The sequence below is a fragment of the Xenopus tropicalis genome, chromosome 7 (assembly GCF_000004195.4).
Source record: "Xenopus tropicalis strain Nigerian chromosome 7, UCB_Xtro_10.0, whole genome shotgun sequence".
Classification (NCBI taxonomy): domain Eukaryota; kingdom Metazoa; phylum Chordata; class Amphibia; order Anura; family Pipidae; genus Xenopus; species Xenopus tropicalis.
The window spans coordinates 60511935-60584023 of record NC_030683.2 but is presented as its reverse complement, the minus strand read 5'-3'; the positions used below and the strand labels follow the sequence as shown (position 1 = coordinate 60584023).

Below are 72089 nucleotides of genomic sequence, written 5' to 3'. Positions count from 1 at the left end.
AACACACCCCCTTACCTGGAAAATACCCCCACAAACTATATGTTCCTTGATAGTGCTCACCTGCAGCTATTCAGGAAAACCATCCTTGCTTCCCTACATATAGAATTGTGGACACAGTTCTCCGATGAACTTTGCAGTTTAGCCTAAAATAAAGGATAAAAAAAGATCCAAAGTTAGATTTCTCCTTGAAATTGCAATAATGACTAAAACACCCTGCCCAATTTAGCCCCAAATAAATTCTACTTACGTTTATCTATTTAGTTGAGCATCTTTTGGCCCTTTCGTTTCATGTGTACTTCACTGAATTGTGAGCATTTGAGATGCTAACAATAAAGCTTGCATTAGCTAAAGAGGTGACGTCAAGTCTGATCACGCTTGCGGTTCATGTAAGCCAGACATCCTCAAACTACGGCCCTTGGGCTTGATACGGCTCCCCAAGATAATTTACCTGTTCCCCAATATGATGCGAGGCGGAGAGCAGATTTGACACAGCGGAGAGCGGAAAGACCCAGCCGAGAGCGGAAGGACACAGCACTTAAAAAGTTTGACGACCCCTGATGTAAGCATTTAGCTTTTTGCTAAATTGTGGTGCTAGGTGACTAAGAAGAAAATATAGGCTTCCCAAAATTAAAGATATCCTCAGTAAGTTGTCAGTTATGCCTTCAACTCAGTACTAAAATCCATAATAAAGAGAAAGACTACAATTAGCATTGAATTAGTTGATTTGTAGATAATAGTTGATTAGTATTGAAATGCAAACTGTCCCCATCTATCAGCAAACCATAACTACTTTCACAACTGCAAAAAAAAACCCTAAACATGCAAAAATCACTTTACAAAAAAGCTGGAGCCCATAATAAAAACAAGATTTCAGGGAGACCCAATAAACTAGTAAAATCTGAAATATTGTCCAAAAAAACAGATAGCAAGGGCAGCTTATGAGGTGTTAGTAAAAACTTTGTGGCATCAGCAGGGGAGATGAAATCATCAGCAGGCAAGATGAATCATCATAATCATCACGCACCACAACTTTGTAGGCGCCCTGTGCGTTACCTAACACCTCAATTGGCTATACCCCGAGCTGCTTTCGCAAAGTTTATAAAATTTGATCCCATAGCGGGCACGCTTGCTTGGGATGTATTGACGGAATTTTAGGCGCCCTTTGAAGAGGAGAAGGGACTCATCAATACAAATATTTTTTGAGGGAGTGTATACTGCTGCGAAGCGCTCAGACAAGCTGTCTATAAGGGGCCTTAATTTATGCAGCCTGTCATGGCCGGGCTGATCAGGGGGTACAGCTGTAGCATTACTATTGAAATGCAGAAACCGGAGCAGTAGCTGATACCGGTTTATAGGCATTGTGGCAGAAAAGACAGGGATAGACAACACTGTAGTGGTATCCCAGTAGGACTCCAAAGAATTGGCTTTTATGAGACCCATAGCTAAAGTAAGTCCCACAAACCTCTTCATTTCGTTAACATCGGTGGGATGCCATGCATGAGCTCGAGCATACCTAGGTATAGGATTTTGGGTAAGATACTGCTCGGCGTATACATTGGTATAGAGGACCATATCCTGTAGGATGGCCTCATTCATAAATAATTGGAAAAAATGTATGGGCTCAAAATTACTGGTGTCCACCTTGACACCAGGGACTGCAGTAAATGGGGGGATCTCAGGGGGAAAATTACAAGGAGGCCTCCACGCAGGCTCTCCTCCAGCTGCAGCATCAGCCCTATCGCCCGCTTCCTGATCTTCCAAATCATCAACATCCTCATCTACCTCCATAGGCTCCTCAAGAGCACTAACAGTGCTGCTGCTACACCATGACTCCTCAGTAGAAGAGTCACTCTCTGATGCAGGGGGCACATACTCAGAATCGGAGTCACTAAACTCCTCTGAGCTAGAGGCCATGCACAGTGCAGCAGCCTCTTCAGCAGAATAAAACCTTCTTGCCATGTTGAAAACAAAATATGTACCGGCTAATCTAAAACTCAATCAGTGACAAAGAACTAACAATCAAGCAAAAGGATTACTTGTAAAACCACTGCAACAGGCAAGGCAGAGACTGGAGAAAAAAAAACCAACTGATAATATAAACAAACCAGACCAAGAAAAAAAACTGCTAATAAGCTCAACCCCCTGAACTCTCCCAACTCCCTGGAACTTTCTGGAACAAAAACCCTATCAGACTAGCCAAAGAACTAGTGGTCAAGTTAGAGGCAGTTATAACAACAATGCAAAATAAAGATAAAATAAAATCACTGAAAATCAAGAGCAATGAACAGCAATATAAAACTGAAAATCCAAAGTACAAAGAAGAACAAGTTACAACTAGTAATTAGAGCAAAATCAAGCAATGAACAGTAATTAGAACCAAGCAAAACTCAAAATTCAAAATAAAATCACTGAAAATCAATTGAACTAGTAATGAAAAGCAATATAAAACTAGAAGTACAAGCAAGAACTAGTCAGAAGTAAAACTAGTCAGAAGTCAAAGCAAAACTCAAACAACAATGAGATGGTGGTAACAAGCAAAAATATATAATAAAGCAATTAAAGCAATAAAATGGGATACTTGTAAAACTACTGCAACAGGCAAGGCAGAGACTGGAGAAAAAAACCCAACTGATAATATAAACAAACCAGACCAAGAAAAAAATAATTCTATAAGCTCAACCCCCTGAACTCTTCAACTCCCTGAACTCTCTGGAACTTTCTGGAACAAAAACCCTATCAGACTAGCCAAAGAACTTACAATCAAATAAAATGCAATTAGTAGTAACTAGTGGTCAAAATATCACAAATCAATAACAAGAGAACCAGTAATGATTAGGAATAAAAAACTATAAATTCAAAGCACAAGCAAAAACAAGTTAGAACCAGTTATAAAAAACAATGCAAACCTCAAGATTCAATAAAATAACTGAAAATCAAAACAACCAGCAATGAACAGTAACATAAAACTGAAAATGCAAAGTACAACCAAAAACAAGTAATAAGAGCAAAGCAAAACTCAAACAATAAAATCACTAATAATCAGAAAAGAGTCACACTGCGAAATGATGGTAACAAGCAAAAGTATATAACAAAAGAGCAACGCAGAAAAGAATAATCAATAAAATCACAGTAAAAGGCAATGAACAAATAACAGTGAACAAATAAATGAAATAACAAACAGTGAATAAAAGGGCACAACACCAAATAAACAGGTTTTTTTGGACAAAAACAATGACACAAAGACACAAAAACAAACGTAAAGCAAAATATTTTTTTTTTTTATAGATGTGTGTAAGTGTAAGTGTATGTGTGTAAGTGTATGTGTGTAAGTGTATGTGTGTAAGTGTACGTGAGTGCAAATGTAAGTTAGTAAGTGTAGTTAGTGTAAATCTGCAAAAAAAAAAAGTAATGTAAAGTACTAAAATGTAAAAATGTGTAGTAAGTGTGTAGTAAGTGTGTAGTAAGTGTGTAATGTAAAAACAAAGGGACTACCCGAGGGCAGGCACAGCAAATCTCACAGCCAAGGACCGCAGGAGAACAGCAGCACACAGCAGGAGGGCTCCAGCAACATCCAGGACCAGCAGAGAGGCAGAGGGCGGCGCTGGGGGGCTGAGTTTAAATACCCCAGCAGCAGGCACATGTCTATGACGTAGCCGCTGCTCTGGGGTCCTTCTTGGGGTCATCTGACGCATCGGCGTCACTTCCAGCCCCCAGCGCTCGTTGCCTAGTGGATCCTGCAGCGATCGGCGGCTTTTGAAAGAGGAAGAAGCCGCCGATCAGTATCCACATCGCCACAAGCAGGAAGACGTACAAGGTACGTCGCTGGCACTCAGTGCATTGCCTTGCCAACACGTACGCCATATGGTGTTGGCAGGCAAAGGGTTAAATATGTTGTGGCATTTTGAAAAAATAAATCTATATACACATATATATACACATCTATTTGGCAAAACATATGCCTAAATAAGTTTAAAGCAGGGGGAAAGCAGCAGGGAGCGGCCCATAGTCATTTGGGGAAGGACCACGAATGTTTTAGGGGGCCCTGGCTAACAATGTCTGTGTGTCCTTTGTATTGATGTGAGGGTTCACAGGGGGAGGGGCCATTGGGGGCGTGGGAGGAGGGGGGCCCCAAAAATGTTGTTGTGAGGGGCCCCGTTATTTATGATGGTGTATGAATGTATATATATATATATATATATATATATATGTATAATATATTTATATAATATATTTATATAATATATTTAAATAACATCTTGCAATACTATCTCACAGAACTTCAGCTGGATGTAGCGCCTCATCCAGAGGCCCAACCCCAGGCTGCAGAGGCTCCACAGGCACCTGAGGCCCCCGAGGCACCTGTGGCCCCCGAGGCCCCCGAGCCAGCCGAGGCCCCGGATGCCAGTTCTGCTCCCCTGGCCAAAGACTGGGAAGAGGCAAGTCCTCCGACCGAAGAAGTGGGGACCCAGACATCACCATCCCAGATAGACCTCACTCTTCGGTCCATACAAGAGGACCTTGCCTCCATGAAGGCCCAGTTGGCCAGAGTGGAGCAGAAAGTGGGCACAATTATGGGCAGCAAGCCCTAAGTTTTTATCTTTTTTTCAAGTTTTTAAAATTTTATTGTAAAAATAAAAGTTGTTTTATTTTTGTACTTTTGAACTGAGTAATGTCTAATTATTTATCCTTCATTGATATGGTATTCTATACTTTCATGTAGTTTCTCCTCCACTCTTACATTTAGCAGTAACAGCATTAAAATGCCATATGGTTTAAAGGTTTGCAAATATTCTGGCAACAATTTCGTCTTTAGCCCATTTTGCTGAATAGTAAAGCTTACGTTAATTAGTAAGTAGCGTATCAAACGTTTTGTTGCCAGAATAATTGCAATATTATATTTGTCCCCGTTTAATAAAGTGCCCATAACATATTTGCCATTTATTCTGTGTCTAAAATCTCCCACTTAATTTAAGCCACTTTAGCAAACGGACCCCTAAGTACAGGTATCGGACCCCTTATCCGGAAACCCGTTATCCAGAAAGCTCCGAATTGCGGAAAGCCCGTCTCCCATAGACTCCATTTTAATCAAATAATTCAGAATTTTAAAACTGATTTCCTTTTTCTATGTAGAAATAAAACAGTACCTTGTAATTGATCACAACTAAGATATAAATAATCCTTATTGGATGCAAAAGATTCCTATTGGGTTTAATTAATGTTTTATTGATTTTTTAGTAGACTTAAGGTCCAAATTACGGAAAGATCTCTTATCCGGAATGCCCTTGGTCCCGAGCATTCTGGATAATGGGTCCTATACCTGTATTTCGCTAAATATTCTTAAATGCCCCCCCCCTATTTTATTATCTCTAGCACTTCTTTTTTTTTTGTTACTTATATTTTTATTGTTTTTTGGGGGTTTTTTTGCAAATAAACATTTATACAGCACCTCTCTAGCACTCTGTGGTCTCCCAGGGCAAAATGTCGCCAGTTTAATGCTGCCGATTGACTCGTGCGTAATGTCGCGACAATTAGCACTTGCGATAATTAGCGTGCATGCGAAAAATACCGCGCACGTTATTTACCACGACAAAAATACCGCATGCAGTATCGCACGGAAATTAGCGCAAGTGTGCTAATAGTGCGTTAAGTCGCAAAAATTTAGAAGCGATAAAATTTTTAACGCACGTTAAACCGCACTTTAGTGAATCGCCCCCTTTATTTCTTATTTTGGTCTTAAATATCACTTATATGCAGATGACATCCAGATTTATTTAGACACCCCTGCACTAACCACTGATGTTCAAATTCAGATTGCTAACTGCCTCCTGGCCATCTCTTGGATGAACCAACGCCACCTCAAACTTAACCTAGCTAAAACAGAGCTCATGGTCTTCCCACCCAAACCTAGCCCTTTTCCTCTTCCTCCTTCCACCATTACTATTGATGGCATGACCATTAACCCTGTTAATTCTGCACGCTGCCTTGGGGTTATCTTTGACCAGTCCCTCTCCTTCTCTAACCATATTAATAACACTGCTAAAACCTGATGCTTTTTCCTCCGCAATATTGCCAAGCTACGCCCCTTTCTTTCACAAGTAACAGCTAATACACGGCCTCCCAGACTCCCACCTCTCTCCCCTGCAATCAATCTTAAACTCTGCTGCCAGGATCCTCCTGCTCTCTCCAAAGAGGGAACCTGTTCAGCCTCAATTAAGCTCTCTTGCATGGCTGCCTGTTAAGCAAAGGATAGCTTACAAAATCCTTCTGCTAACATTCAAAGTCCTTCACTCCTCTGCTTCTACCCATACCTAGTGCACTCTTACCTTCGAATTTGTGCCTGTATGTTACCCAACCACTTAGATCAGGGCGCTCAAACTCAATTTACCTGGGGGCCGCAGGAGGCAAAGTCAGGATGAGGCTGGGCCGCATAAGGGATTTCACAAAAAATTGGCTTTCAAGGGATAATGCAAGGCACGGCGGGCGGGAGCTGCTGATTGCGGAAATGACGTTATGCCATCATAACAGTTATTATGGGAAGATGTTCTGTGTGCACAATTAGCTCCTTAGCAGCTAATTGTGCACACATGATGGCATAACGTCATTTCCGCAATCAGCAGCTCCCGCCCGCCGTGCCTTGCATTATCCCTTGAATCACAATAAAAATCGCGATCCATTCATTGCTTTTGAGAAGGCGTTGGTGCGGGCCACAAAATACTGTACTGAGGGCCGCAAATGGCCCGCGGGCCGCGAGTTTGAGACCCCTGACTTAGATTGTAAGCTCTATGGGGCAGGGATCTCTTTTCTACTGTGTCTCATACCACATGGCACTTATTCCCTGTGTATTTATATATATATATATATATATATATATATATATATATATATATATATATATATATACAAACCGGATTCCAAAAAAGTTGGGACACGAAACAAATTGTGAATAAAAACTGAATGCAATGATGTGGAGGTGCCAACTTCTATTTTCTATATATTTTATTCAGAATAGAACATAAATCACGGAACAAAAGTTTAAACTGAGAAAATGTACCTTTTTAAGGGAAAAATATGTTGATTCAGAATTTCATGGTGTCAACAAATCCCAAAAAAGTTGGGACAAGGCCATTTTCACCACTGTGTGGCATCTCCCCTTCTTCTTACAACACTCAACAGATGTCTGGGGACCGAGGAGACCAGTTTCTCAAGTTTAGGAATAGGAATGCTCACCCATTCTTGTCTAATACAGGCCTCTAACTGTTCAATCGTCTTGGGCCTTTTTTGTCGCACCTTCCTCTTTATGATGCGCCAAATGTTCTCTATAGGTGAAAGATCTGGACTGCAGACTGGCCATTTCAGTACCCGGATGCTTCTCCTACACAGCCATGATGTTGTGATTGATGCAGAATGTGGTCTGGCATTATCTTGTTGAAAAATGCAGGGCCTTCCCTGAAAGAGATGACGTCTGGATGGGAGCATATGTTGTTCTAGAACCTGAATATATTTTTCTGCATTGATGCTGCCTTTCCAGACATGCAAGCTGCCCATGCCACACGCACTCATGCAACCCCATACCATCAGAGATGCAGGCTTCTGAACTGAGCGTTGATAACAACTTGGGTTGTCCTTGTCCTCTTTGGTCCGGATGACATGGCGTCCCAGATTTCCAAAAAGAACTTTGAATCGTGACTCTTCTGACCACAGAACAGTCTTCCATTTTGCCACACTCCATTTTAAATGATCCCTGGCCCAGTGAAAACGCCTGAGCTTGTGGATCTTGCTTAGAAATGGCTTCTTCTTTGCAATGTAGAGTTTCAGCTGGCAACGGCGGATGGCACGGTGGATTGTGTACACTGACAATGGTTTCTGGAAGTATTCCTGAGCCCATTCTGTGATTTCCTTTACAGTAGCATTCCTGTTTGTGGTGCAGTGTCGTTTAAGGGCCCGGAGATCACGGGCATCCAGTATGGTTTTACGGCCTTGACCCTTACGCACAGAGATTGTTCCAGATTCTCTGAATCTTCGGATGATGTTATGCACAGTTGATGATGATAGATGCAAAATCTTTGCAATTTTTAGCTGGGTAATACCTTTCTGATATTGCTCCACTATCTTTCTGCGCAACATTGTGGGAATTGGTGATCCTCTACCCATCTTGGCTTCTGAGAGACACTGCAACTCTGAGAAGCTGTTTTTATACCCAATCATGTTGCCAATTGACCTAATTAGTGTTATTTGGTCTTCCAGCTCTTCGTTATGCTCAAATTTACTTTTTCCAGCCTCTTTTTGGGATTTGTTGACACCATGAAATTCTGAATCAACATATTTTTCCCTTAAAATGGTACATTTTCTCAGTTTAAACTTTTGTTCCGTGATTTATGTTCTATTCTAAATAAAATATTAGGAGTTGGCACAATTTGTTTAGTGTCCCAACTTTTTTGGAATCCGGTTTGTATATATATATATATATAGCATGAAATAATCCATGGCCGGCACACCCTTAAAATTCAAAAAAAAATTTTTATTGAAAACTCATTGTTTAAAAACCAACGTTTAGGTCCTCATTAGTACCTTTATCAAGGATGATAAATATATATATATAAAAAAATTGCAGAAAGGCACCGCTCTCACAGGTCTTAGTCATCCATAAAGAACTTTATTGAGGTAGTCACGACAACTGACGTTTCGGCTGAACCACCAGCCTTTGTCAAAGTGGCTGGTGGTTCAGCCGAAACGTCAGTTGTCGTGACTACCTCAATAAAGTTCTTTATGGATGACTAAGACCTGTGAGAGCGGTGCCTTTCTGCAATTTTTTTGTATATTCCATTTTCCGGTACTGCACCCAGGCATGAGTATTTGGACTTAAACGTGAGTGCCAGCTTCTTAGATGTATTAAATATATATATATATATATATATATATTTATTGTATTTATCTATTATAACACTTGTCCTCCCTGTGTGTAATTTTGTATTTTGTAAGATTGTACAGCGCTGCGTACCCTTGCGGTGCTTTATAAATAAAGTTATACATACAAAAACAGACTCAGTTACTCTTCACTGGTGATGCTTGTCTCCAATGTTAATAAATCATAACAGGATTCTGGGAAGAAATTCCTTAAGGCTCCTAGAAAAGTCCCATTTACATGGGTTTATCCTATAGGCTAAAGCTCACCCACTGGGTTCAAAGCAGAAGCCAAGATAATAGCTGATCAGATTCCCAACTACAGACCAGTTTTGCCCTTTTTGGGGCTCATCAGTGTAGCACAGGGTTTTCTGATCCGCTTAGGTAGAGCCAGGAGTGGGGATTCACGAACAAGCTAAAAGGATTGAGGAGACCGCCTCATACGTATGCAAATAAGTCATAACAGGATTCTGGGAAGAAATTCCTTAAGGCTCCTAGAAAAGTCCCATTTACATGGGTTTATCCTATAGGCTAAAGCTCACCCACTGGGTTTAAAACAGAAGCCAGTATAATAGTTGATCAGATTTTTCTAGGAGCCTTAAGGAATTTCTTCCCAGAATCCTGTTATGACTTATTTGCATATGTATGAGGCGGTCTCCTCAATCCTTTTAGCTTGTTCGTGAATCCCCACTCCTGGCTCTACCTAAGCTGATCAGAAAACCTGGGCTACACTGATGAGCCCCAAAAAGGGCAAAACCAGTCTGTAGTTGGGAATCTGATCAGCTATTATCCTTGCTTCTGCTTTAAACCCAGTGGGTGAGCTTTAGCCTATAGGATAAACCCATGTAAATGAGACTTTTCTAGGAGCCTTAAGGAATTTCTTCCCAGAATCCTTTTATGACTTATTTGCATGTGCATGAGGCGGTCTCCAATGTTAATAAATACACTCCTTAGTATGTCACAGTTTGTTTGCCTTGTAATGTCTGTTACATCCGGTGTTGTGGGGGTGCCTTTATATGCCTATAGCAGTATGTCCATTTGTGCACCTGCCTAAGTATGAGTCTTATAGGATTATGTAATAAAATGCACTGTTTCCCAGGAGCAGTAACCCATAGCAACCAATCAGCAGGTAGCATTTACTGGTCACCTGTTTAAAAACAAATATTTGATCGGTTGCTATGAGTTACTGCTCCTGGGCAAACTTAGTGCCTTTTATTACATTAGGGAGAAAATGTAAGGTTAGGTGATTTATTGGCTAACTGAATAAGTAAAAATTGCAAGCTTTCGAGATGATAGTATTACATCTCTTCTTCAGGCTTAAATATGTTACATTAAATGAAACTCTAATCAAAGACATTTATACACAACAAGACAGAATAGAGTGGGGTTAACAAAAGAGTGCCCATGAGGTAATTAGACAAGAAGAAAGAGATAAGATAGAGATATGGGTCCACTAGGTTGGATGACAACTGGATCCAGATCTTTTCCACTTCACATGTCCATATCATACTGTAATAAACAAACTACAAATGGGAAATGTGACATGTAAAGACAAGATCATATTTTTGAACACAAAAAGGTACACGGGAGCACTTACCGCTGAAAAAAGTGTGCTGCACGCGGGTCCTCTCCCCCAAGGATCCAGAGAATCATGTAATAAAGCAAAAAATGCGGAGCACCACTAAAAATAAAACCAGTCTTTTATTACATATTTCTTAAGAGGTACACGTACATTCCTTAACAGTCAAGCGCCAAAGTCCTGTTAAGGAATGTACGTGTACCTCTTAAGAAATATGTAATAAAAGACTGGTTTTATTTTTAGTGGTGCTCCGCATTTTTTGCTTTATTACAAGATCATATTTTTGACCAGATATGGATAAACCTCCTAGAATGCACAATTTAGCTTCACCCATCACTGCCAAGGTTGCAAATACTAGTGCACCTTGTTGTTAGGTAAAGTCAGCCTAATAAAAGTGTATTTTGAGATGTAAATTGTCCTTATCTGTGTTTGTCTAAGTGACAGATATCTTAGTTCAAGTCATATCTGGACATAAAAACCCTGTGGGCTTTTTAGTGGGGCATTTCAAGCATTCATTTTATTAGGGGTACAACACATTGTCTGATTTACAGGTTAATGAACCTTTTGTGTTCTTGTTGGCAGTGTGGTATTGGTACAGGTTTTCTGCAGGGAGATGTGCCATTTTCTGTAGGGGGGGGGTGAAATCATCAGTGGGGGTAAGAGGTCCCTGACTAGGGGTTGGCAACAGAAGTAATTGCCTAGCGCCCCCTCACTGTTGCACCTAGGCAGGTGCCTCTTCTGCCTACCCCTAGTTCCGGCCCTAAATCTCATTGAAAGGTATCAATCAGGACAGGGCTACAAAAAACTATCCAAATCATTAAACATCCCATGGAGCATGGTAAAGAAGTCATCAACTAGTGGAGAAAATATGGCTCAACAGTGACTACCAAAATAATGCTGGTCAGAGAGGCTGCCAAGAGCCTACAGCAACATTAAAGGAACTGCAAGATTTCTTGGCAAGTACTGTTTGTTTCCTACATGTGACGAAAATCGTATTCTTCATATGTCTGGGTAGGGTAGCAAAATGAAGCCTTAACTCACAAAGAAAAACATCCAAGCCTAGCTAAAAATGTATGCCCAGTCTCCCACAACCATGTGAAAAAATGTATTATAGACTGATGAGACCAGGGTTCAATTGGGCCATAATTCTAAAAGGTATGTTTGGTGCAAAAATAACACAGCACATCACAAGAACACCAAACCCACAGTGAAGTATGGTGGAGGCAGCATCAAGGTGGATGGAATCATGAATAGCTCTAAGTATCAGTCTATTTTGTTACAAAACCTTCAAGTATCTGCTAGGAAGATAAAGATGAGATGTATCATAAAAACCCAAAGCATACATCTATATCAACAAAGCAATTGTTTCACCAAAGGAGAATCAATTTTCTGGAATGGCCAAGCCAGAGCCCAGACCTCAATCTCATTGAAAATCTGTGGAGTAACCTTAAGAGAACTGTACACAGGAAATGCCCTTGCAATTTGACAGATCTGAAGAATTTTTGCAAGGAGGAGTGGGCAAAAATTGCCAAGTTCAGATGTGCCAAACTGATTCTTACCCAAAAGTGCTGTTAGTAAAATCAAAAGGTGCTTCCATCAAGTATTGGCCATTTTGCTTGATGTTACTATTTGAGATGAGAGTGAAATGTGATTGGTTGATTGTGAATGCAGCCACATCTTTGATTATCGAAGGGTGTGCACACTAATGGAATTAGGTTTTCGTATGATTTCTTTTTTCCTTTTTTTTTTTTTCCTAAACTGTTTCTGATTTGTTTTTTACTTCTTTGCATAGATTGCAATTTTGCAATAAAGTTGATATAAGTTCTGATTGGATTTATCTTGGTTTCTTTTTTTTTTATTATCAAAAACCTGCAATTTAGCTTTTTGTACGCAATGTATATGGTGATCTTGTCCTATAGCTAAAGTTCTGAAATTTAGGATAAAATCTGTTGATTTATTTAAACAGCTCCTAAGCCAAGGTATTGCAAACTTATCTCTCCATTTGCTCCTTAATATACCCATTAAGAATTAAATAAAGCTGTTAACATTCTTTGCAGGTGTGTTTTCTGCAGCCAAATTGACTCTTTCTGGCTAAGGGACAGCCTTGATTTTCATCCTTGTTTAATTCAAATCCAGCAATTTTTTCATTATGGTAAAGGTGATGGAATCTTTAAAAGACACTATTGCCAGATTTATGGACATAGACTCCTTGGATTTTATATCAGGTAGTGAATGCTCATCATTATTTCCCCAGTTATTTCCTTTTTCTGTTACCCCTGGAAAAAAACTTAATGCACTAAGGAAGATTTGTGTGTTTGGCTTTACATTCACCTACACTGATAGGTGTATGCCAGGACTGTTCATTCGGCAGTTACCTAAATTAATGCCTAATTGTTCATCTGTTCTAATCCCGTAAACAAGAATAACATTATAAATGCGGTACCAGTAGTATGCCCTGTACATAGCAAACCAATATATGCTTCTTCTCATACTTGAACATGCAAGCATTAGCTATATTTGATGGTTTCATGGTTATGCCACTATTTTTTAAAGAAAATTAAATAAAAATTAATTTTCAATAATGTAATATAGATGTAGGACCTGTTATGCAGAATGAGCAGGACCTGGAGTTTTCCAGATAAAGGATATTTCTGTCATTTGGATATTCATACCGTAAAGTTAGCCATACACGAACCAATATACCGTATTTTCCGGCGTATAAGACGACTGGGTGTATAAGACGACCCCCAACTTTTCCAGTTAAAATATAGAGTTTGGAATGTACTCGCCGTATAAGACTACCCCTCTTCCAACGCACACCAAAGGCCAGGCGACTGGCTGGTTGTTGTATACAACTGCTTTGATTGGTTAGAGTGGTCAGTGGAGTGGCTCTCCTCCGGCTCTCCTCTGGCTCCCCTGCGGCATCCTCCAGCTCCCCCGCCAGCGACCTCCTTTGTCTGCGTCTTCCTGATTGTGCCGGCTCACCGCAGCTTCTGAACATTTTATAAGGTTGCGCCCCGTGCGCACAACCAATCAAATTTCCCGCTGGCCACCAATGACGGCGGCCCTGGCCGGACATATGAAGAGGAAGCAAGCTGCAGGTAAGTACCCGGCAACCCCACCCCCCCATGAATACAAGTGCACAGTACCAAAATTTTGGCCACGCCCCTTGTTTGTGTAATATGAACAGCAGATGTTACTCTGTAATAAGCAGTTTATATAAAGAGTTTCATTGATTAATGTGCTAATAAGTCATTCAGTTTATAGGGGGTCAGTGGAGTTTGCCATAAGTTTATCCCCTTCCCACCTACCTTCCCTTGCTCTTTGTCATTGCTTCATATGGAATTTACTTAAGTTTTTGCATAAAATACATAAACTGTGTAAGTTTAGGGGCCAAATGACCTTGCTGTGGGGCCCAATAACTAGTCAGTAGTAGTTCATAAAAAAAGTAAAAAAAAAAAACGTTACACAGTGTAGGGGCCCAATAACCAGTTAATCCCCTGCTGCAAAGTAGAAGATGTAGAAGATGCTGATAGAATTCAGTAAATATAAACAATTGATGTTACACTATAATAAGAAATTTATATAAATAGTTAAAATTAATAACTGATGTGCTAATAAGTCAGTCAGTTCATTGGGGCAGTGGAATTTACTTAAGAGTTCACCAGCCCAGCACAGCTGTACCCCCTCTCCCCACCTGATAGCGAACCTGTGTACAGTGTACTGTTTTATTATTACAGAGAAAAAGGAAATCATTTAAAAAAAATTATTTGCTTATAAAGGAGTCTGTAGGAGATGGCCTTTCTGTAATCTGGCACTAATATCTACAGTTAGTATTAATGGTTTTATATATAGTTTATGTATGTGATAGTATAGATTGGTAAGTATAGGCTGTGTGTGCTGGGTTTACTTGGAAAGGGTTGAACTTTTGTCAACCCTCTGTAACTGTGTAACTTTCTGGATAATGGGTTTCTGGATAACAGATGCCAAACCTGTAATTACAGATAATATTTAGTGGATGGACCATCATAATATGCCGCAAGATATTGCTTATTTAGTAGCCTGTTTAGTTATATTTACAAAGGTATAATTATAAAAGGGGAACATGTTTCATTGTGCATATTCCTACAGTCACGATCAGTATCCCAAAACCCAGAACAGACTCCAAGGACCCGGTCTCAGCTCACGCTTCTGCCTATAACCGCCGCCTTTCACGTCGGGAGGAGCCCTTCGCTACTCGGATGCCGCCAGGACTTGTTGTGAGAGACCCGAGGAGAGAGTTCTGAGCAGGCACGGGAACCAATTGTATGACAGGAAGGTGGGGGAACACAAGCTAGAAGCACTTTAAATATTTGAATTTGGCACCATCGTGATTTCATATGCGCGCGCCGAGCGTAGACGCGCGTGCGCATGCGTAGAGGCGCCGGACGCGAGCGCGCATGCGCACAAGGCAGAAGCCTTAAAGGGCCGCACGTCGCGCGCGCCCGCGCCTAGGGAGAACCGGCGGGCGTCCCCGCAACGGAGGAGGCGGCGGGCGTCCCCGCCGCCCCACTAGACCACCAGGTACCCTTACATTACCCCCCCCTCCAGAGGGGGCCACCGGACCCCTAGGTTTATTTGGAAACCTAGCATGGAATTGCCGTACCAGACAATCTGCCCGAACATCAGAAGCTGGAACCCAAGACCTCTCTTCGGGACCATAACCTTTCCAATGCACCAAGTATTGTAGCTTACCCCTAGAGAGGCGAGAGTCAACTATCCTTTGAATCACATATTCGGATTGTCCCTCAATAGAAACAGGAGGAGGAGGAGATCTCTGCCGAACCACTCTAGCGGGTTTCAACAAAGAAACATGAAAAGAATTAGTAATCTTGAGTTCAGGAGGAAGTTCTAGGGTGTTAGGGTTTATAATTTCAGAAATCACATAAGGACCAATAAACTTGGGTGCAAACTTGGAAGAGGGAACCTTCAGAGGAACATTCTTGGAAGAAAGCCAAACCCTTTCACCAACCTGATAAGTGGGTGATGTTTTGTGATGCTTATCAAAGGCTTTCTTCTGAACAGCTACTGCAGAAGACAATGCACTATGAACCTTTTGCCAAATGTTAGAGAAATTATCAACTATAGAATTGACAGCAGGTACCTCCGAAGGAACAGTGGAAAATGAAAAAACTCTGGGATGAATGCCAAAAACAACAAAAAACGGTGACTCCCCAGTGGATGCGTGAGTGGAATTATTGAAAGCAAACTCAGCCCACGGAAGAAAATCAGCCCAAAGGGATTGATTACTGGCAACATAGCATCTAAGGTACTGTTCCAAAGACTGGTTTGTCCTCTCCGTCTGCCCATTGGTCTGAGGATGATATGCTGAGGAGAAGGACAACTCAGTACCCATCAAAAAACAGAAAGCCCGCCAAAACCTAGAAACGAACTGGACTCCCCTGTCGGAGACTATATTCAGCGGAGCCCCATGGAGTCTAAAAATATTCACCATAAAATGTTCTGCTAGGGATTTCGCGGAAGGGAGGGCGGGAAGGGGGATAAAATGGGACATCTTACTAAAGCGGTCCACAACCACCCATATAACAGTATACCCTTTGGAAGGAGGTAAATCTACAATGAAATCCATGGAGATGTGAGTCCATGGCCTTTCAGGAATCGGAAGGGACTGTAGTAGACCCTGAGGCAAGGACCTGGATGGCTTGGAACGTTGACAAGTTGGACACGAGTCAACATAATTATTAACATCTTGTCTTAATGTTGGCCACCAAAGGGTACGAGACATGAGAGAACAGGTCTTACTGCGACCAGGGTGCCCAGCTGCCTTAGCATCATGAGCCTCTAAAAAAACTGCCTCACGGAGGTTTTCTGGAACAAACAATTTCCCTGGGGGCACATTGGGAGGAGAGTCAACCTGAGCTTCCGTCAGGGAAGTAAGCAGATCTGGATTCAGAGCAGCTATAATCAACTCCTTAGGGACAATAGGGTCAGGTGGAGATCTCTCCAGAGGGTTGGGGTCAAAACTCCTAGACAGGGCATCTGCTTTGACGTTCTTTTCACCAGGTCTATAAGTTATAATGAAATTAAAACGGGAAAAGAATAATGCCCATCTGGCCTGTCTAGGATTCAAACGCTTAGCAGATTCAATGTACAAGAGATTTTTATGATCAGTGATTACTGTTACTACATGTTTGGCACCTTCCAAGGTGTCTCCATTCAGTAAATGCCAATTTTATGGCCAGTAACTCCCTATTACCAATATCGTAATTTATCTCCGTAGGAGAAAACTTCTTAGAAAAAAAACCACAAGGGTGAATCTTATTCGTTACAGGATGCCGTTGAGACAGGACTGCCCCTGCTCCAATTTCAGAAGCATCTACCTGCAGTAGGAAAGGGAGAGCCGAGTCAGGGTGCAGGAGTACAAGCGGAAACAAAAGCCTCCTTTAATAGTTTAAAGGCTGTTAAGGCCTCTATTGGCCAAATGCTTGGATCAGCACCCTTCTTAGTGAGAGCGGTAATTGGAGCCACTAATGTAGAAAAGTTCTTAATAAATTGTCTGTAATAGTTGGCGAAACCCAGAAATCTCTGTATCGCCCGTAGAGACAAAGGTTGTACCCAATTTACGATGGCCTGAACCTTGACTGGATCCATTTCTAGACCTTTATGGGAAATAATATAGCCCAGGAAGTGAACTGAAGAAACTTCGAAGATACACTTCTCAATTTTTGCATACAAGTGATGCTGCCTTAATCTAGATAAGACCTCCTGAACATGGGCACGATGATCAGAGAGACTATTAGAATAAATCAAAATATCGTCTAAGTACACCACTACAGAGCGACCTAGAAGATCACGGAATATGTCATTCACTAATTCTTGAAAAACCGCAGGGGCGTTACATAACCCAAAGGGCATTACCAGATATTCATAATGCCCATCGCGGGTGTTAAAGGCAGTTTTCCATTCATCCCCCTCCCGAATTCGTATTAGATTATAAGTGCCTCTAAGATCGAGCTTAGAAAAAATGGTGGCACCCTTGACTCTATCAAAGAGTTCGGAAATCAAGGGAAGAGGATAACGGTTTTTAACCGTGATTTTGTTTAAACCCCTGTAGTCAATACATGGTCTGAGACCCCCATCTTTCTTTTCTACAAAAAAGAACCCTGCTCCTGCTGGGGAGCAAGAGGGCCTTATAAACCCCCTCTCCAAATTCTCTTTTATATACTCTTCCAGAGCCTGGGTCTCGGGTAGAGATAAGGGGTAAATTCTACCCTTAGGAGGAGAGGAACCAGAGATTAAATCAATGGCACAGTCCTGTGTGGGGGAAGAGTCTCGGCAGCTTTTTTAGAAAAGACGTCCGCAAAAGGGAAGTAAGGAGCAGGTAGCCCCTGTAAAGAGGTTGCGGCCAGAGCCTGGACGGGTTTCATGCATAAGGTCTGACAATCTGTTCCCCATTGGAGTATACTACTAGTTAACCAATCAATCTGGGGACAGTGCTTACGCAGCCAAGGGAGACCTAGGATCACTGGGGTATGCGGGCAATCTATGATGAGAAAGGAGATTTGTTCCACATGGTGTGACCTTATGGACATGGAACAATTTACGGACTTAGAGGAAATAAGCCCACGACCCAGAGACGTACCATCAATGGCAACTAGCTTGATGGGAGGGAATAAAGGAAGTGTGGTTATTCCGTGCCTGCAAGCAAAATTAGAATCTAGGAAATTCCCTTCTGCCCCAGAATCAATAAATGCCAAGCTTTCCTCACTACTCGTCTCCCATCCCAAAAGGACCGGAACCATGACTTTGGATAAACTAGGTTGGGGAGTGGAAACGACATTGCCCAAGCAGAACTCCCCAGATCTGCTTAGGCTCTGTCGTTTCCCGGCCTTTTGGGACAAGTACTACGAAAATGACCTTTATCCCCACAGTACAAACACAACCCATTAGCCTGTCTGCGATCCTTTTCCTCAGAGGATAAACGGGTAGAACCCAGCTGCATAGGTTCTTCTGAGGGCTTAGAGAAGGCAACCTCAGGTCTAGGTATAAACTCTGTATGAGAGGGTTGTGGAGAAGCTGCGGATACTTTCTCCTGACGTCTCTCCCTGTGCCTCCTATCAATTTGAATGGGCAGATACATTAGGGAGTCTAGGGAGGATGAGGCGGGAAAATTGATCAGGCTGTCTTTCACAGCGTCAGATAGCCCGATTCTAAACTGACTACGTAAGGCAATGTCATTCCACCCCGTTTCTACTGCCCAACGGCGGAATTCAGTACAGTAATCCTCAACCCGTCGTTTACCCTGCCTAAGGTTACGAATAGCGGAATCAGCAGAGGCAGAACGATCAGGATCGTCATAGATAATCGCTATGGCTTTAAAAAAGGAATCGAGGGATGTACGGGCTGGATCGGAGGGTGGTAAGGAAAACCCCCATAACTGAGGATCCCCAAGCAGTAGGGTCATAACAAAATTAACCTTCAGCTCCTCCGTGGGAAAAGAACGAGGGAGGAAGCTAAGGTACAACTTACATGCTTCCTGGAAAGCAAAAAATTTACTACGCTCCCCAGAAAACTTTTCAGGGAACGGGACCTTAGGCTCAAATACATACATTGCTGAAGCTGTGTGTGATGAACCGCCTCCTGGGAGAGAAGCGGGAGTAGGAGCGGCAGGCTGTTGTTGGAGCGCATCCAACCTTTCAGATAGTCTCTGGAGCCACTGGATAATCTGGTCCTGCTGGGCTTCTTGTTCCCTAAGACGCTGGAGGAGATTTGCTCGAATCACTTCAGGGGATGGAGGTGACGCAGCAGCCCCTTCAGGGTCCATGTTTAAGGGCCCAACGTAATGTCACGATCAGTATCCCAAAACCCAGAACAGACTCCAAGGACCCGGTCTCGGCTCACGCTTCTGCCTATAACCGCCACCTTTCACGTCGGGAGGAGCCCTTCGCTACTCGGATGCCGCCAGGACTTGTTGTTAGAGACCCGAGGAGAGAGTTCTGAGCAGGCACGGGAACCAATTGTATGACAGGAAGGTGGGGGAACACAAGCGTAGTCAGGACGGGCCGGGGTCAGCAACAATCGGGCAATGCAGTACAAAGTCAGGATCCAGTAGAATAGTCGGTCAGGCAATGGTCGATTCAGGCAGCAAACAAGAGAAGGTCGGGTACAGGCTAAGGTCAAAACACAGCAGGAACACCAGAGAAACACACCCAGGAACTTACAGGAAGCAGAACCTACGTTGGGCAATGATTTCAAGCTAGAAGCACCTTAATTATTTGAATTTGGCGCCATCGTGACGTCATATGCGCGCGCCGAGCGTAGACGCGCGTGCGCATGCGTAGAGGCGCCGGACGCGAGCGCGCATGCGCACAAGGCAGAAGCCTTAAAGGGCCGCACGTCGCACGCGCCCGCGCCTAGGCCGCCCCACTAGACCACCAGGTACCCTTACACCTACTTTCTATGTGTACTAGTACAGAATATCTTACAACATTAGGCCTCATTTATGATATCAAGTGCAATATGGAAAATGCACTAATATAAGCAAAAGTGAGTGCAAATTTACATTGATGTTATTTGCATTCATACAAACTCATTGTCTGCAAGTACCAATGTGCCCCTTCAGCATGCTGTGAAAAATTACGTACGTAACATATGTAACATGTGTTCAGCATTGCCACAAAGGGTTTCCTTACTGGTTTTATTGATAGTTGCAACTGACTTCCACCAAGTGAATCAGACACAAATTCTATTATTAATTCTGCATGACGGAAGTCATACCATAAATTTTGGTAAAAAGTGTGCACCACTGGGAAATTTGAGAAAATATAGGACCCTGGCTAGATGCCAACCCCAGTATATCCCTACCGGACGATTATCCCACACACAACCCTTGGTGCACTGTGACGAGCTGGTATAACATGAAGTTTTAAAACTGTCACTAAGTTTATAATGTAACTGATTGTACCTAATGATTATGTAAGTACCAATTTATTTTATCTGCTTTTCTTTTGTTTATTTGTGTTTGTTTGTAAAATGCAAAATAAAAACCTTTAAAAAAAAAAGTGTGTACCGCAACTTCTGTGCATACAATACAACTTAACGTGTGCCATTAATAAATTTTGGGCAACAACTAATGCATGAAGTTCTCTAACCCTTTTTAGATGTTTGTTTTATTAATTAAGGCATGTAAAACACATTTAAAAAATATAGACTTTTATTTGGTCTTATAGATTTAGATTTATAGATTTATGGGCAGGATACTTAGGTGTGTCCAGAACATACAGTGCATACAGTGAATTCATTCTTTAGTTCAACAGTGAATATATCGTGTATGTTGTTTTGTCAGTTTGTTACGTGGCTCTTTGCTGCTGATGTACCTGTCAAGGTAGGCATTGTAGCCACCCCTCCCTTTCTCTCCTTTTAGTCCTACCTCTCTCTCTTACATCTTCCTGGAAGGATTAGGGAGGAGCTGTGTTTGTGAGAGAACTGATCAAAGAGAGAGGCAGGGGATTTACAGGGAAACAGCAAGCGAGTAGAATCAGAGAATTAGTGAATCACAAAACGAGGAAGAGAAAATTGACCTCTAAAACAGTTGCTGATCTATGACATTTTAATGGAGCTACATTAAAGAATGGTACACAGAAGGTACACAGAAGAAAAGAATGTTACACTCTGAAGGACAGATTAAGCGTATTGCATATTCTGTTCTCAACTAACACTGGAAAAGGGAACAGATAAAAAAAAAAGCTTTGAAAATAAGCCAGGAGATTACAGAAACGTGAAAAAGAGAAACAGTGACTTTCACTAAGAAGTTTCTTCATCATGAAGGATCGGCTAGATCAACTGAAAGCGGTAAGTCCACAAATCAAAGTAACAGGCAATTGTTGTTAGTGTATGGGAGTTAAAAGGTCTTAAGTGGTTAATAGGAAATCAACATCCACAAACCAGTTTTACAGGTTATTTTCTTGGAACCTCCCATGGCCACAGTAATCTATTTAATGACAAATGTGAAAATTCTGCCACCTGGATGTAAATCTGTCCATCGTTTTTTATGCTTAAACTGTACAATGTGTACTAGCTTCTGTGCCACCAATTAAGTTATCACTAAAATCTAAAATTCAAAGTATCAGTGTACTTGTATTTCCAATGTACAGTTGTTGTATTTGATGACTGATTAACAAACTAGATTTATTGGCTAACTAAAAAGATTATGAAACCATTCACAGAGAGCTGTTTTTCTCACTTAACCATTAGCCTTTGAATTATTCAGTGTAAGAATATTTAACTGTACATTGCCTTTACTTTTTCTCATAAAGGTAAAAATATGGTAAAGATAATTGTGTGCATCAGTATAGTATGCTACAATTTTTAGCAGATTTACTTGGTATCAGCCTCTTCTTTATTTTATTCAAGATATAACTGTTTTGTTTTTTGGACTTGTATGCATACAGAGTTATTTTTCTTGCTACACTGTGTGGTTTTCCCTTCCCCCATTACACAGTTTAAAAAAATCCTTAATAACATGTTATAGGTATTAGAAGATAATCCACTGGCCATCTGCACCAAGAGAGACAGACGCACAGAGAAAAGAGACAACTAGAGTGAGATCAGAAAATAGCCAGCTGGGAAACATTCAGAAATGAGACAAACCGATAGAGCAGCAGAGACAGAAACTGCAAGAATAAAATGATGATATAGACTGGTCACGGGATAGCCAGAGGAAACATGAGTCACATAACTAGTGGCAGAGGACAATAAATAGACTTACAACAGGCTACGTGACATAACCAATAACAAGTGCAAGAACTACAAAAAGATTTGTTTTTTTTTTTACATTTTTTTAAATCTCATTATTATGTAAATAATGTATTGTTTGTTTTATTTTGTAGACAAGAGACACTGATGATCAAGATGAAGTTGACATCTCTATTGACAATGCAGCTTTTATGGATGACTTTTTTTCTCAGGTTAGATCTGATATGTACACATTAAAGGAATAGTAACACTAAAAAATGAAAGAGCTTTAAAGTAATAAAAATATAATGCACTGTTGCCCTGCACTGGTAAAACTGGTGTGTTTGCTACAGTAACACTAATATGATATATATAATAAGCTGCTGTGTAGCCACAGGGGCAGCCATTCAAGCTGGAAAAAAGGAGAAAAGGCACAGGTACATAGTAGATAACAGATAAGTTCTGTAGAATACAATAGTGTTTTATCTGTTATCTGCTATGTGCCTGTGCCTTTTCTCCTTTGAATGGCTGCCTCCGTGGCTACACAGCAGCTTATTTATATAAATTATAGTAGATTTTCTGAAGTAAACACACAACTTTTACCAGTGCAGGGCAGCAGCACATTATATTTTAGTTACTTTTATACACTTTCATTTTTTGGTGTTACTGTTCCTTTAATGATGAGCAAAAGTCCAAAGTTTTGTTGTGCTGAACTTTTGAAGCAGTTTCGTGAAAAAAAATTCCAATGGCAAAATTGCTCATCACTAGTACACATGCTACAAAAACATAGCTCTACATGACTTATGGGCATGTATAAGTGCTCTGTAATTTTGAAAGACACTTAGGGGCAGATTTACTAATCCACGAACCGAATCCCGAAAGAGAAAAAATCGTATTGGAAATGAAAATTTTGCAACTTTTTCGTCGCCGTCACGATTTTTCGTATTTGTCGTGATTTTTTCGTCGCCGGCACGACTTTATCGTATTTTACGCGACTATTTCGTCGCCGTCTCGATTTTTTCGCATTGAGCGATAGTAAACGGCGGAAAAACCAATAAGATTTTTTCGCGATGGCGACGAAAAAGTCGCGGAAAATATACGAAAAAGTCGCGACAGTGACAAAAAAAAGGCGGGACATACAAAAAAGTTGCAAAAATACCGATCATTACGAAAAAACTAATTCGGACGCCTTCGGACCATTCGTGGATTAGTAAATCTAAGACCTAAGACACTTCCTACTGAAAAACTGCTTCCTGTTTTAACACATTTTACATTGCAAGGCTGTATTGGAATCAAAACATATTTGATAACAGGCAATGTGAAAATCAGCTTACACGATGAAATGTTTAGCTGTTCAGCTTAGCAATGGCTATACACTACAGATGTTTCTATGTAGAAATTTATATGTGAAGCAGGAAAAAGGTTTGTTTTTTGGGTTAGATGCAAATCCTTTCTAAAAGTCAAAGAAATATATATGAAACAGAGCACTGGAACAGCAACATAAATGATACCAGATGACACATACATGTAAACTAAAATTACACAAAAACAAAAAAGAAACACTGGGATAAATGTAATTAGAAAAATGTCAAAAGGAAATTTTGAGCCATGTATATTGGGGGCTCATTAATAACCTTATTATTATTATTATTAATAATAATAAAAATTAGGGTACACGTTGACCATACAGATTTACATACAAAGCAACCAATATCCGTAATTAACAATATACAGGTATAGGACCCATTATCCAGAATGCTCGGGACCAAGGGTATTCCGGATAAGGGGTCTTTCTGTAATTTGGATCTCCATGCCTTAAGTCTACTAAAAAATCAATAAAACATTATTTAAACCCCATAGGATTATTTATATCTTAGTTGGGATCAATTACAAGGTACTGTTTTATTAATACAGAGAAAAAGGAAATCAGTTTTAAAATTCTATATTATTTGATTAAAATGGAGTCTATGGGGGACGGGTTTTCCGTAATTCGGAGCTTTCTGGATAATAGGTTTCCGGATAAGGGATCCCATACCTGTACAGGTATGAGATCCCTTATCCCGAAACCCATTATCCAGAAAGTTCTGAATTACAGAAAGGCCATCTCCCATAGACTCCATTATAAGCAAATAATTATCATTTTTAAAAATGATTTCCCTTTTCCCTGTAATAATAAAACAGTACCTTGTATTTGATCCCAACTAAGATATAATTAATCCTTATGGGAGGCAATACAAACCTATTGGGTTTATTAAATATTTAAATGATTTTTAGCAGCCTTAAGTTATGGAGATCCAAATTACCAAAAGATCCCTTACACATAAAACCCCAGGTCCCGAGCATTCTGGATTAAAGATTCCATACCTGTACCAGTGTAATCTTATTTGAATAATTTTCTGAACACCATTGTAACTGACTCAGCCTTATCCTATTTTCTATGTAATGTGCCATAGCTTTATTCACTCTTTTATCTGTTTAGATTGAGGAGATTCGTCAGAACATTGAGAAAATTGCAGAGTGTGTTAATGAAACAAAGAGGCTACACAGTGTGATCCTGTCTGCACCTCTCCCTGAGCAAAGTAAGTAGTTGCACTTAAATTAATACAGATACAAATATACATATGCCCTTAATTCATATTTCTTTAATATTTTATCTTTAGAAGAAGGAAAAGTGCTAAGTGTAAAATATGGCCTAATCCCCCGTGTTTTATACACAGTGTAACATATTTATTGCATGTACAGAATTTTTTTTGTCTTTTGTTAATCATGCCCAACTTGTGTTTATGTCAATATACTGTACATATACATTGCCATTTTCTAGGCACTTAGTAGACATTCAGTTATACACACTACAATGAGGTTGGTATTAAGATAGTTTAAAATAAATAAAATAAATACTGTGAGCGCAGCACACAAAATTAACCCTTGATGTAAAAGGTGACAAAACGCAGGCGTAATTTCTTCTCTGCCTACTGGGTGCTAAGCAATAGGTATTTCTGGTGCTACAATATTTATGCTTAGTGCTGACATCGAACAAATACTTTTTGTATGGTGTTTTTACATATGCTAGTTTGCATCTGTTTTTATGCACTGTTACTGCACCTGCTGCTAGAAAATGAGGTCCTGGAAAAAGAGTATGATAAGAGAGTGAACTGATGTATAGGGGTGAACTTTTTTACAAGCGTAGGGACCCATAGGGTTAAGCTCCCTATGGCTTTATCCCCAACCTCTTCACACCTTTACTGTTATTGGGCAGAGCCCTTATACTCAGGTTTCAGTTATGTAACTGTATTCCTTGTAGGTTTATACAGGTTGACCACTCCTCTTGCAGAAGTGGCTTCCTCTTTGGCTGCCTGTCTGCTACCTAAGCACAGCTCCCTCTGAGCCTGGGTGCAGCAACAGGCCCCAGAAAAGCCAATTCTATCCCAGAGACCCTCTTAACATCTGGAGAAGTCGGGGACAGGGCCCCGTGAACGAGGATAAGCCAGCACAGCAGAGTATTTAATAGCACTTTCTAGGAAAGTGAGCATAGTCAGCTCTAGCTAGAACGGGCAGCCATTAGCGCCACCAAAGGAGTGATTAGATCCAGGAGTAGTTCTCCTATCCGGCAATGTTGCCTCAGTGCAGGGCCACGGAGTAGAGATAGTGGCAGGTAGGATAACCCCTGATCCCTACTCACCCGATGGACCCATCCACTAGAGGTTATCAACCTGAAGGAGCTCCTTCTACTTGGACTACCTCCCAACGGGTACTGGTTGAAAGGTGTGTCTCCCTGCCCAGACTCTAGCAAGAGGTGGGATAAAACGGTGCATACCCTCTCTTCTACAAAAGTGCATTTCCTCATTGTACCATTGCAATCTGCCTGTCTGTGAGTATGATAACCCTGCATAACATCTGTGTCTTGGACCAATAAATCTGTATTATAGTTTATCAGCACCTTTCTGGCGTCCATTTATATCATCTGCACTACACAGTCTCAGAAAGTTGTAGTTCAACTACCCCCTCAGCTCCTATCTTACTTTCTCCCATATAGCGGAGGCCCATCCTGGGAAAGGGGGTCGCATGTAACACATGCTCTACATTATCTACTAGCCTGGATTTACCCCACTATAATCAAAATAGTGTTACACAAGGTTGCATTAAATTATTGGGAACAGGGTGAAATATGTTGGTGCTTTATAAATATGTGTTATAATAACAGGGGGCCTCACCACCTGGGTGCAGTTGAGAACAGTACTCACTATTATACAGGTTGGTTCAGTGTAATAATATGTACATTTTTAGGCAATAGCACACAGGACACAGACTTACACTGTTAAAATGCAAAGTGCAGTGTAGATCAATACCTATGCAAGTACCTTTTTAGAATTTAAACAGATTACTGTATATACTCGAGTATAAGCCTAGTTTTTCAGCACCCAAAATGTGCTGAAAAAGTCACCCTCAGCTTATACTCGAGTCGGGTGCCATGGGTCCCTCTAGACTAGCACCCTTTCTCCTTTGTGTGCAAATTAGGTCACCTGCAACCAGACCCTCCAGTGCCCTGGCCTAGGTTCCCACTAGCAATACTTATTTCCCCTTACATCTCCTCCGGGACCGGGTCTGCTGCCAGTTTGCCAATGTGCAATGACGGTGGGGTAGTACTCATATTGTTTTTGTTGACCCTCTTCTCCACATACAGAGCTAGTTTACTGTTTTTCTTTGAAATAAATATTGAAAAACAAATACCCCACTGATGCCTCAATTAATGTAATTTTATTGGTATTTATTTTGATTACTAAAACTTAGCAGTAGCTGCTGCATTTCCCACCCTAGGCTTATACTCCAGTCAATACGTTTTTCCAGTTTTCTTAGGTAAAATTAGGTACCTCGGCTTATATTTGGATCAGCTTATACTCGAGTGTATATGGTATATGGTGCCTCACGCGTTTCATGCACCAGGCACTTGATCATAGGCTGCCTATGATAAAGTGCCCAGTACACAAAACCTATGAGGCTTCTATGTGTTTTATGCCTGCTTAAAATAAAGAAAGCAGTTCTTTTACTCTGCTTGTTTGTGAGATCTGCAAATGCCTGCTGTATATCCACGGTATGATCCATCTCCTTAAGCTGTAGGTCTGAGGCATGTTCACCCCGACCCTACTGGTGAGCTAATCTACCCCTTTGTGGTTACAATAAATTATTTTTCTTAGTTAGTTACCTAACTAGCCACATGATGAGCAGCAAAAACCAGCACCCCATGGTGAGGGATGCTGCACTGGGAAAAAGATTTTCCAGGCAAGAAAATCTCCTTTGCTCAGGTGGCCCTACCTGTCAGTGCAGGATGACTAGGGATGTCTCAAAGCCATCCAAAATAAGGGGGGGGGGAGCTAGAAAAAAACTAACCAGGTAAAAAAAACAGGAAACTAACATTAACTAAGAAGCAGGATCTAGTTATATGCTATCATCGCTTGTAGCATTTTCCTGCCAAAGGCAGCTTCTAAAAAGGCCAGAGCATCTAGCTTGTAAAACTTTGTAAACGTATGCAACAACCTCCAAGTAGCTGCCTTGCAAACTGAGTCCAGAAACACAAGGTTGTCGAGAAGCATTAATCTTCCTTGTGGAGAGTGCCTTAACTGGAATGGTGCTTTCCCGTGGACCTGTAAGCCTTAAGCAAAGCTGCAACTATCCATCTGGCTAAGAAAAGTTTCAAGGCCTGGAGACCTCTTTTGTTAGTGTGAAACAAACAGGGCATCAAATTGTCCAAAGACAGTAGAATGTACCTCCCAGACCTTGTTGAACACTCTTGGAGCGAACGATAGGCAAAATGGTAGGGCCCAGAAGTGTAGATGGACAGGAGCAGGTATTGAAGCAGCATAAATATAGATTTTTACTGCGTCGACTTGCTGTGCAGTTTTGCCAGAGCACATTTATTTATCTCCTCCAGTTCCAACGCCTAAGCTAGGTCCCACCAGATATGGAAGGGGGATACTATTTTTACTGCTTGGAAGTTCCTCTTAAAGGAACAGTAACATAAAAAATTAATGTGTTTAAAAGTAATTAAAATATGATGTGCTGTTGCTCTGCAAAAAACTGGTGTTTTTGCTACAGAACAGCTACTATATAAATAAGCTGCTGTGTAGCCATGGGGGCAGCCATTCAAGCTGGAAAAAAGGAGAAAAGGCACAGGTTACATAGCAGATAACTAGTAGATAAGCCTCATATAATGGGGGTTTATCTGTTATCTGCTAAGTATCCTGTGCCTTTTCTCCTTTGAATGGCTGCCCCCATGGCTACACAGCAGCTTACTTATATAAACTATAGTAGTCTTTCTGAGGCAAACACACCAGTTGTAGCAATGCAGGGCAACAGTACATTATATTGTAATTACTTTTATACACTTTCATTTTTTGGTGTTACTGTTCATTTAAGGACCACAAAATTCTAGCTAAAGTACTGTTAATTATTTAAAGTTTATACGGTCAACAGAGATAGCTTGAAGAACAGTTCACATTCAGAAAGATTACATATATTACAATGGGATTCAAGACTTGACTAGTCAGTAAATACAGGGCTCCATTTGCTCACTGCAATGCTGAGCCAGCTAAATAACAGATTTATCAAAGTACGATTTTCGTACCTTTAAAAAGCACGATACGAAAAAACTAATAAGTACGAAAAATTCATAGCTTCAAATACAAAAAAATCGTATCTTATCGTATAATGTCCGAAAAGTATTATTTTTTCATATCTGAATGATCGTAAACTGCAGGAAAACCTTTCTGACTTTGATCCTTCTGTGCATGATTTTGGAAGCCTCCCATTGGACTCAATGGCACGCTGCAGCTCCAACCTGGCCCAAGGAAAGTCACAATACCAAAGCTTGAATGAATCCGAAATTTTCATACTCGACAATCGTATTGTCGCACTTTTTGTCGCAAAGTATGGAAAAGTCATGCAAAAGTACGAAAAAGTCGTAACCTTAAACACAAAAGTTGTAACCTTTAAAAAAATTTTAAAATGTTGTATTCGGGCCTGTCGTACTTTGATGAATGTGCCCCATAGAGTGTGTATTTTCATGCATGTAAAATTGTTTTTAGTGCTATATGTTATGTTACATATTAGCATAGTAAGTTAGGTTGAAAAAAGACACAGGTCCATCAAGTTCAACATTTTATGTCTATATTAAAACTTGCCTAACTGCTAGATGTTCCAGAGAAAAGCAAAAAAAAACTCTCTGAAGCCTCAGAGGGGAAGAAATTCTTCTTGATTCCAAGATGGCAATTGGACCAGCTGCTTAACTTAGCTATTTTCAATAACTCTGTATTTCCCTTACTCTCTAAAAACATCCAACCCCTTAAAGCTGTCTTGTGTATCAGCCAGTACAACTGATTCAGGGAGAGAATTCTACAACTTCACAACTCTTTCTTGCAGAAAGATTGCAGAAAGCAAGGATAGGGAAGCGAAACTTGATTATTTCATAAACAGTACTAAATGTTTAATTGAATTTTTTTAGAAAGTTTTTTATTTCAGTGAAATAAAGCTTGTTAATTTTTCATTATTGCAATAGTTACCCTTTAAGATGCCACTTTAGAGTCCAGAGACACCACCTGCATCTGGCATTTACAGTGGCTTGCAAAAGTATTCGGCCCCCTTGAACTTTTCCACATTTTGTCACATTACAGCCACAAACATGAATCAATTTTATTGGAATTCCACGTGAAAGACCAATACAAAGTGGTGTACATGTGAGAAGTGGAACGAAAATCATACATGATTCCAAACATTTTTTACAAATAAATAACTGCAAAGTGGGGTGTGCGTAATTATTCAGCCCCCTTTGGTCTGAGTGCAGTCAGTTGCCCATAGACATTGCCTGATGAGTGCTAATGACTAAATAGAGCGCACCTGTGTGTAATCTAATGTCAGTACAAATACAGCTGCTCTGTGACGGCCTCAGAGGTTGTCTAAGAGAATACTGGGAGCAACAACACCATGAAGTCCAAAGAACACTCCAGACAGGTCAGGGATAAAGTTATTGAGAAATTTAAAGCAGGCTTAGGCTACAAAAAGATTTCCAAAGCCTTGAACATCCCACGGAGCACTGTTCAAGCGATCATTCAGAAATGGAAGGAGTATGGCACAACTGTAAACCTACCAAGACAAGGCCGTCCACCTAAACTCACATGCCGAACAAGGAGAGCACTGATCAGAAATGCAGCCAAGAGGCCCATGGTGACTCTGGACGAGCTGCAGAGATCTACAGCTCAGGTGGGGGAATCTGTCCATAGGGCAACTATTAGTCGTGCACTGCACAAAGTTGGCAAGAAGAAAGCCATTGTTAACAGAAAACCATAAGAAGTCCCGTTTGCAGTTTGCCACAAGCCATGTGGGGGACACAGCAAACATGTGGAAGAAGGTGCTCTGGTCAGATGAGACCAAAATGGAACTTTTTGGCCAAAATGCAAAACGCTATGTGTGGCGGAAAACTAACACTGCATATCACTCTGAACACACCATCCCCACTGTCAAATATGGTGGTGGCAGCATCATGCTCTGGGGGTGCTTCTCTTCAGCAGGGACAGGGAAGCTGGTCAGAGTTGATGGGAAGATGGATGGAGCCAAATACAGGGCAATCTTGGAAGAAAATCTCTTGGAGTCAGCAAAAGACTTGAGACTGGGGCGGAGGTTCACCTTCCAGCAGGACAACGACCCTAAACATAAAGCCAGGGCAACAATGGAACAGTTTAAAACAAAAATATCCATGTGTTAGAATGGCCCAGTCACAGTCCAGATCTAAATCCAATCGAGAATCTGTGGCAAGATCTGAAAACTGCTGTTCATAAACGCTGTCCATCTAATCTGACTGAGCTGGAGCTGTTTTGCAAAGAAGAATGGGCAAGGATTTCAGTCTCTAGATGTGCAAAGCTGGTAGGGACATACCCTAAAGCCTGGCAGCTGTAATTGCAGCAAAAGTTGGTTCTACAAAGTATTGACTCAGGGGGCTGAATAATTACGCACACCCCACTTTGCAGTTATTTATTTGTAAAAAAATGTTTGGAATCATGTATGATTTTCGTTCCACTTCTCACGTGTACACCACTTTGTATTGGTCTTTCACGTGGAATTCCAATAAAATTGATTCATGTTTGTGGCTGTAATGTGACAAAATGTGGAAAAGTTCAAGGGGAGCGAATATTTTTGCAAGCCACTGTAACTGCCTGGTGCCCAGTTATGGCAAAATAGAGCTGTGGTGCCAATGGCATGACATTAGTAGTGTAAAACTAATACCTAAAAATATGTAATAATACAAAATGGAGGAAAAAATTAAAATGAATATAAATTCAAAAAGTGTGGATAATGGCAATTTTACACTAATTCTTGGGGTTTTAGATCCACTTTAAGGAGACAGTAGCTTTTAATACTGTAGAAACTGTGGGGCTGCACTACTAGGGGGGCCTGAAGGACAGTTATGATGAATTATGGGGAGAATGTCTTTTTTTAAAATATATAATTAACTGGAATTCTAGACACTGACCTCTAAGGTGCAACCATTGTTTAAATACAATGAATCACACGAGAGGAAAAATGCCCTGTTTAGATTGAGCACTCACTGAATTAAATAAAATGTAACTTTTATTAGGTAATATTTAAAATCTCAACATTAAAATAAAACCAGGGCCTCTAAACAAGATTAAGGGAGAACGACTGAGTCACATTTGTGAGCTGATTGTGCCACAGACATTCATATGCAAGGCCAGCTTCTCTGGAGTCTAAGCTACTAGTTTTTCATTAATTTCAGGCTACACATTCCATTCTTGCCTCCCCCCTCACATTATTAACAATAACTGATGCTTGTCAATTAATGATCATAGGCAACCCAGCCACCACACTTCCTAATTTCTTCCCAGGTATACTGCACTCTATCATAGAAAATGTGTCTATCACTAATGGGCAATGGCTTAACTACAATACAGCAGACTCCCCATGAGGGGCCTGTGGGAGAGGGCCATCCAGACAACAAATAAACCATATTTTTATAACCTATTTCAAGAGGACATGAAATAATCCAAAAAGCGATAGAATTATATTTGGTTTTTATTAACTATAAATGCTATATTTACAGACTCATTAAATTTTTTTGTATTTTTATCTCTCTTTTTCTTTCTCTTTTTTTAGAAACAAAGGATGAGCTGGAGAATCTAACAATGGAAATAAAAAAAACAGCAAATAGTGTGAGGTCACGTTTAAAGAGTAAGTATCTCATATAAATTAATGGCTAAAATGATACTTATGACAACATAAACAGGGAGACTTAGTGAGAAACAACATACTTTATACCCTGCATCAGCCACTGACTAGAATTAGCTGGGTCCAACAGTGTAGGTATTGAGTGGACTTTGGAACTCTGGTTTTTCCTTTGTATACACTGAAGGAAAGAACTGATTTAGCATATTTGTCTTTTTAGTATTAGTATTACCGTAGTGCAATGGAGCCACACTTTCAACCCACAACTTTTTACTATTAATATACTTTAAAAAGTGTGGGCGTTAGTCTTAAGGTGGCCATACACGCACCGATATTATCGTACGAAACCTCGTTTCGTACGATAATCGGTGCATGTATGGCATGTCGGCGAGTCGACCGATATCGCAGGAAGCTGCTGATATCGGACGACTCGCTGATCGGACCAGTTTGAAAATTTTGATCGGGCGCCATAGAAGGCGCCTGACCAAAATTCTCCTTTCAGAGCTGAATCGGCAGAAGGAGGTAGAAATCCTATTGTTTCTACCTCCTTACCTGCCGATTCAGCCCTGAATGGTGTGTGGCGGATCTTACGATGTTTCGTGCGACCGATGGTCGTACGAAACATCGTCAGATCGCCACGTGTATGGTCACCTTTAGCCTCTGCTCCTCATTTTATATCTTTACCTTCCTGATTGCTGTTTTACAACACTTATTATAGTGTTTATATCTGTTCCCTCTGATTTGTTTTGCTTAAATTCTTTCCTTTTTTCCTTATTAACATCTTTACTTCTGAAATAAGCCACATAGGATGGTTCTTAATGCTTCTACATTTACTTCTTCAGGAAATAATTTGAGAACAACAAACATCTCTGTTCTGTGCTATTAGTAGAAAACCTAATCCCCCAATCTATGTTTTAAGGATAGCCCTTAAGGAGTTAAAATTTGCTTTTCTAAAATTTCTCTGTTATCCCTGTGAATATTTGTTTTTTCCACCATACATCATATGATATAAGATTATGGTAACTATTACCCAAGGGTTCAACCACTTGCATGTTTTTCTGGGTCATTAGAGATCACTAGATCCAGTGCAGGTTTCTGGTTGGCTCCCCCAACAACCTGTGACATAAAGTTGTCATGCAACAAGTTTATAAATTTGTTCCTATTTACTGTCCTGGCATTACTATTTCTGCACAGAAGAACAGGAACAGCACCTCTTGTCTTTGTAGATTAAAATGCCTTTATTGCAAAGTTTTTTGGGGCAAACAACAATAGCAGCAACGTTTCAGGTCACATAAGACCTTTTATCAAGCTAATCTTATGTGACCTGAAACGTTGCTGCTATTGTTGTTTGCCCCAAAAAACTTTGCAATAAAGGCATTTTAATCTACAAAGACAAGAGGTGCTGTTCCTGTTCTTCTGTACCTGGATGTGCCGATGGAAAGTGGCCATTGGGGAACCTGCACTACTTCTAACTAATCACAAGGCTTGGTGCTGACTACTACTCTCCAAATTACTATTTCTGCAGTCAATACCTAGGCAATTAAAATCCCTCATTATCATTACTTGCGACAAACTAGCAACCTTTTCTATTTGCAACAGGAGCTGAGTCTCTTCCTCTTTGCTTACATTAGGGGGTCTATAGCATATGGAAAAAGAAAAAGGATGACCTACAAAATTGCACCTTCCCTTTTTTAAACCATAGTGAATGTGTTAAAAAAATGAGTTTAAAATCCCCCAACCCTCTAGCCATTTTCTCCTCCAAAGCAGCTGCACCATCATCATTGAGGTGCAGCCCATCCCTGGCAAAAAGTCTGTAGCTGATTGAAAAATCCACCCAGTTCTCCAGAAACCCAAGGCCCTCCTCCCTACACCAATCTCTCAACCACACATTAATCTCCTTAATCTCCTGCTGCCTTCTTAAAGGAGAACTAAACCCTAAAAATGAATATTATATATATTATATAATAAACTGACTGGACTGGCTTAACTTTTCAGCATCTCTATAGTCGTAATGATATAGGTCTTTACAGTTGTCACAGTACCTTCCTATCTTGGATTCTGATAGAACTGTCCGGGACAGTTCTGCCCCACTTCTTTAGTTAGGTTTTAGTTCTCCTTTAATGGTGCTCATACCACAGGTAATATCTCAGATAAAATTACCTTGGAGGTCCTCGCCCTCAATTTTTATTTTTTTTAAACATTTTATTGAAGTTTTGCAATAAACATATAGGATGAATAATGACAAATTATTTAAATATAGGTTGTACAACAATAGTCACATTCGACAGTTTGTCCTTCAAAAAGATAAGAATGAAGAAAATAGAATGCTTACAGAGAAACAAAATAAGTAATTTAAATATAGAAAAACAAAACAAAAACAAATTAACTTACTTTGCCCAGTGGATAAACTAAAAAAAGAAACAAAAAGTTTCCTAGAGAGCAAAATCAAGGATAATTTTGCTTATATGTTCGTGAATTATTGAAATAAATCTATATATGCAGCATTTTATAAATCTGATCTTTATTCACCCTCAATTTTTTTCACTTAGTTTTTTAAAATCTTCTTGAGGTCCTCTCTCCTCCTCTAACTATGTAATTGGTACCTAGGTGTACCATGTGTACCATGACCACTGGGTCTTTCCCAGCCCCCACAATAATTTGTTTACTCATTCTACCACATGTCGAACCTTAGCACCAGGCAAGCAGCAGACAGTTCAGCAAATATCATCTATATACAAAATTGTTCTTGAGGACCTCCCCCCTGCTCTAACTATGTAATTGGTATCTATGTATACCATGACCACTGGGTCTTTCCCAGCCCCTCACAATAATCTGTTTACTCTTTCTACCACATGTCGAACCTTAGCACCAGGCAAGCAGCAGACTGTTCAGCAAATATCATCTATACACAAAATTGTCCTTGAGGTCCTCCCCCCTCCACTAACTATGTAATTGGTACCTATGTGTACCATGACCACTGGGTCTTTTCCAGCCCCTCACAATAATCTGTCTACTCGTTCCACCACATGCTGAACCTTAGAAGCAGGCAAGCAGCAGACAGTTCGGCAAATAAACAATTCCATGCAACAGAAAAACATTGCAAGTGGTTTTATGTAGAGAAGGAGTCATGCAAAAAAAAGGGAGATAATCTGAGAAAAAAATAAGGGACATTTAATCAGGAATGTATAAGCATACACAGGGTTTGAGGCCCTTATGTGTCAAGTGGTGTTTCTAAAGACTGAGCTCTACTATATTTAAATATTAAATCATTTCTTATACATAATGAAAAAATACTGATGCACATCAGGACCTTTTTTAGGTTTTGTCCTCACCAGGGACTTACACACACATATATATATATATATATATATTTATTTTTTTTACAAAATGTTCTCTTACCTCCAATTTCAGCAATGGAACAATCCATTGAACAGGATGATATGCAGTCCTCAACAGACCTTCGAATACGAAAATCTCAGGTTGGATATAACTTTGTTTGGCATAGATTATTCAAACTACAGAACTGAGGATAGATACATGGCTTTATGTTATTGTGTAAACAGGAGTTTATTGCATAGTACAGGATAATGGAATTATAATCTTTACATATGCACATGGTCTAACTAATCCATAGCAACTAATTATATCTTTGCTTTTAAACATATGTAAATATTACCTTATTATATGCTTCTATGAGTTATCACAACTTTGAAACTTTTATAACATTTTGCCTTACAAGTACATACGTAGGCACATTTCTTTGTTGCTGAGGTGCAATCCCCTGAGCTGTGTTTATCGAAAGATGAATATTGCATTAAAGGGGCTGTTAACATTTAGATTGACTTTTAGGGGCTGATTTACTAACCCACGAATCCGACCCGAATTGGAAAAGTTCCGACTTGAAAACGAATATTTTGCGACTTTTTCGTATGTTTTGCGATTTTTTCGGATTCTGTACGAATTTTTCGGATCCATTACGATTTTTGCGTAAAAACGCGAGTTTTTCGTATCCATTACGAAAGTTGCGTAAAAAGTTGCGCATTTTGCGTAGCGTTAAAACTTACGCGAAAAGTTGCGCATTTTTCGTAGCGTTAAAACTTAACGCTACGAAAAATGCGCAACTTTTCGCGTAAGTTTTAACGCTACGCAAATTGCGCAACTTTTTACGCAACTTTCGTAATGGATAGGAAAACTCACGTTTTTACGCAAAAATCGTATTGGATCCGAAAAATTCGTAAAGAATCCGCAAAACATACGAAAAAATCGCAAAGTACCGATCATTACGAAAAAAACGCAATCGGACTCCATTCGACCCGTTCGTGGGTAAGTAAATCAGCCCCTTAGTGTGAAATTTGCAATTGGTCTTCATTTATTATTTCCTGTTTCAGCAGCTCTCCAGTTTGAAATTTCAGCAGCTATCTGGTTGCTTGGGTCCAATTTAACCTTGCAACCAGGCAGTGGTTTGAAAGAAGTATATCAATAGAGAAGGGGCTAAATAGAAAGATGAGAAATAAAAAGAAAGAAATAAAAAGAAGTAGTATTGCATAAAATTCTCAGCTATAAAATGAAATTGCAAAATGCTAGGTTGAAATCTATTTTTACGAAAGAAAAATGTAATGGAGGGTGTCCTTTTTCTACAGCATTCTGTTTTGTCTCGGAAATTTGTGGATGTTATGACTAAATACAATGAAGCTCAGGTGGATTTCAGAGAGAGAAGCAAAGGAAGAATACAACGACAGCTAGAAATTAGTGAGTTGCCATTCTTATACTATGTAATTTTATATAACGCAAATAAGGTAACATCATTTCAAAATATGAGAGTCTTCTTGGGGTTAAAAGTAGTTTGCTGCTGGATTTGCTGCAAAATTCTATATTTTGCTATCGGCAATCTTTTTTTGCGAAACGGGAGCAAAAATTCACTGCACAAAAAAAAGGAAAAAGTCACGGTTGTGGCAAAAAATTGAGCTTGCATCAAATAAATCATGGTTGCGTCAAATAAATCGCGATCGCCTCAAAAAGTTGGGAGGTAAAAGTAACCACATTTCGCAAATTTTTCACTGTTTCTCGAATTTTTCTGCAGTTTTGTGAATTTTTCAGCCAAGCAAAAGGGAACAGATTCGCTCATCCTAGTCATAAGGGGGAAGACTGTAAAGTTAGGTATTAGTGCAATGTGTTTGCTTCACATAGGCTTGAAGGAACAGTAACACCAAAAAATTAAAGTGTATAAAAGAAATTCCAATATAATGTACTGCTGCCCTGCATTGGTACAACTGGTGTGTTTGCCTAAAGAATGCCGCTGTGTAGTCATGGGGGCAGCCATTCAAAGGAGAAAAGGCACAGGCACTTAGCAGATAACAGATAAAACACTATTGTATTCTACAGAGCTTATCTGTTATCTGCTATGTAACCTGTGCCTTTTCTCCCTTTTCCAGCCTGAATGGCTGCCCCCGGGGCTACACACCAGCTTTTTATATATGAACTATAGTAGAGTTACTGTAGCAAACACACAACTTTTACCAGTGCAGGGCAACAGTACATTATATTTCATTTACTTTAAAACCCTTTAATTTTTTTGGTGTTACTGTTCCTTTAACAGAATAAAGAGATGAATGGTGGTAAAGTACCTGGTAAGTCCAAAGCACACTTTCTTATCCCCTTTTATACAATGTTCAAGATCTGCTGGGAAGTACATTTGCAAAATATACCACTGATGCTATATACTGTATGTTCTCCATCTGTATGAGGAATTGGCCAACCAACAAACACATTCTAATATTTAAAAAAAAACAATCTTAAGGTTACATGTTAAAGGGAAACAAATGCTTAACAAAAAAATTGGATACAAATTATAAAAATTCTGTTTTTTTTACAGGTATATAATGCAAGGGCCAATATTTGTTCTTGACACAGTAGGGCCCATATTCACAACTAATCTTATTCAAACATTTTCCACAGCTTTCCACAAATTTGGGCATATATTTTTGAAAAAAATCATATATATATAGGTTAATGATGATCACAGGTCAGAAAAAAATTGTGGGAAAAGCTGTAACCAGCATTTTCCTGCTTGCCGAAATACTGAAGATACACTTCCTATTGCTTTCTATAGAATCTTGATTGGTCTTAGCTAGCGTGGTTAAAGCTTCCTTTTCCTACAATCAATCGTCTTCTAATAAAACTCGCAAAATTATAGAATTGCTGCACACATTCCCACCTTTGACCATGATATTTTTTTGTGGACTTGGAGGCTGATGACCCATACAAATCTCTGCTATTGGGACTTCCAGATCTCACCCGTCTCTGACTCTAATCCACCCAAATCTATTAATATCATCGCCTGCCGCTTGACATCCTAATCCCTACTTCTCTACATTACTGTGAAGTGACATAAAGGGCATTCCTTGAAACTATTAACTAGGGATGCACCGAACCCACTTTTTCGGGCTGAATCCTGAACCTAATCCTAATTAGCATATGATGATTAGGATCGTAAGGGGTCGCAAGCAGTGAAAACATTTTTTTCACTTCCCATTTAACCCTTTCCAAATTCTAATTAGCACATGCTAATTAGGATTCGGTTCAGCCGGGACCACAGACTCGGCAGAACCTGAATCCTTAAAAAAAAAGTCGGGATTCAGCCGAATCCTGAACCGAATCCGGGATTCGGTGCATCCCTACTATTAACAACTGACAGGTTTAGGCAAGCCTTTAATAGCAAAAGGAAATATTGATGTGAAGTGAAGAAAATTAACTAACAGGTGTAGTGAGGATGTGTAATTCTGTTGAATTATGACTTTTAAAAATCATAATAATTACTTTTAAACTAATAATTATGATATTTAAACTCATAATTATGACTTTAAAAGCCAGAATTTTGACTTTAAAAGTCAGAATTTCAACTTTTTAAAATCATAATTATGAGATTAAAAGTTATCATTTCGACTTTTTATAGTCATAATTTCGACTTTTTAAAGTCATAATTATGAGTTTAAAAGTCTTAATTATCACTTTTACAAGTCATAATTCACCAAAAAAAAAATTTGTGGCCCCAGTGCTCTTCCGTAGATGTGTAAGTAAACGTATACCTAAATAATTTGACATATAAACTGAACAAAGGAAAACTGCTGAGAGAAATATATGAAGCCAGGAGGTAATATTAATAGCTGCGAAGTAATGAAAAAACTGAAATCAGTCAAAAAGTAAGAATTGTATGCTTAAAGGGATAATGTCATGATTTCTTTGGTGTACTTTTTATTTCTAAATTACACTGTTATTCTTAAACCAAGAAATGTATTTTTTTTAGTTGTAACATTGCTGTGTAGGCGCCATGTCAGTGCATTGTGCCCGAGTCTGAGCTTTCAGAAGGAGCCAGCGCTACACATTTGAACTGGTTTCAGATAACCTATTGTTTCTCCTACTTCCATATAACTGGAGGAGTCGCAAACCGAACTTGGATTTCTTACTATTAAGTGCTATTCTGGTATCTACTGGGAGCTGCTATCTTGCTACCTTCCCGTTGTTCTGCTGATTAGCTGCCGGGAGGGGGAGTAATATCACCTCAGCTTGCAGTAAAGGGTGACTGAAGTTTATCAGAGCACAGGTCATATGGTTGTGGTACACACGGAAATGAAGAATATGGCTAGCCCCATGTGAAATTTCAAAATTAAATATAAAAAAATCTGTTTGCTTTTATGAAAACATATTTCAATGCAGGATTCTGCTGGAGAAGCTCCATTAACTGATACATTATGAAAAAAACATTTTTCCCATGACAGTATTCCTTTAAATAAGAATATGAAAAACATTATTCCTGTATTTTAAAGCTTTTTGGATAAGACATTTCTGGATAATAGATGTCATACTTTCTTTGTATAGTACAATTTTGTGCCCACTATTTTTGTATTATGTAGCTTTAATTAAAAGTTTTTAATTAAAGGTTTAATCAAAACAGTTTACCTTTTTTAACTAGATTTGATATAGATAATCTATATATAATCAGTCAGCGGTCTTAATTTTGTTCTTTTCACTTTGCACCTCTCTCCAGCTGGCAAAAGTACCACAGACGAAGAATTGGAAGAAATGTTAGAAAGTGGGAATCCTAATATTTTTACTTCTGGGGTAAGAAAGAAACTCTGAGGGGACCTTTGAATTTTTGCTACTTTTCTGCAACTTTTACAGTGCAGACTTTTTATTTCAGATTTTTTAGTAAATGCCAGACATTTATGGAAACAAAAAAATTAGAAATGTTAGAGTTTTAGTAAATCTGCCCCTGAGTATAGAGAAGAATTATTACAATTTTAGAGAGGGGATTGAAAAGGAGAAAAGAGTTAAGCCTTTTGGGCAAGAAAGAAGTTGGACACACCATTGTAGCTTAAGGATTTATTTTGAAGAACTCTCTTTACCTTTTGTATGCATTAGTTTTTTAATGTGAATTGTATACTTGATTAAAACACATTTTTGTTGTACAGCACTGCTTAATGTGTTAGCACATTTAAAAGCATTATTGTTAATAACAGTTATGAGAACATTTTTTAGTTTTTCATTATTCTTTTTTTTTTTCATTTTACACTTTTCACAGATAATTAATGACTCACAAATATCACGTCAGGCCCTAAGTGAAATTGAATCCAGACATCGAGATATTGTACGACTGGAGAGCAGCCTAAAAGAGCTCCATGACATGTTTATGGATATTGCAATGCTTGTGGAAAACCAGGTAACCCAAACGTGGATTGTGATTTGATATTATGAAAGGACAGGAATATCAGAACTAACACATACACATATTTATTGTCTCAAAATGCAAATAGAATTCTAAGCTATTTTATATTTTCTACCCTTAATGCTATGCTTTTCATGGATACTGAGACTTCTTATAGTTCAGGTAACTACAAAAATAAAGATTGTGCATCTGTGCATATTGAGAATCTTTCACTGTCCCTTACTTTTAATAATCATTTTATTTATTTTTAACAGGGTGAATCTTTAGACAATATAGAGTTAAATGTTATGAAATCTGTGGAACATGTGGAGAAAGCACGTGAAGAAACCACAAAAGCTGTGAAATACCAGAACAAAGCACGTAAGGTGAGAAGGGACACTACACAGCATATTTTAAGACAAACACCTAAGAAGAAAAGCAGGAGTAGCTTGACAAGAGAGAAAAGACTGCACAGAAATGATATCTGAGGGCCATACAGGAGACAACTGTAAAGACATCTGTTATTGATATCTTACTTTATGTACCTCTTTATTCGTGTCTTTTGCTTTACTTTCATCCACAACTTACATTTTCCACACTTAATCCATATATATCCTCTATATTTGCCTTCCTCCCCTCACCTGGGACCTATGTTGTCCTATCCTTCTTTCCACTGCACATGCCCCCTTCTCTTTAAAAAGGGTACACTTATAGATCGTATTGAAAATAACATGGATGAGTCAGTTGGATTTGTGGAACGAGCTGTGGCAGATACAAAGAAAGCTGTAAAATACCAAAGTGAGGCCAGAAGGGTAAGAACAACCACTACAATTTTGCTCCTGTCATTGATACCTAACCCTTACCTATCCCACTGTGTTCGGCTTCATACCCAAAATAAACACGGTAGGTCTAGCATACCTTAAAAATACTTAAAAAAAAAACTTTTGATGTGGCATAAATACAACATGTGACTCCCTTATATCTAGTTGTTTTCTCTCTGTTTTTCTCTCTACATCTTCTTTGTTCTGACTACATAGTTAATAAAATTAACTGACTTACAGAGATCCTTAAGGAAGGTACTAACAATTTGTAGTATGCCATTAACTATCTGGGACATATAAAAAGGTTACCTTAATGAACCAAATTGTGAATTACACTGAAATACAGTGTAATTGAAGGGATTAATAAATTACAGGATCAACTCCACATAAGGGCAGGAAGAGAGAATGACAGTGACTGTGACTTTAAGACAACACATTACAAATGCTTGTTCCTTCCCTCAATGTTCCCTCCCTCAGAAAATTATCATAATTGGTGTGGTGGTAGCTGTGCTGCTAGGAATTGTGGCTTTGATTATCGGTTTGTCTGTGGGACTGAAGAAATGAAACTAAAGCTGATCCCTGTATCAGGAAAATGCACTTGTAAGTAGTAAGAATTTACATTAACCTGCCATGCTATGGAAAAAAGATGTTAATATTACTAGGAATACTGCCAAGAAAAAGAAAACATCAAGAAAAGTTTTGTAATGTGAACTTAAGCTAATCCTTTTTTTAAGCATTAAGTGATGCGCATCCTGATGTTATGAGCTACAGAGCCCACTAGGAAGAATTTGCCTTATCTATGCACACGTTACATAGAATTTCAGAAATTATGTACATAACAAAAATTTACAAGACTTTGAACTTAAGCTAATCCTTTTTTTAAGCATTAAGTGATGCACATCCTGATGTTATGAGCTACAGAGCCCACTAGGAAGAATTTGCCTTATCTATGCACACGTTACAGAAATTATGTACATAACAAAAATTTACAAGACTAAAATTTACTAGCTAAAATATAAAAATACAAAGAAGCAACTACAATTTATTTATTTAGCAGTCCAATCACAGTATATCCAACATATACAGCTGCAGTTCCATGCAGATTCCCAGGAGTTTTGGGTTCAGAAACAAATGCATTTGGTCTGTATCACCGACTTCTTCAGGTTTTAAAGGATAAGGAAAGGCTAGTAAAGAGTTAATCTCAAAATGCAGGCATACCTCCAGTTGTCTCAATAGTGCCATTAGAAAATTAGAGTTCACCATTTAATAATTACTTTTCTTAAAATGCTGTAGGAATGAATAGAAGGTGGGCGATGGTTGTTTTTATTATTTAGTGTTAAAGGGACTTACCCACTGAGGTAAGCAGTGAGATCAGAATTTATTACTTTGCAATGGACCAAACTGAGGGAGAGGGTTGCATTACACTGACAGCATAAGAAATAGTTCATAGTGTCGGCAGAATCAGGCTTGTTTGTGTAAAAAAATACATTTATATTTATTTCTGGAAGTATATATATATTCTTCTTGGGCTTTTATGCATATACACTTTCTGTGCTGCTATTGCAAACAACTGAACTTGTTTGGTTCTCTGCCATGTCAGTGTTTTACTAAATGCTGTATATAGTTCAGGATATGACTAATTTCAGGATATGACTAATTGCCCTTGGCAACTAGTACGCAGATGTTTAGCAGCACTGTTTATACTAGAGTAACAGCAATAAAATCTACAGATATGAACTAGTATCTCCCTCTGAAATTTTTACTGTAAGTCAGCTATGTACAGGTATCTGCAGTTAAGCAGCTTATGGAATATAAGAGGGAATTTAGTGGTGTTTTATCATGACAATATTTTACAGGAAAAAAGACAGAATATGCTGAAAATAGTATTTAAAGGCCATACACGTGAAGATCTGCTCACTTGACATAGGCCCCAAACAAGCTGTTTTTTCACTGTTGCCACCTTGAAGTGGTAATACCGGTTTGATCAATTTGTTCGTCCACTGGGCATGCCGCATTATCACACTGATGCACTTCACTTCCGTAAAGGGGTCATACACGGGATATTAAGCTGCAGACTCAGACCATTGCAGCTTTTATCCGTCCATGTATTGCCACCTTGATAAATGTCAGTAGTGCCTGAGGTAATGCATAAGGCAACCTCAAAACAGATATTGGTGAATTTATAGTAAAATGAAGGCCAGAAAAAAATATATGAAATACCGTGTGCTTTTTACACTAAAAAGTTAAGAGGATAAGCTCTTCTTTATGCCCTACAAGTTGATACTGGCATCCATCTAGGACGCCAAAATCCATAAGGGATGTAACAATAACAAGGTTATCATATGTTGCTAGGAGCAAAATTAGAGCAATAAATCATTCAAATGTTTTGCTATTTATATTATAGGACTGATTTTTTTATTCTGCTTAAATTCAAGATACTTTATTAGAATATTCAACCACAGGAAAAAAAACAACATGAAAAGGCAACAGTAACATTTTAATAACCAGGATTTGATTAAACTAACCCTAATGTTCTGTGAATAAAATAGGACCTTAGATTGTAAACCCCACTGCAACAGGGACTGATTTGAATGGTAAATAATCATTTATTTTGGTGCTATTATAAATAAAACCAAATATTGCACATTATAACCCATAAATAAATGTTATACACATCTTTAACATCTGCATAACTATATAAATATAGGAGTCCCACCAAAAGCTATCCCTAAGCTAATAATAATATCCTCTTACTACACTTTCCATGGGGCAGACTAATACCTGAATATAGCCCTGGCCTATCCAAAATCTCCTACAAAACAAATACAATAATCATTTGGTCCCACACTCAAAATACACATTTCTATAAGCAGCTATTTTGAATTACTAATAAATTAGTGTGTCTTGTGCACAACTAAATGTGGCAGTGGTTTAGGTGCTCAAGCCCAAACCCCTTCACTTTAACCTTCAGTTAGATTCATTGACTTCCTAACCTTTTACTGTACTTTAAATGCAATAGGCATAATTAACCTAAACTGGCCCAGGTGCTGCAAAACAGACCATTTCTATTTAAATGTCTGGTTTCCACACCCAGGCTACCACCATCAAGTAAATATATGTGTGAAGGGTCTGTCTCATGACTGAACTAGAAAAACAAAATTCCTGTGTCTACCAGTCAAAGCAATCGCAACTTTGCAAAACTGTTGTAACATTATACAGATTTTGTAATTAGTCAGCTTTGATTATTCAACTGGAGTTCCACTAATACAGGCAAATGTATATTTGCTTGTTATGGCATAAGAAACTAAAAATTATATCTTTTTTTTGTATCCTTACCTCCAATCTGCAGACACTAGTTTTGCTAAAATATTATGCGCCAATTTGGGGTATAAAACATTTAAAATGCTTAAGCTAAATTTAAATATTTCAGATCAGCAGCCTTACTCTGATCTAGATTACTGTTTCGTCAAAAAAGCTAATCAGGTTTGTTTGGCATTGGCTGCTATATTAATAAATGCTTTATAGAAGGATAAGGTTTTGTATTTTTTTACAAGATAAGGTTTTGTTTTAGACGTAATGGATAGGAAACAGCAGCAATAGAGAGAAAGATGAAAGATGCCCTTATACTGTGTTGACCTGGCTTTCGTGAAAATACTACTTTCTTTTATAACACCAACATTGAACACAACAACTTAAAGATACATTGTTCAGCATCTGCCCTAGTGAAGCCTAAGGGCTCTGGCACACGGGGAGATTAGTCGCCCGCGACAAATCTCCCTGTTTGCGGGCAACTAATCTCCTCGAGTTGCCATCAGTTGCCATCCCACCGGCAAAAATGTAAGTCGCCGGTGGGATGGCACACGCGGCGGCGCGATTTCAGCAACTTTGGCGATTTGCCGAAATCGCCTGCGCAACGTGTGCCATTCCACCTGCGACTTACATTGTCGCCGGTGGGATGGCAATTCGGGGAGATTAGTCGCCCGCGAACAGGGAGATTTGTCGCGGGCAACTAATCTCCCAGTGTGCCAGAGCCCTAAATCTAAGGTTCCTACCATGCTTTTATGCTTTCACAGTGTGGGATAGAGGTAGAGTACCTAAAGGAAACTCACACAGGCATAACTGACAGACTAATACCTGAGTAATACCTTGAGCCCTATTTGCCTATTTAAGCTTGAATGGCTGCCCCAAAGCTACAGAGCAGCTTATTTGTATAAACTATATTTGAGTCTCTGAAGCTAACATAACATTTCAGTGAATAGAAAATTAATTTGTTACTGGTCTTTTAAGAAAGTCTTCCAATGACAGTGTCAAACTGACTAAGGCAGTGAGCCATTTTAATACCATATATTTTTGTTGTTGTTTATTTTTGAAGATGTGTCAGAGATAGTAAAATATATTTATAATTGTACTTTAGTATTTAGATGCAGTTTAGTATATATTATACTTTTTTTTCTACTATGTAATAAGGAAGCAAACAATGCTTTTTAACCTTCTTCTCCTTTGTTCCTTAGTTGAACATTCCTGTGACTCCCTCTTCCTCCACCAGCAAATGATCCCAGCTACCTCTCCCTGACCTCTGCTTCTGTGGCTAATACTGTTTCGATGTTTGCCAGGGAATGGGTCAAGTTCATGACTTACAAGATTTCCATGACCAATTCTGTTCCCTGAAACCTTATCCTTACCCAAAGAGCCTGTTGTTGCTAGAAATAGTCTGTTACTTCATGTGCTTTGTTGAATTTATTGAATCATTTCTGCTTCTTTCTTAAATAAGGAAGAACTCATTTGATTCAATGAGGTGTAAAACTTTTGCAAATTGGATATCTAAGGACAATACAGACTGGCTGACTGATGCAACTGCTTCCACCTCAGTATTAAGTAAAAAAAAAAAAAATTTATTAAATTATTTACAGAAAACTATTTACAAAATCAAAATGGGCATTGCTGTATAATTATTATGCAAGACAATTTTATATATAAATAACTTAGTGCAGATCTAGGTATATTGTCTCTACAATTGCTAACACCTCATGACATAAACATATTTACTGTATACCTTAATATTTTTTTTATCTGTAAAAGGCTGTTATATACAGAAACCCAGGAACATTAACCTTTCCTTTCTGCCTCTTATTGTCTGTTCATTCTCATATTTTACTTTTCTCTTTCTGACCATCTTTCCTCTTCTCCTCTGGCCTCTGTAGAAGAAGATAATGATTCTGGTTTGCTGTGTAATTCTTGCAATTGTCATAGCATCAACAATCGGAGGAATTTTTGCTTGAGGTGAGAGCATAAGACACAGTTGTCTGAGCCTGAGGCAAAGAAAAGTGAAGGAATTGATACAGTCTGTAAGCTAATAGCTCTGTTATATATAATTATGTATATATGACTATATGTATATTAAATTATCATTCATCCTAATCATTTTATATTAGGAAATTCTTTTAAAACTTTTTTGGGCCTGCTAAAATATATTATCACAGCTAAAGTGTGGCTCCGTTATAACAGTCACCATACCTTCTGTTGCTCTACTGAACATAGTGAATTTATTATGTTTTTTGTTTATTTTAAACAACACAGTTACAACAATATGAATGAGGCTAATAATTGCTACAGACCAAAAAAGTGATATTGCTACATGTTTCAGGTTTACTTTTCTTCTACTATAAATACCTCAACCAGAGGGAAAGAAAATCCATGTTCACAAGGTGAAGGAAGATGATGAATGATAAGAGATACTGAAGATTTTCATTGACATTAAAGAATTTGAAAAATGGCCCCTTGTGTTTGTGTAACACTAATAATTAATCATATTTTATACCTCCAGTAGCAAATAATGCATGTATTATCAGTTGTAGGCCTCATTCACACTATCTTTTACACTTTAGTTGGAGTTTGTCTTGACTTAATTGAAACAAACTACACAAATGGGCATAGAAGAATTCATATTTGTAAATATATTCTGGTTGGTTGGCTGGAAGGAAGCAAGCTCATGTAATCTGAAGCAGAATGTGTAGTATTATGATACTGTATTATGATACTGCACATTCTGCTTCAGATTACATGATCTTGCTTCCTTCCAACCAGAATATATTTACAAATATGAATTCTACTATACCCATTTGTGTAGTTTGTTGCTGGATGCTTTGGTAATCTGTAAGGGGACGATTTATTAAAATTTAAGTTAGAGTAGAAAAATGTGAAAAGCAGGCAGAAAAAAACTTGACAAGTACAAGCTGCTGAGTTTCTGTTACAACTCAAACATTTGTGATTTTCAGCCTTGCTGAAAATGGATGGAATTATGTGATTCTTGCTTGTGTGCAAGATATTTTCCTGCACTCAAGCATCAAGCATCTCATGCAATACTTTTGCAAAAGTCTTCAAAGTTATATAAACAATCTGTTGGTATCTGGCATCTGCATTTTTCTACCTGCTCTGGATATAAATGCACATGGTACAAACCTTGTCTTTTTCAAAGCTACAATTAGACATGATTAGTTTTCAGCAGCAAATTATTAGTACTTCATTTCACAAGCATTAATGCTTTTTCCATTTATTAATAGTAAAGTGGCCCTGCTTTAAATTACCTGTTTGTTGAATTAATGCAAATAAGCAACAGATGCTGGAACACAGGAGTGCCACAATAGGTGGGAACAACACAACTGAAATGTAAAAATACATTTTGGTCTTTAAATTCAGTAAAGGCTTTACCAACATAGGCAAAGCCACAAAGACAATATAGGGTGTACACACAAAAACATGTTATGTAAAATCTGTCATATGTTAGTTCAAACAGAAGCACAACAACATAATATATATGTTAGTTGACCTGATTAGTTGACCTTAACAGACTGTATAAATAGAACCACTGGCACTCCAGTGAGCTTGCTTACCAACAGGCTGGTGGCTGGTTGAATCAACTTGCTTTTCAATTCAACAAAAAAGGGATAAGTATTCTTTATTAACTTTTATCAAAATCAACTGTTGGGTTTAATTTTTTCAAAAGTAATTGTTGTTTTTGGTGCTAATTTACAAAGTTTGGGTGAACTATAAGGCTTACAGAAGGTTTGCCTGAAGTTACATTCCTTTGTAATTACCCTCAGTTTGAGGTGGGTGGGGTTTGATTAGTTGACCTTAACAGACTGTATAAATAGAACCACTGGCACTCCAGTGGAGCTTGCTCTGGTGGTAGGTGCTCTGTAAGTGATTGCTCTTGAAGTGGGTGCTCTGTAAGTGGAGTTATAAACTCAGGAGTTGCAAACTAAGGGAGTTTAAACCAAGGTACTAAGTTTGTATTTACTACAAGTCCTTTCACCTTTTTTTGTTTAACTGTTCTTGTAACTGGGAGAATGAGTGGCAGCAACATTGAAGGTCTGACACAGTGCACAGCCTGTCACATGTATGCAGTTGTGGAACAACAGTTGCAAACAGTTGCAACAGTTGCAAAGTGCATACCTCTGTTGTGCGAATTGCCACTTTAGAGGCTCGCGTTAGAGCACTAGAGGAACAAGTTGCAACACTGTGTTCAATCGACAATCTTGAGAGAAGTCTCTTGCTTACTGAACAAGAGCTAGCGGGGTCAGATATTATGGGCGGAGGGGAGAAATGAAAGGATGATAGGGCAGTAAGCTGGGTGACAGTTAGACAATCTAGTGTGGGGAAAAGGAAAAGGGAGGTGTAATGTATTTGAGTGTTATTTCACATACGTGCCACTAGGTGGCAATACCGTGGTGTGATGTATGTCTCATGCGCACCGCAAGTAATAAAGCAGAAGGGAAATACCCTGTTCACTCTCCATGCTCTGACTGTTTTCATGCTAGTTATTGTGCACCTAAAAACAAGTATATAGTTAACATAACTGTGCATATTGATGCCGACATAACATAAATTGGCGACGAGGGAAACGTGCCCACGGTCAATATCTAGTTGTCAAGCCAGAAGTAAGGATGGCTACGATCATTGGACAGATTGATACCTTCGACGAGGCGAGAGAGCAATGGACCACGTATGTAGAACGCTTTGAACACTTCGTGAAAGCAAATGACATTGACGAGGGAAAAACAGTGTCGGTTTTCCTCAGCGTAATGGGAGCATCCACTTATGGACTCTTACGTAGCCTTATTGCACCAGTTAAGCCCGGCACTATGTCATATGGAGACATTGTGAACACACTGCAAGCGCATTTCAGTCCCAGGCCTATTGTGATTGCTGAGAGGTTCAAGTTTCACAAACGAAATCAGGCGGAGGGGGAAAGTGTTGCACAGTATGTGGCTGTATTAAAGAAACTGGCGGAGCACTGTGAATTTGGTGACAATTTAAACGATGCATTAAGAGACAGAGTGGTGTGTGGCCTGTGCAGCGAGTCAATACAGCGGAAGCTTTTGACTGAATCGGCGCTCACGTACCAAAAGGCCGTGGACATAGCAATGTCAATGGAGGCTGTATCGAGGGAATCACAGCATTTAAGTAACTCAGTGAAAGTAAATGCCATGTCTTTTGCATCAGAATCGCCAAAGGCAAAATGTTTTAGATGCGGAAAGTCTAACCATACCCAAAATGAATGTTTTTACAAAGACCAACTGTGTCACAATTGTGGAAAGAAGGGCCACATCGCTCGGTCATGTAAAGGTGCAAAGACAGAGGTGAAAATACCGAGAGTTTTCGGAAAAGGAAACTATGTAAAAAGTAAGGGAATGGCAAAGAAAAAAACAATTCACAAAATGGGCACTGAGACGGAAAGGCTGAATGAAGAGACAAGTTCGGATACTGAGTCTGAACTGACACTACACAACGTTACCGCAACATCGCAAAACCCTGCACCAGGGAACATAATGAAAAGGGAAAATGAGGAAGGGACAGCGGTAATAAAAATACAACCAAAAATTGAGGGGTTACGAGTAGAGATGGAAGTCGACACAGGAGCGGCAGTTTCTATTATCTCAGGGGAACTGTATAGAGATAAATTAAGTCACATTCGTCTGCGCCATACAAACGTTGTTCTCAAGACATACACTGGCGAAGTAATCCGGCCAGAAGGAGTCATCAAGGTGTGCGTTTAGCTAAACAAACAACGTGCACGGTTACCACTGTATATTGTTACTGGAAATGCGGTTCCGCTATTCGGACGCAAGTGGCTTCGCCGAATTCATCTGGACTGGCGTGAGATCAAATCAATAAGTGCAGTACACCGCAGCAACGAAGGGACATTGGACAGCCTTCTAAAACAGCATGAGAAAGTTTTCAGTGAAGAGTTAGGAACTTTCAATGGTTACACAGCTACCATCAATCTGAAACCAGGAACTCAACCAAAGTTTTTCCAAGCTCGAGTGGTACCATATGCCATCAGACCCAAGGTGGAGGAAGAAATCAACCACCTACTCAAACAAGGAATCATTTCACCAGTACGATTCAGAGAATGGGCAACCCCGATTGTGCCTGTAATAAAAAAAGGAGGTAATGTCAGAATCTGCGGTGACTTCAAAGTAACGGTAAACCCAGCCTTATGTGCCGAACATTATCCATTACCTCGGATTGAAGATCTGTTCGCTTCACTAGCGGGAGGAAAAAGGTTTAGCAAATTGGACCTTTCACAAGCGTACCTGCAGATCCCTGTACATGAAAATTCACGGAAATACTTAACCATCACGACACACAAGGGAATGTTCGTATACAACAGATTACCTTTTGGCATCACATCAGCTCCATCGATATTCCAACGAGCCATGGAACAAGTACTGCAGGGGTTACCATCCGTCCACTGTTTTCTGGACGACATCCTGATCACAGGGAGAGACGATGCGCACCACTTGTCTAATCTTGAGGCTGTGCTAAATAGACTGGAGAAATGTGGACTTCGGGTAAAAAGAGAGAAGTGTGAGTTTTTCAAAAACTCATTAGAGTATTTGGGACACATGATTGATGCATCGGGACTCCACAAGTCCGCCAATAAACTGCGCGCAGTTGCAGAGGCATCGGTCCCGGTCAATGTTAGCCAACTCAGGTCCTTCCTGGGGCTGGTTAATTATTATGCAAGATTCGTTCCAAACCTGTCCACAGTCCTTCACCCCCTGAACGCAATGTTACATAAGGAGGTGAAATGGAACTGGTCTCCAGAATGTGAGGGTGCATTTCAGGAAATCAAGAGACAGCTATTGACACCCAATGTGCTTACGCACTACGACCCAAGACTTCCAGTCTGATTGGCGTGCGACGCTTCACCCTATGGGGTGGGGGCAGTACTTTCACATTTGATGCCAGATGGGCAGGAAAGACCCATAGCCTTCGCTTCGAGAACCTTAAGTAAGGCAGAGCAAAACTATGCGCAGCTGGAGCAAGAAGCATTAGGATTAATCTTCGGAGTACGGAAGTTTCACACTTACCTATATGGACGTCACTTCACCTTAATGACCGATCACCGTCCACTTACCACCATACTCCATCCACACAAAGCGACTCCCTCCATGGCTGCAGCCAGACTTCAAAGGTGGGCTCTCCTGTTGGCTGCACATAACTACACTATCCAGTATAGGAGTGCGGACAAACACGGGAACGCAGATAGTTTATCACGCTTACCACTGCCTGTTCACCACAAAGACAGAAAGGATGCATTAGAGGTTTATTTTATAAACAAAATGGATACACTTCCAGTCAGTAGCAGTGATATTCGGAAAGGAACCAGGACAGATCCAATTCTCTGTCGGGTAAAGGAAATGGTATCCACCGGGTTATTCCCACCTACCAAAGACTCAGAAAATGTTTTAAAACCGTATCTCATGAGGAAGGAGGAGCTATCACTTTTGCAGGACTGTCTAATGTGGGGACAGCGAGTTATCGTCCCACCAAATTTGAGACCCCAAGTCTTAGAGGATTTACACACGGGACACCCAGGTGTAGTCAAAATGAAGGCATTAGCGCGTAGCTACATCTGGTGGCCAAATATCGACTCGCAGATTGAGGAAAAATCTAAAACCTGCATGTCCTGTCAACAAAATCAGAAATCCCCAGCCCTATCACCGTTACATCCCTGGGCATGGCCCGAATCCCCTTGGCAGCGAATCCACATCGATTACGCTGGGCCATTTGAAGGACGCATGTTCCTAGTAGTCGTTGACGCACACTCGAAATGGCCAGAAGTTCTGGTGATGGATTCTACTACGTCATGCAAAACGATCGAGGTATTGCGTGGTCTTTTTAGTCGCTATGGCATACCTGAAACCTTAGTGAGCGACAATGGCCCACAATTTACTTCAGAGGAATTTGAATGCTTTCTGAAATCGAATGGTGTTAAACATGTACGCTCGGCACCATTTCACCCAGTGACCAACGGGTTGGCTGAGCGTTTTGTACAAACTTTTAAACATTCGCTAAAAGCATCCAAAGAACCAAAACCATTGCAACAAAGACTAGATGCTTTCCTGTTACAGTACAGGAATACTCCTCACAGCACAACAAAAGAAGCACCGGCAATGTTGTTCTTACATCGCAGACTGAGAACACGACTAGATTTAATAAAGCCAAGTGTAAAACAGACTGTGGAGCAAGCCCAAGAAGTTCAATGTTCGTACCGTGCTCTCCATGCGAAAGAAAGAGACTTTGGTGTTGGTGATTCCGTGCTGGTCAGAGATTATAGACGTGGGGGAGAAAAGTGGAAAACTGGTACTGTCTCTTCCCAGTCAGGACCAGTGTCATATACGGTCCAAGTGGACAGTGCACAAACCTGGAAAAGACATGCAGATTAAATGTTAGGGGGACACCCGGAAATCACAAAAGCCACCGAACTGTTGCCAGCGGATAACAGTGTGTCACCAATATTAGACGATAGGGAACAAGAACTGCCTTTGATATCTAATGAGACTGTATCTTATGCACCAGACCAACATGCAGATGGGCTTGTTGCACCGGCTACGGTTATTTCCCAAAATGAGAGGCGATTCCCCGTGAGGAATCGTAAGGCACCTAACAGATTAGATCTGTAGTTTTTGTTTTTATCTGCACTGCATAATATGTTAATTGGGTGTAGACTCAAGCAGTTAATGGTTGGTCCGGTAGGTTATTTTATCATTAATATGGCCTCACAGTTATTGAGTTCCACTGATGTTCCAATGTTCACGGTATGAGAAAGAACATGGGAGTAATTGATCTAAGTGGGGAGGAGATGTAATGTATTTGAGTGTTATTTCACATACATGCCACTAGGTGGCAATACTGTGGTGTGATGTATGTCTCATGCGCCCCGGAAGTAATAAAGCAGAAGGGAAATACCCTGTTCACTCTCCATGCTCTGACTGTTTTCATGCTAGTTATTGTGCACCTAAAAACAAGTATATAGTTAACATAACTGTGCATATTGATGCCGACATAACAGGAGGCTGCTCCAGGGTTTGCACATCCCAACAGATTTGCCAGATTGTGTGAAGAAGATGGGAGTGTGAATTCTGGACTGGCGGTTCTAGATGAGGCTGATCTCTCTAACAGCCGGGAGACCAGTTTCTCTAGTAGTGGTGGTGAGGAGAGCAGAGCTAGGCCTAAACAGATGGTGGTTATAGGGGATTCAATCATTAGGAAAGTGGACAGGGTAATCTGTCAAGCGGATCGCTTCAACCGAACAGTTTGCTGTCTTTCTGGTGCCAGGGTTCGGCATGTGGTTGATCGGGTTGACACATTATTGGGAGGGGCTGGGCATGACCCGGCTGTCTTGGTACATATCGGTACTAACGACAAAATGAACGGTAGGTGGGGGACCTTAAAGAGTGAGTTCAGGGATCTAGGCTCTAAGATTAAGCCAAGGTCCTCCAATGTCAATTTTCGGAAATTTTGCCGGTGCCACGTGCAAGTTTAGGAAGACAGCGGGAGCTTAGGGAGCTAAATTCGTGGCTAAAGTCTTGGTGTAGGAAGGAAGGCTTTGGGTTCCTAGAGCACTGGGCTGACTTTTCTTTGGGGTACAATCTATACAGCCATGACGGATTGCACCTCAATGGAAGGGGGTCCGCTGTGCTAGGGGAGGGAATGGTTAAGAGGCTGGAGGAGTGTTTAAACTAGACAAGGGGGGGGTGAGCTAGAGTTCTATAGGAAAGCTAGTGTAGACGGGGCAGTGGGACTAGCAAAGGGTTGTGGGGGAGGAGTGAGGGGGGCATATAGTTTATCAGATAAGGAGCTTCTGTTACAAGGGAAACAGTCTAATATTTGCCTTAGCTCTAACTCTCCGTTAGCTAATGTAAACATCAGAGGGAAACGTAATAATCTCTGCTGCATGCTGGCTAATGCGCGAAGCTTGTCGGGTAAATTAGGGGAGCTGCAAGCTATTGCATGTATTGAAAATTATGATTTTAATTGGTATCACTGAGACCTGGTGGGATGAAAAATGCGACTGGGCCGTGAATTTAAATGGTTATACACTTTTTAGGAGGGACAGAGAGATTAAAAAGGGTGGAGGGGTTTGTCTTTATGTAAAGTCAGATTTAAAGCCATGTAATAAAGACATTACCAATGAAAATGTTAAATCTCTTTGGGTAGAAATTTCAGTAGGGCTGAAAGTCACAAAGAAAATGATCATTGGTGTATGCTATAAACCACTCCGTATAGATGAGGGGGATGAGACCCAGCTATTGTTGCAAATGGAGGAGGCCTTTACAACTGGGTCAAGTTGTTATTATGGGGGACTTTAATTATCCGGACATTGACTGGAGTAATGGGGTGGCTAAGTCAGAAAAAGCTAGTAGGTTTGTAAATATGCTAAATACATAGTAACATAGTAAGTTGGGTTGAAAAAAGACATACGTCCATCAAGTTCAACCATAATGCCTATATATAACCTGCCTAACTACTAGTTGATCCAGAGGAAGGCAAAAAACCCCATCTGAAGCCTCTCTAATTTGCCACAGAGGGGAAAAAATTCCTTCCTGACTCCAAGATGGCAATCGGACCAGTCCCTGGAGACAACTTGTTATTTCAGGCGGTTCAAGAACCTACTAGGAATGACTCTATTTTGGACCTGGTAATATCTAATAATACTGAACTCATCTCTAACATTTGTGTTGGTGAGCATTTGGGGAACAGTGATCACAATATGGTCTCCTTTGAGATAATGCTGCAGAGACAGCTCTATAAGGGAGTAATTAAAACGCTCAATTTTAGACGTGCAGACTTTGCCAGTATAAGGGCATCTCTGCAATGTGTCAACTGGGAAAGGCTTTTCACAGGGTTAGACACAGAAGGAAAATGGAACATCTTTAAAACATTGCTTTGCAGGTATACACAACAGTATATTCCCCTTTTAAGCAAGGAGAGGCATCGCAAAGCAAAACCTTTATAGTAACATAGTAAGTTGGGTTGAAAAAAGACATACGTCCATCAAGTTCAACCATAATGCCTATATATAACCTGCCTAACTACTAGTTGATCCAGAGGAAGGCAAAAAACCCCATCTGAAGCCTCTCTAATTTGCCGCAGAGGGGAAAAAATTCCTTCCTGACTCCAAGATGGCAATCGGACCAGTCCCTGGATCAACTAGTACTAAGAGCTATCTCCCATAACCCTGTATTCCCTCACTTGCTAAGAATCCATCCAGCCCCTTCTTAAAGTTATAAAATGTATCAGCCAGCACGATTCGGGGAGGGAATTCCAGAACTTCACAGCTCTCACTGTAAAAAATCCTTTCCGAATGTTTAAATGGAACCTCCCTTCTTCTAAACGAAGTGGGTGCCCTCGTGTCCGTTGGAAGGACCTACTGGTAAATAAAACATTAGAAAGGTTATTATATGATCCCTTTATATATTTATACATAGTTATCATGTCACCTCTTAAGCGCCTCTTCTCTAGTGTAAACAGACCCAACTTGGCCAGTCTTTCTTCATAACTGAGACTTTCCATACCCTTTACCAGCTTAGTTGCCCTTCTCTGGACCCTCTCTAACTCAATAATGTCCCGTTTGAGCACTGGAGACCAAAACTGAACAGCATATTCTAGATGGGGCCTTACCAGCGCTCTGTAAAGGGGAAGAATAACCCCCTCCTCCCGTGAATCTATACCCCTTTTAATACAGCTCAAAACCTTGTTTGCCCTTGCAGCTGCTGCCTGGCATTGCTTGCTACAGCCAAGTTTATTATCTACAAGGACTCCAATGTCCTTCTCCATTAGGGATTTGCCTAGTGCAGTCCCATTAAGGGTATACGGGGCTTGCATATTTTTACATCCCAGGTGCATGACCTTACATTTATCCACATTAAATCTCATCTGCCACTTAGCTGCCCAGATTGCCAGTTGGTCAAGATCCTGCTGCAGGGATGTCACATCCTGGATAGAATTGACTGGTCTGCAGAGTTTTGTGTCATCTGCAAACACTGATACATTACTCATAATACCCTCCCCTAAGTCATTTATGAACAAATTAAACAAAAGTGGACCCAGTACAGAACCCTGAGGGACCCCACTGAGAACCTTACTCCAAGTAGAGAATGTACCATTAACAACCACCCTCTGTACCCGATCCTGTAGCCAGTTTTCTATCCATGTGCAAACGACTTCACTAAGACCAATAGACCTTAGCTTAGAAAGCAGTCGTTTGTGGGGAACGGTATCAAATGCTTTGGCAAAATCCAAATAGATTATATCTACTGCATCCCCACTGTCCAGCTTCTTACTTACCTCATCATAAAAAGCAATTAAATTGGTCTGACATGACCTGTCCTTCATAAAGCCATGCTGATTACTGCTCATAATGCCATTCTCCACTACATAATTTTGAATGTGATCCCTTAACAAGCCTTCAAATAACTTGCCCACCACGGATGTCAAACTTACAGGCCTATAATTGCCAGGCTGAGATCTTACTCCCTTTTTAAATATGGGAATGACATTCGCCTTCTTCCAATCCCTAGGTACCATACCTGATGAAAGAGAGTCTGAGAATATCAGAAACAAGGGCCACTGCAATTCTGCCCCTAGCTCTCTACTGAGGGTGTATTCCATCTGGCCCAGGTGCCTTGTTTACATTTATCGTGTGTAACCCTTTAAGCACCATATCCTGTGCCAACCACTGTGTAGTTGGAGCTGAGGCAACAGTGAAGCTATTGGGTGGGACTTGTCCCACTGGCTCCTCTACTGTATACACAGAAGAAAAGAACTGGTTAAGCACATCTGCCTTTTCTGTATCCGCTGTAACCATATTGTTATTATAACTCAATGGGGCCACACCCTCAACCTGCATCTTTTTACTATTAATATACTTAAAAAACTTTTTGGGGTTAGTCTTGGCTTCGGCCGCGATGCGCTCCTCATTTTCTATCTTTGCCTTCCGGATTGCTGTTTTACAACACTTGTTATAGTGTTTATAATCATTAAACGCATCTACTGTCCCCTCTGACTTATATTTCTTAAAAGCTTTCCTTTTTTTCCCTATTAACTTCTTTACCTCAGAGTTAAGCCACATAGGTTGATTCTTAACACTTCTACTTTTTCTTATTAATGGAATAAATTGAGAACAGTAATGATTTAATATCATTTTAAATGACAACCATTTCTGCTCTGTGTTTTTATCAGAAAACATAATGCCCCAATCTATGCCCTGAAGCGCTGCCCTTAAGGAGCTAAAATTTGCCTTCCTAAAATTCATGGTCTTTGTTGCCCCCGTGTAAATTTGTTTCCTGCACCAAACATCAAATGAAATAACATTATGGTCATTATTGCCCAGGGGTTCAACCACTTGCACATTTGCTATACGTTCTGGGTCATTAGAGATCACTTGATCTAGTATAGCATGGTTCCTGGTTGGCTCCTCAACAACTTGTGACATAAAGTTGTCATGCAGCAAGTTTATAAACTTGTTCCCATTTACTGTCCTGGCAGTACTATTGCCCCAGTCAATATCAGGGTAATTAAAATCCCCCATTATTATCACTTGCCCCAAACTAGCAGCCTTTTCTATTTGCAACAGGAGCTGGGCCTCCTCCTCTTCGCTTACATTAGGGGGTCTATAGCATACCCCTACAATTAGTTTGGTAGATTCTTTACTATCTGTGAGAAGCTCAACCCATAAGGATTCAGCTCCCTCCGTTAACCCCATCACTTCCTCCTTAATATTTGCTTTTAATTCCTGCTTAATGAACAGACACACTCCTCCTCCTTTTCTATTGCCCCTGTCCCTCCGAAACAATGTATACCCCCCAATATTAACAGCCCAGTCATGAGACTCATTCAACCAAGTTTCAGCAACTCCAATCACATCATATTTCCGCTCCAACGCCAGTACCTCCAGCTCTCCCATTTTACCAGTCAGACTCCTTGCATTGGTAAACATACATTTAATACTGGTTCCGGCGTGAGAATGACATGTAAACAACTTATGGGCCTCCCTGCCATTATCAGTATCCCGAAGCAAGTCTCCTCCCCCATTTTCCCTTACTATGCCCACTACCTCATCTATCCTGTCTACCACAGAATTTCCCACTGCACCCTCCCCCCCCACTCATAGTTTAAAATCTCCTCCAACCCGCTAGCCATCTTTTCCCCCAAAGCAGCTGCCCCATCATCATTGAGGTGCAGCCCATCCCTGGCAAAGAGCTTGTAGCCGATTGAGAAATCAGCCCAGTTCTGGAGAAACCCAAAGCCCTCCTCCCTGCACCAATCTCTCAGCCACGCATTAATCTCCCTAAGCTCCCGCTGCCTTCTTAATGTTGCTCGTGGCACAGGTAATATCTCTGAGAAAATTACCTTGGAAGTCCTCGCCCTCAACTTCTCACCTAGCTTTTTAAAATCGTTCTTGAGGACTTCCCCCCCTCCTCTAACTTTGTCATTGGTACCTATGTGTACCAAGACCGCCGGGTCTTCCCCAGCCCCTCCCAACAATCTGTCCACTCGTTCCACCACATGCCGAACCCTAGCACCAGGCAAGCAACACACAGTTCGGCATGTAGGGTCTTTGCGACAAATTACCCTATCCACCTTTCTAATAATTGAATCCCCTACAACTATAGCCTGCCTTCCCTTCCTAGCACTATTCCCCCCACCTGTATTAGAGGTGCCGGCTCCCAGGGTGCTCTGAGAGTCAGCCCGCTCCATACATGCTAGCTCAGAGCTGTCTTCCCCAGCATCTTCACCTAAAGCGGCAAATCTGCTGGTTTGTACAAGCTGTGAACCAGCCCCCCTACCCTTGTGTCCCCTACTGCCCCTCTTAACTGTTACAAATTTGTCTCCCTCATTAACCTCCACTGTCCCTTCTCCACCCCCCACTACACCGGCCCCTGCCAGTGGTTGCTCAGTTGAATAAAAGTGTTAGTGTCGAGGTTGGTAAGAAAAAACGTGCTTTTAAAGCATTCAAGTTAGCTGGGACAGTGGAAACTTTCATCAGGTACAAAGAAGAAAATAAAGCATGCAAAAAACTATCAGGCAAGCTATGTGAATAGTAAAAAAATGAAGCAAGAAGGGGTGGGAACCTTGTTATCACAGGGGGGTAAGTTGGTTGATGAGAACGGGGAAAAAGATGAAATTTTGAACTCTTATAATATTTGTACTTGGATAGAGAACTGGCTGAAGGATAGATTACAAAGAGTGGTGGTAAATGAAACATTTTCTAATTGGACCAGTGTGGTTAGTGATTAGTGGAGTACCGCAGGGGTCAGTCCTTGGTCCTTTGCTTTTTAACTTGTTTATTAATGACCTGGAGGTGGGCATAGACAGTACTGTTTCTATTTTTGCTGATAACACAAAATTGTGCAAAACTATAGGTTCCATGCAGGATGCTGCCCTTTGCAGAGTGATTTGAAAAAATTAGAAAACTGGGCAGCAAACTGGAAAATGAGGTTCAATGTTGATAAGTGCAAAGTTATGCACTTTGGTAGAAATAATATAAACGCAAACTATCTACTGAATGGTAGTTTGTTGGGGGTATCCTTAAATGAGAATATAGGGGTTTTAGTAGATAACAAGTTGTCTAATTCCATGCAGTGTCATTCTGTGGCTACTAAAGCAAATAAAGTGCTGTCTTGTATAAAAAGGGGAATTGACTCAAGGGATGAGAACATAATTTTCCCCCTTTATAGGTCCTTGGTAAGGCCTCACCTCAAGGTGCAGTGCAGTTTTGGGCTTCAGTCCTTAAGAAGGATATTAATGAGCTGGAGAGTACAGAGGCGTGCAACTAAACTGGTTAAGGGGATGGAAGATTTAAACTATGAGGTTAGATGTCGAGGTTGGGGTTGTTTTCTCTGGAAAAGAGGCGCTTGTGAGGGGACATGATTACTCTGTACAAGTACATTAGAGGGTATTATAGGCAGATAGGGGTGTTTTTTTCCCATAAAAACAATCAACGCACCAGAGGTCACCCCTATAGATTAGAGGAACGGAGCTTCCATTTGAAGCAGCGTAGGTGGTTTTTCACGGTGAGGGCAGTGAGGTTGTGGAATGCCCTTCCTAGTGATGTGGTAATGGCAGATTCTTTTCATGCCTTTAAGAGGGGCCTGGATGAGTTCTTGAACAATCAGAATATCCAAGGCTATTGTGATACTAATATCTACAGTTAGTGTTAGTGGTTGTATATATAGTTTATGTGAGTGTATAGATTGGTAGGTGTGGGTTGTGTGTGCTGGGTTTACTTGGATGGGTTGAACTTGATGGACTCTGGTCTTTTTTCAACCCTATGTAACTATGTAACTATATATGTAGTCTACAGTACACCTTAAAATACATTCAGAAAAGGTTAAAGAATTATATAAGTCACAGAAGAAAACAAATCTGTAGCTATGGTTAGAACCTTTCCTAGGATGATAATTCATGCCATAAAAATACCATAAATACTCAATCCACTGTACAATATTACATTGCCTAGTTCACATAATTTCAATACAGAGAACAGAATTTTAACCAGTAGATATTAATACATGTCATGGTGAAACTTTTAGTAAAAGTGATATAAACCCAGTGATTGTAATCACCTGATACCCCGGGCCAGTGCTCCTGGTAGCAGAAAACTGCAACGGCTTGGGGTGTTGAGCAGTCCTCTTCTGTCTTCTGTCTTTGTGCCACTTAAAAAAAGCTTTAAAAAAACAAGATGGATATTATATAACTAATACTGATGATTACAGCCTGAAGTCAACTAATGCAACTTTTATTAATGATTTAAGAAGAACTAAACCCTAAAAATGAATATGGCTAAAATGCCCTATTTTATATACTGTACTTTCTGTACCTGCCTTAAGTTTCAGCATCTCAATAGCAGCAATAATCTAGACCTTCAAACTTGTCATAGGAGCTTTCCATCTTGGAAAGTGTCTGCGACACTTAAATATTCATTTTGCTCTGAGCAGCTGTTGAGAAGCTAAACTTAGGTGTTGTCACAAATTATCAAGCAGAAAATGAGGTTGGCCTGTAATATAAGCTGATGCTACAGGGCTGATTATTAAATTCTAAGCTGCCATCTAGTAATTATCTGCATTAAATACTAATCAGCTTTATATTATGATGTTTATATTGTGTATACAGTATATTATGTATACACAGTCCGGAGTGGGGAGCACAACCATAAAACTTAACGATACCTTGGTGCCCGAGCTAAGGATTTTCACAATCATGAAGAATGACGGCACTCAAAGGATTTGCACACCGTAGGTGAAGGTTGAAAAATCACATATCTAATGCAAATGGGGAGGCTTTATTAGTCCAGCGTTTCAGTCCATTACTTGGACTTTCGTCAGGGAGAGCAAACAGTGAACATTACAGCGTTTAAAGGAGAAGGAAAGGCTAGTAAAGAGTTAATCTCAAAATGCAGGCATACCTTCAGTTGTCTCAATAGTGCCCTTAAGTCTCCCCATATTTCTCCCATTCAGAAGATCTGAAGCCAAACAGTTAGAAAAAACGCTGAGCTGGGTAGAGAAGATTCCCATAATGCCTCGCTCCTGCCCAGACTTGGCGACTTGGGATTGTAGGCGGCGCATGCGCATCCCCCCTAGCGTCCAGTTTCCATGGCGTGTATGCAGCCAAGTGTATGCATGCGTGTATGCAGCGGCAGCGGCACAGAAGAAGAACAGACAGCCGGCAAGCAGGTGCTGGTGGGGGGGAGAGGCAGGGGGGGAGAAGCTGATTATGTTGTGCTTCGACTGGATCTTTCTTCTTGTGGATTCTCCAATCAGAGCACAGCTTTCTTGTCAGACAGTAAAATTGACCAATCAAAGCACAGATGCACACAGGGATTGGGAGATTATGCAAACTGAAGGCAGTGCAGAAATGAAGACTGAAAAGAAGAATTTGCATACTGTAACTTTACCTGAGAACCTACTCTCAACTTTTGCTGCAGATTTCATCCCCATCCCACAGGTACTATACACAGGTGCTATACTCAGGTACTATACACAGGTACTATACACAGCTACTATACACAGACACTATACACAGGTACTATACACAGGCACTATACACAGGTACTATACACAGGTACAATACACAGGTACTATACACGGGTACTATACACAGGTGCTATACGCAGGTACTATACACAGGTACTATACACAGGTACAATACAGTTCTTAAGGCTAAATCACTAGTTGAAATTAAATAGTTTTTTTGCCTGGTCTGACATTTATAATATCCCTATCCCCTACCCTAACATATGAATGGTAAGTTAACTCTTTCCTCCTGAAAAAGCTCATTGTGCTTTTATATATTTGTTGTCTTTTGCACTTACTATTTTGTTTTTATACTTATGTCATTGTTTTGTTCATTTCTAGTTACAGTGGGGCCAATGTTGTGTATTGGTGCCAGTGTTATAGTGCCAGGGCCAGAATATCTGCCATCCGTACCCACTGCTTCTCATGGCATGTAATATGCTGGTTTTGTAAATGCAGACTGTGTCTCACTGTATTTAATGTGCCTGGGATGTCAGTACCCACTGCCTCTCTCTCTATAAAACTAACGTAGACACAACCAAAGGGGTGGTTCACTTTTAAGTTAACTTTTAGTATGTTATAGAATGGCCTATTCCTGGCAACTTTGCAATTGGTCTTCCTAATTAATTTTATAGTTCTTGAGAAATTTGCCTTTCTCTTCAGCCTCTTTCCAGCTTTCAAATGGGGTTCACTGACCCCGGCAGCCAAAAAGTATTGCTCTGTGAGGCTACAATTTTATTATTATTGTAATTTTTTATTACTTATTTTTCCATGCAGGCCCCTTAACTATTCATATTCCCATCTCTTGTTTAAACCACTACCTGGTTGCTAGTATAAATAAGACCCTAGCAACCGGATAGCTGCTGAAATACCAAATGGAGAGCTGCTGAACAAAAATCTAAATAACTGAAAACCCATTAAAAATAAAAGAGGACCAATTGCAAATTGTCTCAGAATATCAATGTCTACATTATATTAAAAGTTAATTTAAAGGTGAACTACCCCTTTAAGCTAACTGATCCTAAACACAAATGGATGGAGAACCCCTAACTGAAGCGCACGTATGAATACTTTTACATCCATTTTTACAGCATTTTAGGGTAAAAAAGCCATCCCACCCACACTTTTGCAGAGAATCCCTGGGAGTCAGTGGGAACTGCAAGTCTCACATTAGCTGTAGGTCGGACTCTGTATGGCCCATCTTTAGCCTCCCCAAACAAAAACGTCACTACTCCTTTTGTAGCCCATCATTGGTTTAGCAGCCTGATATAAAGACAAAGTTTCATCTTGGTTAATCATAGGCCAATTCCTCTGAATACTTTCCCTAGGTCATGGGGTATGACAGTACCCCATGTGGTTGGAGGGCTTGGGTGGAAGAAAGGGGTGGGAGGGCTTGAGTATAAGAAAGGGGTGGGAGGGCTTGGGTGGAAGAAAGGGGTGGGAGGGCTTGGATGGAAGGAAGGGGTGGGAGGGTGGGGGCTTGGGTGGAAGGAAGGGGTGGGAGGTTGGGGGCTTGGGTGGAAGGAAGGGGTGGGAGGGTGGGAGCTTGGGTTGAAAGAAGGGATGGGAGAGCAGGGAGTTGGGTTGAAGGAAGGGATGGGAGAGCAGGGGCATGGGTGGAAGGAAGGTGTGTGAGGGTGGTGGGTTGGGTGGAAGGAAGGTGTGTGAGGGTGGTGGGTTGGGTGGAAGGAAGGGGTGGGAGGGTGGTGGGTTGGGTGGAAGAAAGGGGTGGGAGGGTGGTGGGTTGGGTGGAAGGAAGGGATGGGATTGTAGGGGCATGGGTGGAAGGAAGAGATGGGAGTGCAGGGGCATGGGTGGAAGGAAGGGGTGGGAGGGTGGGGGCTTGGGTGGAAGGAAGGGGTGGGAGGGTGGGGGCTTGGGTGGAAGGAAGGGGTGGGAGGGTGGGGGCTTGGGTGGAAGGAAGGGGTGGGAGGGTGGGGGCTTGGGTGGAAGGAAGGGGTGGGAGGGTGGGGGCTTAGGTGGAAGGAAGGGGTGGGAGGGTGGGGGCTTGGGTGGAAGGAAGGGGTGGGAGGGTGGGAGCTTGGGTTGAAAGAAGGGATGGGAGAGCAGGGAGTTGGGTTGAAGGAAGGGATGGGAGAGCAGGGGCATGGGTGGAAGGAAGGTGTGGGAGGGTGGTGGGTTGGGTGGAAGGAAGGGGTGGGAGGGTGGTGGGTTGGGTGGAAGGAAGGGGTGGGAGGGTGGTGGGTTGGGTGGAAGAAAGGGGTGGGAGGGTGGTGGGTTGGGTGGAAGGAAGGGATGGGATTGTAGGGGCATGGGTGGAAGGAAGAGATGGGAGTGCAGGGGCATGGGTGGAAGGGCGGAGTTGAAGGAAGGGGTGGGAGGGCAGGGGCTTGGGTGGAAGGAATAGGAGGGCAAGGGCTTGGGTAAAAGGAAGGGGTGAGAAGCAGGATAAGCGCTGAAGCAGCAAACTGTAGTCGCGTCGCACAATGGGCCCGATTCACTAAAGTGCAATAAAAATGATCGCACACTTTTTTGCGTTAAATTAGTCGCGATAATTAGCGCGCGATTCACCGCGATATTATCGCGTGCGTTAAGTCGCCATATAGCATGCGTTATTTGTCGCGCGACCGCATGCGCTAGTTTTAACGCATGCGTTAATTTCCGCGCTGAAAAGAATACGATCGCATGATTCACAAACACTTAGGCGCGCTAAATATCGCATTCAGCTATGCAAAAATTAACACCTACTACAGGCAGGCGAAAAATTATAGAAAAGTACAGTAAATGAGTTTTTGGCAATAAAATATGGACTTACAGTGTTATTTATTCAAGTATGTATCTTTTTACTCAATTTCACTAAAGTCTTGGCATGTATGGAATTTCTCTACTAATATACAGTACTATAGCGGTAAAAATTTAGTCGCCAAAATATACAGTACAATAGTGGTAAATATTAAGTCGTGATATTATACAGTACTATAGCGGTGAATATGTTGTCGCGATAATATACAGTACTATAGCGGTGAATATTTTGTTGCGATAATATACAGTACTGTAGCGGATAATATTTTGTAGCGCAAATACATTACTATGTATATTTTGGCAATTTTTTTTTTTGTCACGACTTTGTAATCTCGCGACTTGCGGACATTTTGTGGCGATTTTGTAATCTCGTGACATGTGCGACTTGGGGCCATTTTGTGTCATTGAGCCTGCACCCACACTACAGAGAGGATCATGCCTGGGGTTTCTTATCTGCTACCAGGGGAGAGGCGCTATATTATCAGCATGCTCCTGCACTCAGGATATGACGACCCACCGCTGGGGGTCCACGAGAGGAAGAGGGCAACCCTGGGCGAGCTAAGAGAAGGTTTGCTCGCCGGGTTTGCCCGTGTTGTGGTCCTCCGCCAGCTCCAGCATCTGTGGTCTGACCTGAAGCGTAGGAGTTCAGATCTGGTTGCTGAAATTGCGGAAGGTAATTATTGTACTTTATTATGCTTTTACAGTATACGTTCAGTAGGTACCCAGGTATTATTGTTCCTTATGGTGTGCAGCTTCCCAGCACTTCGTATTGTATATATATATATATATACACATCTATTTTCAAATACATATGCATAAATCATTTTAAAGCAGGGGGGAAGCAGCAGGGAGTGGCCCATAGTATGAGTCATTTGGGGAAGGGCCACAAATGTTTTAGGGGGCCCTGGCTAACAATGTCTGTGTGTCCTTTGTATTGATGTGAGGGTTCACAGGGGGAGGGGCCATTGGGGGCGTGGGAGGCCCAAAAAATGTTGTTGTGAGGGGCCCCGTTATTTATGATGGTGTATGAATGTATATATATATATAATATATTACACAAAATAACATCTTGCAATACTATCTCACAGAACTTCAGCTGGCGCCTCCTCCCCAGGCCCAACCCCAGGCCCTCCAGGCTCCTGTGGCCCAGCAGGCTCCACCGGCCCCCGAGGCCCAAGCACCGGCCCCTGAGGCACCACTGGCCCCCGAGGCACCACAGTCCCCCGAGGCCCATCCACTGGCCCCCGAGGCACCACAGTCCCCCGAGGACCCTCAAGCCCCCGAGGCCCAACCTCCGGCCCCCGAAGCCCATCCACTGGCCCCAGAGGCCCAAGGACAAGCGGCCCAAGAGGCCCATCCACCGGCCCCAGAGGCCCAAGGACCAGCGGACCCCGAGGCCAAATACGCCCCGAGGCCCCGGAACCCCCCCTTGATTCCTCCCCCAGTTTCCCCCCAGGCCCTTGAGTTCTCCCCCCAGGCCCCGGACTCCCCCCAGGCCAAGCGCTGGGCGCCAGGTTCTCCTGCGCACAAGGGACCATCAGAGCAGGAGGACCTGGCCAACATCAAGGCTGAGCTGGCCCAGCTCTGGGGGGAAGTGGAAAAACTAAAGAGGGACATGCGAGAACTCAAGGGCAGCAAGCCCTAAGTTTTTTTCCCCCCCTTTTTTATTTTATTATATTAAGTAAAAGTTTTTAGTTTTCTACTTTTGAACTGAGTAATGTCTCATTATTTTTCCTTCCTTGATATGGTATTCTATACTTTCATGTAGTTTCTCCTACACTCTTACATTTATCAGTAACAGCATCAATATGCTATATGGGTTAAATGTTTGCAAATATTCTGCCAACAATTTTGTCTTTAGCCCATTTTGCTGAATAGTAAAACTTGCGTTAATTAGTACGTAGCGTATGTTCTGGCGAGTGTGATAACTGCCAATCCAATGTTTTGTTGCCAGAATAATTGCAATATTATATTTGTCCCCGTTTAATAAAGTGCCCATAACATATTTATTTTGTGTCTAAAATCTCCCACTTAATTTAAGCCACTTTAGCAAACGGACCCCTAAGTATTTGGCTAAATATTCTTAAATGCCTCCCCCCCCATTTTATTATCTCTAGCACTTCTTTTTTTTTTCTTCCTTATATTTTTATTGTTTTTTGGGGGGTTTTTTTGCAAATAAACATTTATACAGAAACTCTCTAGCACTCTGTGCTCTCCTAGGGCAAAATGTCGCCAGTTTTATGCTGCCGATTGTCGCGTGCGTAATGTTGCGACAATTAGCGCATGCGATAAATAGCGTGCATGCGGAAAATACCGTGCACGCTATTTATCGCGACAAAATTATCGCATAAAATACCGCGCGTAAAATAGTGCGAGTATGCTTATAGTGAATCGTGCGAAAAGTCGCGAAAATTAATACGCACTTTAGTAAATCGGGCCCAATGTCTTTAGTAGGGGAAATGGTGTATACAGGTATGTATGGGGGGCAGGTTTCTCCTAGTCAGGGGGCAGATGGGTGGGACAGCAGCACAAATCATTCATTACTCTGGCAGTGACCAGACTGCTTGGCTGTTGGGCCTTGAACTATTCTCTAAGTAGAATCTGTCGCATCTTGGGAAACAGGAAGTGGCGCTGCACCCAGACCCATGCCAGTAACACAATATGCTGTGCATGTTACACAAACCCCCATATCACAGGGAACCATTAGTTGGATACTCCCCCGATCCCAATCAATCAGTCCTCCTGGCATAAAAATTGAGTTAGGGAGAGACAGAAAGAGAATGAGTGAGGCCATCCCCCATCCCCTCCCAACCCTTTGCCTGATATAGTGGCGCCAGTTACCAGTGGGCCCACAAATGCCACTCTGCCCCTACCCCATATACCACCCTTAACCCCACAAATGCCATTCTTCCCCTACACCACATACCGCCTTAACTCCGCAAATGGCATGAAAAGTTAGCAGGAGCTTATTTTCTTCACTATCTTTGAAATGCCATGTAACATTCAAAGTATATACTTTGCCTTGTAGAGAGCCAATTTTGTGTGTTAAATGAGCTTTTCTGAGGCATTCGCGTGATTTGCTTCTGTTTGCCGGTTTGCTCTGTAAAGCTATGAAAGACAATGTTACTGCAAGTACTCTGAATGGTTTGCAAGGATTAAAAGTTAGCAGGAGCTTATTTTCTGCACTGTCTTTCACATCCCATGTAGCATTCAAAGTATTTACTTTGCCTTGTAAAGACTCAATTTTGTAAGTAAAATTGGCTTTACTGATGCATTCGCGTGATTTGCTTCAGTTTAACGGTTTGCTCTGTAAAGCGTTTTAGCCATTGTTACTGAGAGTGCTCTGATAGGTTTACAAGCATGAAACGTTAGTAGGAGCTTAATTTCTGCATTTTCTTTCAAATGCCATGTAGCATTCAAACTATTTACTTTGCCTTGTAGAGAGTCAATTTTGTGTGTTAAATGAGCTTTTCTGAGGCATTCGCGTGATTTGCTTCAGTTTGCCGGTTTGCTCTGTAAAGCGTTTTAGCCCATGTTACTGCAAGTGCTCTGATTGGTTTGCAAGCATGAAACGTTAGCAGGAGCTTATTTTCTGCACTGTCTTTCAAATGCCATGTAGCATTCAAACTATTGACTTTGTCTTATAGATAGTCAAATTGGTGCGTTAAATGAGCTTTTCTGAGGCATTCAGGTGATTTGCTTCACTTTGCCGGTTTGCTGTGTAAAGAGTTTTAGCCCATGTTACTGCAACTGCACTGATAGGTTTACAAGCATGAAACGTTAGCAGGAGCTTATTTTCTGCACTGTCTTTCAAATGCCAAGTAGCATTTAAAGTATTTACTTTGCCTTGTAGAAAATCAATTTTGTGTGTTAAATGAAATTTTCTAAAGACATTCAGGCGATTTGCTTCACTTTGCCGGTTTGCTCTGTAAAGCGTTTTAGTCCATGTTACTGCAAGTGCTCTGATTGGTTTGAAAGCATGAAACGTTAGCAGGAGCTTATTTTCTGCACTATCTTTCAAATGCCATGTAGCATTCAAACTATTTACTTTGTCTTATAGATAGTCAAATTGATGTGTTAAATGAGCTTTTCTAAGGCATTCGCGTGATTTGCTTCAGTTTAACGGTTTGCTCTGTAAAGCGTTTTAGCCCATGTTACTGCAAGTGCTCTGAATAGTTTGCAAGCATAAAACATTAGCAGGAGCTTATTTTCTGCATTTTCTTTCAAATGCCATGTAGCATTCAACATATTTACTTTACCTTGAGGAGAGTCAATTTTGTGTGTTAAATGAACTTTTCTGAGGCAATTGCGTGATTCGCTTCAGTTTACCGCTTTGCTCGGTGAAGCGTTTAAGCTCATGTTACTGCAAGTGCTCTCAATGGTTTGCAAGCATAAAACATTAGCAGGAGCTTATTTTCTGCACTTTCTTTCAAATGCCATGTAGCATTTAACGTATTTACTTTGCTTTGTAGAGAGTCAATTTTATGTGTTAAATGAGCTTTTCTGAGGCATTCGCGTGATTTGCTCTGTAAAGCGTTTAAAGCCCATGTTACTGCAAGTGCTCTGAATGGTTTGCAAGCATGAAATGTTAGCAGGAGCTTATTTTTTGCACTGTCTTTCAAATGCCATGTAGCATTCAAAATATTTACTTTGTCTAATAGAGAGTCAATTTTGAGTGTTAAATGAGCTTTTCTGAGGCATTCAGGTGATTTGCTTCACTTTGCCGGTTTTCTCTGTAAAGCGGTTTAGCCCATGTTACTGCAAGTGCTCTGATTGGTTTACAAGCATAAAACGTTAGCAGGAGCTTATTTACTGCACTGTCTTTCAAATGCCATGTAGCATTCAAACTATTTACTTTGCCTTGTAGAGAGTCAATTTTGTGTGTTAAATGAGATTTTCTGAGGCATTCGCGTGATTTGCTTCTGTTTGCCGGTTTGCTCTGTAAAACTATGAAAGACAATGTTACTGCAAGTGCTCTGAATGGTTTGCAAGGATTAAAAGTTAGCAGGAGCTTATTTTCTGCACTGTCTTTCACATCCCATGTAGCATTCAAAGTATTTACTTTGCCTTGTAAAGACTCAATTTTGTAAGTAAAATTGGCTTTACTGATGCATTCGCGTGATTTGCTTCAGTTTAACGGTTTGCTCTGTAAAGCGTTTTAGCCATTGTTACTGAGAGTGCTCTGATTGGTTTACAAGCATGAAACGTTAGTAGGAGCTTAATTTCTGCATTTTCTTTCAAATGTCATGTAGCATTCAAACTATTTACTTTGCCTTGTAGAGAGTCAATTTTGTGTGTTAAATGAGCTTTTCTGAGGCATTCGCGTGATTTGCTTCAGTTTGCCGGTTTGCTCTGTAAAGCGTTTTAGCCCATGTTACTGCAAGTGCTCTGATTGGTTTGCAAGCATGAAACGGTTAGCAGGAGCTTATTTCTGCACTGTCTTTCAAATGCCATGTAGCATACAAACTATTGACTTTGTCTTATAGATAGTCAAATTGGTGCGTTAAATGAGCTTTTCTGAGGCATTCAGGTGATTTGCTTCACTTTGCCGGTTTGCTGTGTAAAGAGTTTTAGCCCATGTTACTGCAAGTGCTCTGATTGGTTTACAAGCATGAAAGGTTAGCAGGAGCTTATTTTCTGCACTGTCTTTCAAATGCCATGTAGCATTCAAACTATTTACTTTGTCTTATAGATAGTCAAATTGGTGTGTTAAATGAGCTTTTCTGAGGCATTCAGGTGATTTGCTTCACTTTGCCGGATGGGTGTGTAAAGCATTTTAGCCCATGTTACTGCGAGTGCTCTGATTGGTTTACAGGCATGAAACGTTAGCAGGAGCTTATTTTCTGCACTGTCTTTCAAATGCCATGTAGCATTCAAACTATTTACTTTGCCTTGTAGAGAGTCAATTTTGTGTGTTAAATGAGCTTTTCTGAGGTATTCGCGTGATTTACTTCAGTTTGCCGGTTTGCTCTGTAAAGCATTTTAACCCATGTTACTGC

At 40.6% G+C, this 72089-nt stretch overlaps 2 protein-coding genes and 1 pseudogene across 11 annotated transcripts; all 3 read left to right on the top strand.

Annotated features, from left to right (window-relative positions):
* Window positions 1–20931: 20931 nt before the first annotated feature.
* On the top strand, window positions 20932–47736 carry stx3 (syntaxin 3). 10 transcript variants are annotated; one of them, XR_004223467.1, is made up of 12 exons: window positions 20932–21331; window positions 22369–22446; window positions 24693–24792; window positions 32372–32446; window positions 35852–35919; window positions 37081–37189; window positions 40485–40558; window positions 41019–41156; window positions 41417–41527; window positions 41843–42562; window positions 46474–47242; window positions 47607–47736. XR_004223467.1 is itself a non-coding variant. In XM_031905077.1 (12 exons), the coding sequence occupies exons 1-11, from the start codon at window positions 21302–21304 to the stop codon at window positions 47239–47241; spliced, it is 972 nt and encodes a 323-aa protein (XP_031760937.1). In that variant the 5' UTR covers window positions 20932–21301; the 3' UTR covers window position 47242; window positions 47607–47736. The 10 variants fall into 10 exon arrangements, 7 of the variants coding, with proteins under 7 accessions (XP_031760937.1, XP_031760934.1, XP_031760935.1 ...); XM_031905077.1 differs by having other exon boundaries at window positions 41843–41953; window positions 47164–47242; XM_031905074.1 differs by having other exon boundaries at window positions 20933–21331; window positions 41843–41953; window positions 42440–42562; window positions 46474–47736.
* A 1753-nt stretch (window positions 47737–49489) lies between these two features.
* Window positions 49490–51035, top strand: LOC116412422. Its single transcript, XM_031906628.1, has one exon. The coding sequence runs from the start codon at window positions 49906–49908 to the stop codon at window positions 51016–51018; it is 1113 nt and encodes a 370-aa protein (XP_031762488.1). The 5' UTR covers window positions 49490–49905; the 3' UTR covers window positions 51019–51035.
* Window positions 51034–54322, top strand: LOC116412357 (annotated as a pseudogene).
* The last annotated feature ends 17767 nt before the right edge of the window (window positions 54323–72089 follow it).

Excerpts from the sequence above, each read along its gene's own strand:
- stx3 (XM_031905074.1), top strand. The coding sequence starts at position 21,302 with ATGAAGGATCGGCTAGATCAACTGAAAGCG. Across the intron at positions 37,190-40,484 it reads ACAACGACAGCTAGAAATTA|CTGGCAAAAGTACCACAGAC; the intron begins GTGAGTTGCCAT and ends ACCTCTCTCCAG. Across the intron at positions 41,528-41,842 it reads ACCAGAACAAAGCACGTAAG|GGTACACTTATAGATCGTAT; the intron begins GTGAGAAGGGAC and ends CTCTTTAAAAAG.
- LOC116412422 (XM_031906628.1), top strand. The coding sequence starts at position 49,906 with ATGGCTACGATCATTGGACAGATTGATACCTTCGACGAGGCGAGAGAG.